Source organism: Trachurus japonicus, chromosome 12, assembly GCF_045865225.1.
Source record: "Trachurus japonicus isolate A0001 chromosome 12, Traja_1.0".
In the NCBI taxonomy this organism is placed as follows: domain Eukaryota; kingdom Metazoa; phylum Chordata; class Actinopteri; order Carangiformes; family Carangidae; genus Trachurus; species Trachurus japonicus.
The window spans coordinates 14,414,940-14,472,617 of NC_140918.1; the positions used below are offsets into that span (position 1 = coordinate 14,414,940).

The 57,678-nt window shown below is 41.0% G+C and overlaps 3 protein-coding genes and 1 long non-coding RNA gene across 5 annotated transcripts; 3 read left to right on the plus strand and 1 right to left on the minus strand.

Annotated features, from left to right (window-relative positions):
- The first annotated feature begins 11,218 nt into the window (after positions 1-11,218).
- fubp3 (far upstream element (FUSE) binding protein 3) lies at positions 11,219-32,916 on the plus strand. 2 transcript variants are annotated; one of them, XM_085793350.1, is made up of 19 exons: positions 11,219-11,340; positions 15,478-15,589; positions 17,320-17,353; positions 18,576-18,625; positions 18,781-18,852; positions 19,741-19,798; positions 20,411-20,573; positions 22,310-22,408; positions 22,592-22,696; positions 22,811-22,913; positions 24,331-24,431; positions 24,904-25,033; positions 28,875-29,035; positions 29,363-29,436; positions 29,603-29,679; positions 30,059-30,115; positions 30,313-30,363; positions 30,491-30,618; positions 31,467-32,916. In XM_085793350.1, the coding sequence occupies exons 1-19, from the start codon at positions 11,245-11,247 to the stop codon at positions 31,473-31,475; spliced, it is 1,680 nt and encodes a 559-aa protein (XP_085649476.1). In that variant the 5' UTR covers positions 11,219-11,244; the 3' UTR covers positions 31,476-32,916. The 2 variants fall into 2 exon arrangements, with proteins under 2 accessions (XP_085649476.1, XP_085649477.1); XM_085793351.1 differs by lacking the exon at positions 30,059-30,115.
- A 5,311-nt stretch (positions 32,917-38,227) lies between these two features.
- Positions 38,228-41,374, plus strand: prdm12a (PR domain containing 12a). The gene is made up of 5 exons (XM_085792405.1): positions 38,228-38,480; positions 39,833-40,023; positions 40,196-40,351; positions 40,600-40,714; positions 40,908-41,374. Exons 1-5 carry the CDS (start codon positions 38,249-38,251, stop codon positions 41,372-41,374), a joined length of 1,161 nt encoding a protein of 386 aa, XP_085648531.1. The 5' UTR covers positions 38,228-38,248.
- A 1,622-nt stretch (positions 41,375-42,996) lies between these two features.
- On the minus strand, positions 42,997-44,004 carry LOC146977259 (uncharacterized). Its single transcript, XR_015037202.1, has 3 exons — positions 43,810-44,004; positions 43,328-43,420; positions 42,997-43,225 (listed from the first exon to the last, which is right to left on the minus strand). It is a non-coding gene; the product is annotated as an uncharacterized LOC146977259 (long non-coding RNA).
- A 435-nt stretch (positions 44,005-44,439) lies between these two features.
- On the plus strand, positions 44,440-53,345 carry fbxw5 (F-box and WD repeat domain containing 5). Its single transcript, XM_085793352.1, has 10 exons — positions 44,440-44,543; positions 46,275-46,470; positions 46,567-46,724; positions 47,984-48,167; positions 48,690-48,838; positions 49,028-49,354; positions 49,751-49,934; positions 50,067-50,214; positions 50,742-50,954; positions 52,147-53,345. Exons 2-10 carry the CDS (start codon positions 46,284-46,286, stop codon positions 52,430-52,432), a joined length of 1,836 nt encoding a protein of 611 aa, XP_085649478.1. The 5' UTR covers positions 44,440-44,543; positions 46,275-46,283; the 3' UTR covers positions 52,433-53,345.
- The last annotated feature ends 4,333 nt before the right edge of the window (positions 53,346-57,678 follow it).

Here is a 57,678-nt window from a genome sequence, read left to right on the forward strand (position 1 = left end):
AATCCACTTTTATTGGTCACAAATAACTAAATCAAACAAATACATTTAAGAGGTTGGCTAAACTGAGGTAAACTGCAAACTGCACAAATACAGCCGTCATCTCTGACAGCACACTGACAGCAATGGACAAACATTTAACCAAATAATTAGACCAGAAGATGCACAAACTTTTCCAGTGAACTGAACAGAGCCACCTACCCGCCCCTCCAAAGCTCACTAATACATATTGTTAGATTTGTTTAATTCATACAAAAACCAAAGAGTTTTCTTTTTTTTTTTTTAATGCTTGTAAGATGTTTGTGCCTCCTGTTTCCAATCTTTATGCTATGCTAAGCTAACAGACCCCAGCTTCATATTTAACATAAGAATGCAGCACCACGCTTGCCTTCTCATGTCTGCAAAGAAAGGGAACAAGGCAATTTCGCAAAATATTGAACCACGGTTTAAATTACCATGTTGTGAGAGCCTGTTCCTTCTGCTACAGGAAATACAAACCAATATGAGTCTATTTTTCTCTCCACAATGCAAACTGTGTTCCGTATATTGAACGATCGTTGTTACAATAATTACATCTTTACTGAGATATATTTGATCTAGTGTTTAGGTTCTGGAGAGGTTGAGGATGTGTTTGGGATTTGCATGTCTTCAGGTGTTTGTATGTTTTAGATTTAGGTCCATATCATATCACCCTTCACAATCTATAGGACACAGCAGCTGTCTCAGTGTAAATCTCTCCCCCGGTCCCCGCCACTGAAAGGTGTCAGTCCTCGCATTGAAGCGCTGAGCACGGTGTGGGCCTCACGGTGGAGTCCACAGGCACAGGAGACCCCCCGCCAGGTCTAATGGGCATTGAGGAATCCTCGGACCCTTTCAGTCCTGCGAGAGCCCCTCAGCCCCCGCTCAATTACACGGCAGGCGTCTCAGTCTTTGCCTGGTCAATTACCAGCCAGCCCCTGCATTTACTGTCGTGCACACACAGGTTGCAAGATAATCAGGGTCCAAAATTGCCCGGTTAGAATGAAGGGATGGATGGAGAGGTATTCAGATTAGCCAGTCAAGCTGAAGGGGAGGTAGGAGGGATGGGGACAGCTATCAATCTCAATCTGGCTTTAGTGATGGGAGGGGGAGGGCCGTAGTGACCTTTCAACTTTGTTTCTGGAAAGATATGATCCTGGGAAAATTTTCCTGACGTGACAGAGTATGCACATATAGTATGACGACGTTTGTTTGCTTCAGGAATAGATACATGATTTTTTTGGATGTTGGCTCCACTCTGGGTTCAGTGATACTTAAGACGCGATAGAACTGTGTGTGTGTATGTGCACGTCCAATGTGTCTCATATTCCATCCACCTTATCCTCCTTCCTACGCGTCTACCCAGCAAGCCAGGTATGAAAACTGGCTGACACCTGACCAAGGGAATTAATCATCCTTAACCCTGGGCCAATTACCCCTCATTACCCACTCTGTGTCTGCCTCTCAGGGGAGAGACCTGTAACAATAGCACAACATGAAAGTCAGCGGCGTCACAGGGCCGAGCCCTAATGGACACTCCTGTGCGGCCGTGTCTCCTCAGGAGCCCAGGTCGACTAACCTTCAAGTCCTTGTCACTCTTCCAACAGCACGCGTACAAAGGAGTCTATTGTTCATGATCAAGGTCCGTGACCTCTTGAGATGAAGTGCACACTGCACAGGGGCCGCTGGCGATGGGAGGGCAGCCATGCTGGAAATGGACTACTCAGTGTTTTGGAGGAAAAGAAAAGGTGACACTTGATTTTAAAGTGCACATTCTTCTCCCTGTTCAATTTGCTTTAAGGTGACATTTTCTAGCTTTATTAATAGTTAATAGATAAATCAGCAACAGGTAATTGATAGAAAACAACTTTTTGACCAGAATAGGGAAAAAATCTCTTTACTTGATGAGTTATGGTAAGTTTTGGGAGTCTATTAATAGATGCTATATACAGTAGGTATCACACACAAGACATGATGTCTGCAGTTATGGTTAATAATTCCTTAAAAGTAAATACTATATGTAAAACAGTTCATGAAGTCTGTACCTGTAAATATTCAAAAATACTGTCTATAAGTGGATATAATTTTGGGGTATTGGCTCTTACTGAAGCCAATAGTTGATCTAAAAAAAGTATTACTATAAATAAATGAAGCTATTATTTTCCCACCTCTTGCTTATTCTGCCTTTAAAAAACACTCTCCTATAGGGAACATTTATAATTTATCATTAGTTGTAGTACAATGGCCAATAATGAAATGATGAATGCCAGATTTTCACCCAGTAGATATGATATTCCTTTTTACGGGGGGTGTAGCATAATTAACTGAACAAGGCACACGCTAATATTTGCTGTCTTTTAGCCATCAGAATATTTTGCAGTCATTCAATCTCTCCATCTACCTGTCAGCGTTGAGTTGGCTCCCATGTTCACCCCCCTCCCCTTCTCCTTTGAAAACACATTGAAGCAGGAACAATGGCCACGGAGGGTTAATTACCACCAATTAGAGGCCGAAGTGGTTCTCCTTCACTGCGGCTTGTGTGTAATTTAAGCCCAAGGAGTCATGTGGGGGCTCTGTTGTCATTCTGTCTCTGGTCCTCTGGAGTCTTTCTTTTACCTGTCTCCAGGTGACTGCATTGAATTTAACTTTCACTCAATCACCTCTTTTTTTTTTCTTTTTTTTTTTAACCTCAGGAGGTTATGATTTTAAAGTCCCTCTATTTGTCAGCAACATTATGCAAAACATACTGAAGTAATTTGCACCACACTTTGTAGAGGGATGGGAAATGGGCAAGAGAGAAACCTGTTACATTTCAGGGCAGATCCAGATCATTTATGATGAATTTGAATGTTTTTCTCTAATGTCTGGTGTCTGCACTCTCTCTGCCCCTCTGCTTCTGTTTGTGTTATCCTGCTTTTATTTTTTTGTGTCATTTTTCTTTTACCATTACATCGTATTTTATTGCAACTCGTACTAAGAACCCTATTCAGTTAAAGCTGAATAAACTGTCAATTGATTGTTGTTTCTCAACATTCACTAAATGCTACTTTACTTGGCAGGTAAAGGGTTAATGGACTGTTCCCCTGAGGTTTTTGCAGAAAGCTAATGGGCCTGGCAGAGATGATGAGGTCACTCTCTTACTGCTAAGAAACAATGAGCAATTTACAGGCCAGGGTATCATGCCAATACTGTTGGCTTACTATATATTATTTATATTTGTACCTTTTATATATTAACTGGCGGAGTAGGATAGTGATAAGAAGATACCGTAGTTGACTGTTTTAACAAAACTCTCCTTAACGAGTTTGACTAAATTAAGTGAAAGTGATGTTGAGCAGACAGGCGACTGAGGACAGAATCCTCTTCTTAATTAATACTCATGTTTCTTATTGGATGTAAATGTCACAGATGTACTCAGACAGCACTGATTTGTCCTAATAGCTGAGATGTCCACTTCGCTCACAGCCTGCTCTTGAAATGTGATCTCTTGCTACAACATCAAAAGCCCATCTGTGAGGAACCATCAAAATAAAGAAGGATACACTTTGCCTTCCAGGCTAGCTAACATCCATGGATCCTGTGTGTGTGTTTCCTTGATGTCGAAGCCTATTTTCTGGTGTCAAAGGACATCCATATGGTGATGTCCTGAAGATCTATAGACAGATGGGACCATTACGGTCAAAGCCCCTGGCTTTGTTTGGCCTGAGCCGGTGATGAAATATTGATGGAAAAATAGAAATATTTTGCCTGCTACTCAATGTTGCTCATCTAAAAGGGTTAATGAGTGTGAGGACTTCCTTGTCTCCTGTTACAACAAAATGTAGCTCAGCTACCCACTAACACTGGAGTCTGCGGGCTCCATGGGGCTAACAGGATCAATAACCTTTTTCTATGCCGGATTAAGTTACTCTGTTGTGATTGATCTGGTAGATGAATTTACAGCTTCATAGAGTTGTAGATTGCTAACATTTTACATTGTCCATAGGACTTTTGGGGGAAATGGTTTGTTTGATCTGAAGTTGCAACAAGCAACTTATCTCATACAGACTGGGAACAGCTAATCTGACTGGTTGTGAGTTTTAGAGACAAGGTGTTTTTGTTTTGTTTTTCACCTCTGGACAGAGGCTGTTGTTTCCCTGGGTTTCTCAGTCGCCATGCTAAACTTTCCTTTCCTTTCCTTAAATGTGCATGTTTTTTGAGAGTGTCAAAATGCCCAATTCATTGAGAAATGCTAATGGCTTATATTGAGAAACTGTGCCTTAAAACAAACTGTCTAGATTTCTGGAACTTTGTGATGTCATTGTGAAATACACACAGACCGACTCCTCAGAAAAAAGTGTCAAGGAGAGGCTGCACAGTTGTTGGCTATCAAGAAACCAGTATGCCATTGCACAGCCTTCCTTATAATGGTGCCTCATATTTGAGACTGGTGGCTACAATCTGTCATTTCTGGTCGACCAGACTGTCTGTCATAAAACTTGAGACTAACACAAAATGCTCTGTCCCAGGACTCAAAATAAATTTTCACATTCAACATTCACATATTTCGTTTTTTAGGTGACATATTCATCCATAACACCACACAGTACGCACTGATAATGAAAGTGCTTTTTATTCTTTGGTGTAAATCAACTGTGACTCTGTGGGTGTCAGTATATGACTGGCTTTAATTCAGATCCATGCAGACTGCTGCTTGTCTGCTTTCCCAGCTGTTCAGACCTGTTGAGTCTGGCACTGAACCACCTGTTCCTTTTTCATACAGAGACCACCACCAACCTGCAGTACATGAAGATTTCAGTTTGCATGGTGTCCTTTGTCAAAAAATAAATATTGAAAGCCCTTAAAGTTTGTACCCATCCTTGAATAATCTTGATTCAAAATATACGGTAATCAATAATATGCTCAAATATATAATAGAATTTCTGTTATTTTTTTAGCTGCAGCTATTAAAAACCCTCCTTCACTATTACGGCACTATTACTCTACTTCCCATTTCCCCCGTTGCAGCAGCAGTAATGCAGCAGGTTGATTTCAAATCAATAGATTTATCTCCCTCATTTGCTTGCAAGGGGCTCTGGCTCGTGCCTCTCTGCTTCCCTTCCTCTCCTGGGGGTCTGCCGGTGGGGTTTGTTTGCTGGCACACACTCTTTATGTTCTTCGATCTGTTGCTCTGCGAGTTGTTGAATGGGTGGGGGGGCTATCAGGTTCAAGGTAGGTCTGCTGGTAGGTTGGTTCGCCCCACTCACAGTGAATCCCTTGGATGATCTAAATGTTTAATGGCGCTGGTTATTTGGCTGTTATGGCGTGTGTTATGATGGATGGTAATGCAATGTTTTCTGATGGTGCCTAAATTACACCACAGGGTATGCAGGCTGTTTGAGGTGGGTGTTTAACCGGCTTACATTTTTGAGTCGAGCAAATACGTTATGAAATCACAATTAAAGCCAAATGAATTCTGTATATTTTAAAATTAAACTGAATTTACTGCATCTTTTAAACATACACTGCGCATGTGTAACCATTTACATCCATAATAACATTTGTGTGTCCCACACTTTATAGTCTGAACCTGACCTCTGACACTTAACTACACCTTCGCTTCCACTAAATTATGGTAAAAATGTCAAAATATACAATAAGTAAAAAGATAAATTATTAAGTAAAAGAAGCCTCTCAATCAAAAATTCAGAAAAATAGAGGAAGAAGATTTCACATTGTGAACTATAGTTCACACATTAATAGCAAACCCATGCATGATTCCCAACACTGCAATTCCTAACATTTGTATCAAGAAAATTTTTGATTGAATATATATATAATAAAGACAAAGAAGAAGGTCAACCTGGCAATAATAATCATTTTGGACAAGACATCTCTATATTTAGTACATGAGGTCCAAAACTCTGCAACAAGATATTACAGTATTTGCTATTTTTTGTCAATTCATAAGTTAGTTTCATAAATAAATAAAAATTGCTAGATATAAAGTGTTTCTAAGTTTAAATTATATATTTATTGTAAAGATCTTTAACTTGATCCACATGGTTTACAAGTTGATGTCTAATGTTGGTACCGACGTACATATCTGGTGTATAAGTTTATTTTATAAAAGAAAGAGAAAGAAAATAGAAAGAAACCAGCTCTCTCATGTGGTTCAGAAAGAAGTGTGGTACACCATAAGTTTGTAAAGTCTGTCTTAGACAAAGATAAAATGGGATTCCATTTCTTTTGAATCCTAGAAGTCACATCGTATCAATACATAAAACTTTTGCAGACCCTCTGTTGAATATACAGTATGTGCAACTTGGTATGCATGAAATGAGGAAAACATGTTTTGCTTCATGGGACATGTGAATGTATTGCCACCTTAATGCTCAACTTTGGTTGAGCATTACTTGCCGCTTTGCACCTCAGTGAGTATGAGCGACACAGCAGTAGGTGAGGGTTTTACCCTGAAAGTAGATTCAGCACCAACAGAGTACATCAAAGATAGGTTCCACTTTTAAAATGCCTCAGACCCCCATAAGCTGTGGGTTTAAAGTGCTGAAAAGATTCACAACACTGCTTTCCTTTGGATGAATAAAAAAACATTCTGTCCATCTTGGAGACTCTGCCTGCTGATGTGCTTTTATTTCTGTCATGCCTGGTGTTTGGATTCGCACAGCGCCTTGTGTCATCCTTAAGAAACTCTTTTCGGTGGTCTTGTTGTGTATAGTGACAGCAGAAAAATTACCTGCAAAACACTCTTTGTCTGCTCGCTGTACAGAGAGCTCACAAACAAGACCATTTAGCTATTATTTCCTCTCAGTCGCAGATCCACACAGCAACAGCCCAACGTTTATCAAGAAAAATGGGCGACTGTGGGAGAGGAGGCAAATAGGACAGGTGGAGAGAGAGGCCAGGAGAGAGGGATGGAGAAAAGATGAGGAGGAGAAGGAGGAGGGGGGTTATTGGAGCCAGGGAGGGGTCATGGTGTCCCAGTGGAGAGAAATAGTGGAAAACATCCGTAATTTTCACCGCGGGATCCCATGTAATTGAGTCATTTAAAATACAGATACAGAGCTGAATCAAAGCAAAGTGGCTTGTGAAGGAGGAGGAGGCCGGCAAAGTAAAATGGAAGCAAGGTAAAAAAAACAAGGAGGTAGACGTGTGTGTGTCTCCTATTATTGGACAAAGCCGGTCTGTTTATCCCTTTCATCTGTCAATCTTCTTTTTCAAGACAGGATGTTACCTGTCAGAGATTTCTGTTTGTTATGCTGCTCTTACACCATCCATGATACTCCTTTCTATTCTCTTTATTCACCACCTCAAAACTGGTCTATCTTATATTTGCAGTCAATAATGTGCTTTGTTATCTCAGTCAGTGTATTTTTTTTCTATGGTGATGATATTGTAATGTCCAGACAATAGACCTCTTCCATGCTGGTTTCTCAGTTTTATTCACTTGCAAATACAAGTAGCCTGTATTTGTAATTGAACACAAACAAAACAAAAGAACAACAAATAAACTCAATGACAACATGTCAGTCTGTTACAATATATTGCTTATAATTTGCAGGCTAACTGTCAGCTACACATGTTTTTAACAACTGCTAATGTGCAGCTAGAACAATGTATCGGAAAATAGGATAAGCTAATTATAACACACAGTAGAAGATGAATTGAAGGAGTGAAAGAGAGAGGGAGACATCAGACAATTCATTTAACACATATTTGTGACAATTCATTCAACACATATTTGTGTGTGTGTTTGTTCATTCAGTTGTAAGCAGTGTATGTGATTTTGTGTTTGCGCTTTTGTGCGTTTTGGGGGCCACAAACAAAATCTTGTTAAGGGCCACTGAAATCCTGGGGCCGGCCCTGTAGACCTACTAGCAAGCAACTAGCTACTGTTTGTGGACATGATTTTGCTAACACTATAAATCTAATTCAGGCAGCTTTTGTTCAAAGAAAAACACAAATAATCAGTGACGTTCCTGTAGCTCACTCCTCACCCCTGTTTGAAGCTAAGGTTCAAAGCTACATTAGCTGCTAACCCTCTAATTAACTTTCACTAAGCGTTGTTGTTGCTAATGCACTAAGCTTTGACAAGGATAAAGAAAACAAAACATCCTTGTTTGTTCTGTTGTTGTGATGTTGATACATACCCAAGTCCAACAATGTATTATAAAACCATAAAAAAAATGTGGTAGGGGGGGGCTAATAAAACAGAAAAAGGCTGAAACCCATACAAACAGGTTAAAAGCCTAGTTTGAATATAAGAACAAAAAAACTTGGAAAAAAAAAAAGCGCCTCATATTTCATATTCACTGTGTTTTTTCCCAGTGTGAAAATATGTTTGAACCACCAGCTTTTATTCACTGCTTCCCTCTTTATGAACAGCATGTTCCTGAATGAAAGCTGGGATACCTCAGAGGTCTCCAGATTGAAACACTATCCGTTTCTTGTATCCTGCCTTTAGAAATTTGTGCCCACAGCAGAACTGTGGCAATTATGAAGCAATTACAGTTTCATATGGCCTGTTCTTTTCAGATTGAGGAGGAGGAAGGAGGAGGAGGTAAAAAAAAAAAAAAAAAAGAGAGAGAGAGTAGGCTAAGTGTGCCAGTATTGATGTTCCTTTTTTTCCCTAAATGCTGTTTTGCAGTTGGACATGAATTCCACTTACCTGTCCTCAAAAACATCAAATTATCACAGCACTAAAATGAAAATGGAAACGTGAAATGGATCGGTTAATCAGCACGTTGATGATTTCTTGAACTTTTTATCCTTGTTGAACTCAGTTGACGAGTGGCTCTACAGCTTCACCACAGTGAACCCTGGGAACGAGAGTCTATTCTCTGCCAGACAATGACAAGGAGGAAGTTATGTGTGTGTATGTGTGTGTGTGACACTTGATCAGCCTGCTTCGGTAACCACAGCTACACACACATCCCATTGCTTGATTGGCAGGACTCCAGAGACCCACACCTGCTTTAACTACTTTTACTTCCTAGGCTGTTTGACCAGATGGCTGAATTCATAATAACTGTCTATATGTATGTTTATGTATGCATCATCTGGCTGTGTATGACGACCACCACCTGACTTACCCTTTGATACCAGAGCTCTAAAATCCTTTCCCAGCCACCTCCAGGTTTGAATACATTGGTCAGCACATGGCAGCAATATGTTCACAGGGGCCGGGATCATACGTTAGTCATGCTAAACTGGAGGTCTTCATTTAGAGGGGCTGGTCTGGGAACAGCCCCTCAGCTCTCACTTAATTTCCCTACTTCTTTTTTGGAGGTGATAACATGCCCAGGGGCTGACGAGGAGGGGGAAATTGATATCTGCATGGCTGTCTGTAAGACGCAGCATGCCAGTCTGCTTGTCTCAAACTCAAGGTCAATCATCCCTGTTCAAGCAGCTGCATGTACATAATACATATGAGAGCCCACAGAGGGCAACAGTGATTTAAGTGTTTAGAAACAGCACATATCTTAGGAGAATTGTTATTAGCTTCAGGCTAGTGTGTTTCCGCTTATGTCCTAAAATTACATTTTTTGACCTAAAAATATCTGACAGATTTAGGCTTTTAATACCACAAGGCACTAGACACTGATGCATTGTTAAGAAAATTATTCTAATGCATTTGTCCTGAAGAAAAACTTCATTATGAACAAAAAACTATAACCACCCTGAACCGTGTCTAACTCTACAGGACCACACATTCATTTTTACCCTTTTCTGGTCCACTTTATTCAATGAGGTTTGGATACAATTTATGGAGCAGGAACTATTTTGCATAAACAGTTTGGAAATTTGCAGCAATTTTACTTTCTTCTGTCTGGCTGCTGGCATTTTCCAGATGTGCAACAATAGATGTTTCCACATGTGCAGCAGGGGAGAAAACCAATATTCCTCAATTTTCATTTTATTGTGTCAGATGGGATTTTTTTTCTGACAGATTTAACCATATAGCAAATGCTAGTTTAAAACTTCTGGCATGACTGTAGCTGGCTCTGTAGGATGAAGCCACAGTATGTTGGTGCTCTCTGTCTTTCCTGTTTAACAAACACATGTTGTACAGTAGATCCAGAGGTCAGGCAAATGTTCACATGTGAACACACATAAATCTTGTTTCAAAGGTATTTCAATATTTCAAATCAGTTGCACAACTTTGGCATATGAGGATCTGGACCTGAATCAACTTAATCTAAGTGTGTTTACACATACAAGTGACTCTAGGTCTTGATATATTTCAATGTACTCACTTACAGCTCATATATTATACACATCTTATGAAACTTTAATGATGGATGAAATGTTTGTTCAAACAGGTTTAGAGGGAGAATAATTTAGCCTGCAACTGAATTATATTTCATCATGGCAAGAGGTGTTTTGATGTTTATGTTCTTAACCATCACTCAGAACAGTGATAAATGTGTGTGTCCAGTCACAATAATTCATTCTGCAAGGAGCCCAAACATACAGAGTCACAAACAATGAACTACGAGTCCTGCAGCAGATCATGTGATATCATTACCTTGGAGTCAGTCTGCAATCGTATGAAGAGTCTGAAGACACTGAGACAGTACAAAACTTCTCTAAACTGCTCAAAACCTACCTGTTTTGTCCGTATTATTCATGGCCGGACTGTTGACCTACAGTAAGACTGTATTATTGTATGCATTGCTACATTAGTTAGGCTATAGAATTGCTATATCTATCACATGGATTTCAATCAGACATGATAACAAAAATAGTATTTGTAAGAAAAAGCTGTGATAAATGTGTTTTTTTTCCATAGTGCGAACTAAACATGGAGAAGCAGAATTATTTTTGATATCTCCTTTGAAATGTGATCACTTTTAAATTCATATTAAAACTGTTATGTTTTTTTTTTTGCCTCATTTTAATGTAGGCTACTTTTAAAGCTTTCTGTTATTTTGTGTGCATTTAAACACTTACATATGTTCTTGTTTTTCATTTCTTTTCTTTTTTTAAAACACCGTATTAAAATAAAGTGTTTTGTGTGTGAAATGCAGGTGAAATGTGATCTATAGGCGGACATACTTCATCCTTGTATGCACATACATAGCTGTGTGGCTGTTATGTATGTGGTCTGACTGCCATCACCTCCTCGCGAGATCACGCGGCTCGCGGGAGCTTTGGCTTTAGCACGTGTGCTGTTTTTTTTTTCTTTTTTCTTTTTTTTTTTTTTAGTGTGGCTCTCAGCTGCCGAGGCGGATGATGATGATGGCGGAGCTGGTTCAGGGACAGGCCTCGGTGGCTCAGCCCGGAACGAAAGATGACTTCGCAGACACGATACGCCGGGTCCGACAGGTAAAAAAAAAAAAAAAAAAAAAAACGGCTATCCGGTGAAACACGACGGCGGGTGCGGTGCTTTCGGAACCGCGGGGTCGGCGTCGGTTTCGGAGGCACAGGGCAGGACTTTTCCTTTTGGTCGGGGCACCCCGGACCCCCCTACTACTACTACAAACACTCCTCATGCAGCCAAAGCCAGCGAGCCGAGCCGAGCCGAGCCGAGCTAGCAGCAGCAGCAGCAGGCTAACGTTAAGTAGCTGCGAGCGGACAGATTAGAGTTCAGTGTGTGAAGCGAGGAGACGCGTTGATATTAACAGAGTCAAAACCTGGTTAAAAAAAAACGACCACACAAGTCACATTTTACCGGAAGACACGGGGGCCACGTGTAATGTCGAAGTTTTGTGCAACTTAAAGTAAGTTAAGTCGACACACAACAACACAGCAACCTGTTGTCAAGTCAAGAAGTTGAAGCAGTTAGCTTAGCGTGCTACTGCCGCTGCTAACTCGACTAACAAGTTTCAGTTGGAGACCCCGGATCTTCTTAAACCTACACGACGTTGACTAAATTGAGTATTTTAAACACAAAACCTGACGTGACACGCTGCTGCTTTTTCAAGTAACCTTTTTTTTATTATTATTAAACTGGGGTTGTTTTTTTAGCCTCAGTTTTAGAGACACAAACTAGGGGAAGCTCGGTCAGTAACCACATGCTGCACTGACGTTTAAACCCCCCACCACACCAACAACCTCCTCTCCTTCATTTCCCTTCTTCAACCTCATGTGAAAGCTTGTCTGAAGCAGATGTTGGAAACCACAATAACACAACCGAGCAGGCTAAAAAGAAGTGTAGCTGCTTGTTAGCCTGCTAGCATGTGTGTGTGAGTGTGTGTGTGTCCTAACAGATAGGCCATGTAATGTAACGTCATCTGTTCAAATAAGCCTCCCTCTTCCACTCCTGCTCTCCACGCCACACTAGGATTTTTCCATTTGCTGCCTGGAAAATACCTGGAGAAAAATACATGAGAAAACAAAACCAGCATGGTCACTGTGGCCACCTCATTTTAACAGATAGATAGTTCAATATCACTCAGTATGACCACTGTAGACAGGCTTGTCATTGAAGTAGAGCTGTCTGTCCGCACTTATTAGTGTGCAAATTGGACTTTAGTCTTACAGCTGCTAGTTTAGCTTCCCCGCTAGTGTAGATTATATACACACAGTGTGTATCTTTATCTCAAAATTTCTAATCTAGATTGACCTGAGATGTGCATACACATCCTGGCAGATTAGTTTAAAAGTTGAATTATCATTATTATTATTAACATTTTGGAAAGATTATAGACCTATGTATGTGTGTCGAGTTCAATTTTCTAATTCTGAACACATTCAGAGACACACATGGCATGACTGCTGCATGTCACCGCCCCACCCCCACCACCACCACCGCGCCATCTACTTTCTTATCTTTTGAGATCCTGTGAACACACCACGTTCACACAATCTCAGATTGGCCGAAACAAACGGCCTCCAGCTGAGGGGACATTTCATTTCATGTGATCCGCTCGACAACGGTGACAACAGATCTGGATCTGTTGCTACTGTTCTCTACAGAAAAGAGAAGTCACTCTGATGTCTTATAATAACACGCAAAATGACAAAGTGGTGTATGAGAACGAGGAAAGTGGTGAGAGAGAGGAGTTGAGGCCTAAGGTGTTTCACTAATGCAGCAATACCGGTCTCTTTCTGACATTTAAATCCTGAACCTACAGATGCATCATAATTACAGTTTTGTTTTTGTATTTTTAAATTAAACAATTATCAGACCAGTGGGTGTGAAGGTCCATTAACTCAGCAGATGTTGACCTCTAGATTTGGCCTCCCATTGGCTAATTATCAGATCCGTCCTCGCTCCGCTCGCCTTCTGTTTGCAAAATGCCAGAGTCTCACTGTCACCAAATGTACCCATTTTGACCCTAAATATAACCATTAACATGAATCCCTTGTTAACCCAGTGAAACATAATCACACCATGTCTTGTCAAAACATAAAAACCTCATTGAGTCGAGGTCAGAGTCATGAATAGTGTCGATTACTGATGAAACAGTCATTCCACAGTGGCCAATGGACAAGGTGTCTCAGTTCCCGAATGTGAACTGAATACTTAAGTTCCCATGTGACAACATCATGTGATTTAATTTCTTACTTTTTGACAAACCAGACATTTAAGTTCATATTTTAAGACTTTTAAGTCTGAAGCTTGACTGAGTTACTACCATGAAAACCATTTAACATATTCACTTTAGTAAAGATTGCCTTCAAAAAGTGAGTCACAGCGGTGTTTTCCCACGAGGCCTCGGTGGACGTCCAAAACCACAAAAACCACCATCAGACATCTGAAGTGACCAACTGTGTTTGTAGTAAACTCCTCCATATTTACCTCACTGTTCAAGCCAGATTTTGATCAATGTATCCATTCGTTGATTTGCAATAAATAAAACATAAACTATTTCCTGCACTAATGTAGGATACTAAACTTAACTAAACCGAATCTGCAGTTGATAAAACAGGCAGGCACCTCTCAGATTTGAGTTCAGTTCTAGCGAAGAAAAACTTTGTGAAAGTCTTTCACAAAGTGTAGCCATTTCCTCCGTGTTGACTTCGACTGCAATGCTTTCCATGTTGCATGACACACACGTTGTAGCTACAGTAATGTCATGTGAAACAGCCACCCCACACCTGCTTCCTCTCCTGCCTCCTTATTTCCATCGCACCCCTCTCGCTTCCACCGGCGCGCTCTGAAGTAGATAATCATCCCTGAAGGTGATGGAAGACTCTAATTGCCGTCAATATATTTTTATATTGTGGAAAAAAAAGGAAGAAGAAATTCCAGTCAGGCGCAGATGTCAATTTAGTGTAATTTTCTGAAATGCTATACTTTTGTATGGAAGGAGAGGTGGCAGATTAACGGGGGAGTGGAAAACGCTGTTGGCGCTCTCGTGCAGCGAAACTGAAGATTTAAGTGTCCATCACCGCAGAAGACAAGCATCTGCTTTAGGTCGGCAAGTGGATGATATTGAAAATAGACATAGATTGATTTTTAGCTAAGCTGTAATGCAAATAAGTGCCCTGTGTAAGCAGTTGTACACTTTCCGCCAGAGGAACATAAAGTAATGTATGTGTGGTGCAGCGCAGAAATGTAGAGATCATTCCTCGAGTCAGTCACTGATTTTGATGTGGGTGTAAAAGTGAAGCATATGATGAACTTTTAATAGCACTGTCTTCTCACATGACACGACTAGTGAGGGGGGCGTTAAGCCTCATACATTTGGTAAGTGAAAGTAGTGGCATCAAATGTATGTTTTTATTTCATCAAATATTTGCAGATTTGTCTGACTATTTAAGAATGTTTTTATTGTAGCTAAGCTCTTATACAGTTGTTTGTGGAAAACATGTTGGTCATAATTATCCGAAAACATAACAATGTTGGTGTTAGCTTGTGAGAATTACTCAGTTTTTATCCAAATTTACAGAAACAGCAGTCGAATATGGAACTAGCACAAACTACGGCTCGTAAAACGTAACCCCCCGTGGCACTAGTGTGAATAAAATCATTATCGTAGTAGCTTCCTACCGCTCGTACAAACAGCCTGCACTCGAGGCTTGAAGTGAGGACCTGGAAATGTATTTTTTGTGTCATTGTGTGTAGACAGCTATCGTAACTTTCAGGCAACTCGTCTACTGGAAAATCCAGTCAGTTGAAGATAGCGCCGTGCGTCGCAAAGGTTTGTGTCATTTGTCAGCCAAGGCATGAAAAAGCCAGTTTAGTCGGTGAGTGCTGGCACATGACAGATGTTTGAAGGAAAACACCGGTGTCGGTAGTCTCAACAAGAAGTGTAGCGGGCGGCTTTCCAGCTCCTCTAATATTGTACAAAGTGCAGTTTTCAGCCGCTGTCAAACAGATAACACTCCACACAGCAGGCCTCACAACAAACTTGATGCCTGATGAAAGCAGGAGGGGAAAAGGGAACATGTCACACTTATCTTGAAGGCTTGTCCTTGATGATGTCTTGGAAAGGAAATGTATCAAAGAATATCGTCACTTATCCGCTTTTTTTTTTTTCTCTCTCTCAACCTTTTATTCCATTGCACACCCAGATGGCAGCCAAGATGGGAGGAGACCAGATGCCCAACATGAACAATTCCTCTCCAGTCATAGACCCCTCCCTCTATGGCTTTGGAGGCCAAAAACGTTCACTAGACAATGGAGGTAAGCCTTTCTTACACACACACAGACACACACAGAAAACACTGATCCTGCGATAGCATGTATGCAAACACCTTTACAAAACAGTATCCTTTCGATGAATTATAGTCGTCTTGTGCATGTTTAAACTGTTTGTGTATCTTCAGCGATTTTGCACCACCACCGTTAAATGTTTACCCTAAAACTTACAAGTTATTTTATGTTATGTATAGGGTGTTTCACAATTTCTGTTGCAATGCATCTTTGGAAACCATTATCTTTGCCTTAACTTGTGGTGCGACGGAGCCTGTCCTGTAAATCCTGTTCTCTAGACCTCAAGGGACACACGTTTGTTGGAAAACCCAACAAAACTCGAGTTACCTTTTCATTTATTAAGTCAAACTTAAATCTGCATGTAATATTACAGTAAGTAAGTTTGCCCTAACAACACACCGACCCAGTACCAGTTTGAGGTTCTGCAGAGACCCAGTGTGTTTTTATTATTCTTGTAACATTGACTCGGTTTGAACAGAACTTACCTTTGACTTATTGAAGTAAAAAACTAGAAAATGATCCTGTGAGACCTTTAATCCTCGTCACTTCTCTTCATCAACACTTGTGATAACAGATCAGTTTCTCCAGTTTGTGCCACTTAAGCAGTTTTATGAATGGATAAGAAATTTAATTTATGATTTTGTGAAAAAGGCTGCAGTGCACCACAGGTGGTGATATGTAGGGAAAACGGTCATCTGTGAAGTGAGCAGTAGTTTTTTATTTTCATTACTGTTTGGAGTATCTGACAGTGTGGTGTAGTGAGAAAATGTCATCCAATCTCATTGTGTCTTGCACACAAAAACAAAGATTTGATCCATTTCATATCCATGAAGTGGGAACACTAGTCATTTATTGCGTCCTCCTCTTATCTTGTCATAACTGTTTGTATGATGTTTCAGCCCTGAATGCATGGATAGATAAATCGTATAAAATTCTGGATCAGGTTTGTTTGACGTGCTGCTGCTGTTATTGTTTGCAACAGCTTGTCCTCGGGTTTTTCTCAGTCAAGGTTGTCCCACAGTGTAGTGGAAATTACAGAAAAGGTGTCTGTGTAGCACTGCAGGTAGTTCTCAGCATCTAATTATCAAATATACAAGAACACAAATTCACTCACAGCCGCTCACACACTTTATCTCGCAGCCTTGTCCTTGTATGAATTCAGTCCACCTCCCTTTTTTGTATTCATAGCTGTTCCGTCCTCGAGCGTTAACCCCAGTGCATTTCCAGAAGAAGTGAAATCAGTGCAAACGACCATAAAATTGATTGAACCTGCTAGATATCAACTCAGGTGTTCACGTCCGTGGCGGCACATCCTCCAGTGACCCTGCAGGACCCTTGCTCGGTGCTACCTGTCAAAATTCAATTCAGCAGCAGCAGCCACTGACCCAGCTGCCGCTTTTCTCTCTTTCTGAGCGGCTCTGATTGAAACACTCACTCATACACTCGCAGGCCTGATTTCCATGCCGGTGAAAGCCCCCCGCTGTGGGGGTCAGACACGAACACGGTGGATTGGCAGGACCATATCCATCTGCTCCCGCCCCCCCCTCCAACCCCCCAGCACCGATCGTTCATTCTCCTTTTGCTGCTTAGTTGGCCATCACTTCAGCAGATATTTAAAATATTATTTTTAGCCATGATTTCACTCTTTTCACTCTTTTTCCCTCCTGGTAATTGGTTTGCTTTCTTCTCCTCTCTCTCAGTGGGGAACCACCTCGGTCCAATGGTACATCAAAGGTGAGTAGAGGAAAACTCACTCCATTTATTTCAATGCACTTCTGCAGTCTGCTTCAAGTCAAATTGCCTTTTTAATCACATTCTTAATTTTCCCTTATCACCAATCATACGTTGCTGCGTCTTACTGTCAAAGACACGTCCCAAACTCAGAGATACTCATTTTATTCTGTGCTGGGAAAAAAAGTAGTTTCCAGATGAATGTCTTTTCAAACGATAATTCATTCATAGATAGAAAACAAACCTGTAACCATTTTGATGATTATTTGATACATTTCCTTGAAGAATAAAGACGCTAAAACATAGCTGGTTCCAGTCTCTCAGATGTGAACATTTTGTAGTAAATATCTGACATATTACAGACCAGATGATTTAGAAATGAATCTATAGATTGACAGATGATGAAATAAATCATAGTTTGCAGCCTTTTTTTTTTTTTAAAACATTAGTTGCTACAAAGTCTAGTGTTAGATGGGTGTTTTTGTTTTTTGCACAATAATATAAACAAGCAAGCAAAAATAACTAAAATACAATAAGTAGATTGTGCAGGTGAGATTTAATAAAACCTGGAAAGGCTTATAGAAGGAATCTCACCTCAGTAAGCATGAGGAACAAAAGTGAAAAAGTCTACAGCAGTAAACAGAACAAGCAGACATAAAAAAGCATAACAATCAATCAGCAAGACAACAAAAAAATCACATAGAACACAAATAAACTTGTGAGTGACAGCATAAGTGTGCGTTTACGTATGTTCGAGTGAGCATGGGAGTGTGCAACTGTATACACATGTTCCAAAGCAAAGTCCTTAACAGTAGAAAGAGGAGGGTCAATTATAGTCGAGTATGATCAGTTTGAGGAGGATTGTTCATCAGATAGGACCGAAGTCTATGTTTGAAATTCTTAAGTGAGGTGGACGGAGATGCAATTTGAATGTGAGTGTTCATATCTAATAGAGAACTGACAGAGCCTGGTACGAAACACAGGAAGGTGTAAACATTTAGCACGTCTAGTTTTATACTTATGATCATCACTGTTGGGCTTAAAAAAATAAAATACTTTACAATGCATGGAAAGTTAAGCAGGCAAATGCACAATTTTATGAATTAATATCCAAGTTTTATATATAATAACGTTAAAAACTGATCAAATGTTGAGCTGATTAAAGAGTGTTGATTTTATTACTATATTGTGTCCCCGTTATTAATCATGTCCTAATCTCTCACAGGGCTTTCGCAACAGAAGACTTCAAAGTGCCTGATAAGATGGTGGGCTTCAGTAAGTAGCCTTTGAGTTCATTTATAGCCAGTGCTAATGTTTGACATGTAATCACCAGTATTGACGTTCTACTCAGTTTTTGGGTCACTGCTCTGGGCCTCGGTCTAAATTCAAAAAAGGCTAAACACTGGTCTTTACTCTCCCCCTCCTCTCAGTCATTGGAAAAGGAGGAGAACAGATCTCAAGAATTCAACTGGAATCAGGATGTAAGATCCAAATTGCTTCAGGTAAGTTCTGAATAAACACCTTATCAAAGCCAACAGCCATAAAAGATAAACACAGTTACACGGTGAAGCTTCGCTCCTTCAGAAAATATTCAGACCCCCTCACTTTTAACATTCTGGAATACGTTGTAGATTTATTGTAAATTTCCATTTTGCCCGTCAGTCTGCACTCAGTGTTGTGTGGAAACAATGTTTTGTGAATTTATTGGAAATCAAAACTTGTGGCCTTTTGGCTGGAGCCTGTGAAAAAGTCCAATTCGTCATTTCATCCTGACAATTTTATTCAGAAGTTAAAGATATGGTGTTTAAGAGAAGAACAAATGTCTGTATATTGGTATATGAGACTTGAACACACAGGAGTGTATAATCGAATACACTGTAGGATTCCTTCAACTTAAACTCGCTAAATTTGTCTTTTTTTTTCAAACTAATGTATATGGTATTTCTTAAACCATATGTGAAAGTATTGGGTGTTAAAATGAGCAACAACTAAGTTAAATACAAATGTAAAGTTTAGTGACTGAGTGAAAGTAGTTTGTATATTAAACGACTGGACGAAGCTTGGCGCTCCTCAAGAGCCACATTCTTCATATGTTTGCAATATGTTTCTATTTTGGTATATTCAGTACACATAACATGTATATCACATGTCACGGTTCCTGGAAGAGAGACATCGCCTCTGTTGCTCTTATTTGAGGTTTCTCTTTGAGAAGTTTTTCCGTATACAAACGTGGGGTGTAATAACAGTGTCATGTGTTGTACAGATTGTGGAGTCCTTTTTTGGGGGGGCTAATTTGTAATTTTTGGACTGTGAATAAAATTGTAGTTGACTACTCATTCCTTTGTATGTGAGATTTTGCAGTTTCTCTAATTTTTCTTATTTTGTCACAGAGAGTGGAGGCATGTTGGACAGACCCTGCACACTCACTGGCAGCCCAGAGAACATCGAGTAAGTCTCGACTTTTTAAACGTATTTAATTTTTAATCTACAAACACAACAAATTCCCTCCCTGTAAATAATCAATAGTAATGACATATGTTGCATCAGATCTGAAACTAGTGTTTGCAGGGCATCCATATAGTCCAACTAAGGCAATTCTTCATAACTTGTGTGTACATTTCCACATAATGCTATTTTATACAAATCTTTTGTGGCTAAAAAGCCTCTAAATACAAGAAAGTTCTGAATCTAATGCAAAGGTAAATCATGTAAGGAAGCTCTTCTCTACACCACATGTAAAACACAGCTGTGATGCCTCAAGATTTATGTAGTCGCTCTGGTGTGAAGACGATTGTCTCGGACCGGTCTGTGTCAAGCATTAACAGTGGCAGTCAGACTTGTCTTTCAGTTCTCAACTTTGACAGATTTACTGAAACTGCACAGAAAGTGTGCCCTATTGTTGTGACGGAGAGGGCGCGAACTCGCATCTCTTTTCACATCTCCTCTTAATCACCTGGACTCTTCTTTCAATGTTCGACAAAGAGAAATGTGACGCAGAACAGGTTTTTGTGCAGAATCTGTAGCTGTGGTGACAAATGTGCTTTGCTCCACCCCCGACAGACAGGCCAAGAGGCTGCTGAGTGAGATCGTGGAGCAGTGTCGTTATGGTCCAGGCTTCCACAACGACATGGACGGCAACAGCTCCATCCAACAGATCCTCATCCCTGCCAACAAAGTCGGCCTGGTCATCGGCAAAGGAGGAGAAACCATCAAACAGCTGCAGGTGTGATAGTCGGCCACACTGAACATTTTGCGCTCAGAGTTAGATTAACTGTTCAGTCATTGTGGAGACTCTGTGAACAAGTGACAAATAGGTTTAATCAGGTCCAGTTCAACCCTCTTACTTTAACCACATATTAGACTTGGATTTCCCTTGGGATCAATAAAGTATCTCTAAGTCTAATTCCAAGTATCCAGTAGCGCAGATATACATATAATATAAGGACATGAAAGAGAGATAAGATAACACAAAGATAATAAAAATACACACTATATACATCCACACAAACTATGTTCATATGTTATGAATATAATACTAAAAATAGAATATATAAGGGGAAAAAAGAAAAACAACATAAATGTATGGGGGGGGAGAAGGTAAAAGCTACAATCCAGAGTGTCAATCCTCGGCACTGCAGTCACTAATTTGCTGCAGGAATATGAAAAAAAAACAAGTTTGTCCTGTCGTATAGCTATATGCTATACCTGAACTAAATATGGTTATATTAATCATGTTGCAAGTCATTTTAATGTAACGATTGCCGATGAGAACCGGTGTCAAAAAGGAAAAAAAAACAATCGATCACGGACTTCATGGTCGATTGCCATGGCAACGAACGAAGCTTCAAAGCTTCAATTTTTTTGGGTCAGCCCTAACTGCAAGGATGTAAAAGTGAATTTTACTGGATAACTTACTTGATCAATCACAAACATTAGACATGAAACAAACAGTTTGAATGTATTTGAGAACATAAAGTCAAAGTGGGACCAGGAATAAAGTTTACAGCACCGTGGACACTTCTTAGTTAGGGTTAGTTTAGTTAGTTTCTACATCAGATGGTTGACTTAAGAGCTAAAAACAGGAAACACTGAGAGAGCAAGGAAGACAACTTGTAACCATGGTCCCTGTTGGTACCTTCAGTTGGATTTACTGTCCACTGCTAAGTTTTCTGGACCAACTCATATTTTGTTTCGTAATTGATTGGTCCACACTAGTCACACTAAGTACACACATTAAGTATAAGTACTTTGGTAACACCCAGGCGTGTGTAGTTAAAGCCTGATGGTCCTCTGTACCTTGGAGCTCTATTGTTATTATCACAGCTATTAAAAACCCACACAGCAGCAGCGCCCTGGGTGACATGATCTTCCCTGCAACGAACATGGGTACTGTGGTTTATTTTTAGTCGACCCCACATATACACCAACCTGTTCTATAAATACGTCGATCCCACATATACATCAACCTGTGCTGTAAATACCGACTAGCACTCCACACCTATGGCTGGAAACTGTTTCCTTTAATGGAGTTTCTTAACAACAGCAGACACCCTGAGAATCTGTCGCCTTAAATCAATTCTTTGTAGATACACACATAGACATTTTATGCACTTATTCACGTATGAAGTCATATTGATGATTGTGAAGTCTATTTTTATTTTATTTTTTTGCAAAATGAATGGGTAGAAAATACATTTTCCTTTGCAAAGATGTGTTATAGTGTAGATTTTTTTATTATTATATACAGTATGGTCTTAAACTGCACAAATTGCATTTCAGTTTTTTTTGTTGTACAAGACTTTTATTTGATATTATGCTCCATGTGGATTGACTGACCAGTGTCCATCAAAATAATACCTGCTCTTAGAGACCTGACAGCATTTCCAGTCTTTACAGTGAGTGGTCTTTTGGGCCCCAGGTAACTCTTGTTTCTGTTTCTGACTGATTGTACCCCTGCAGGAGAGAACAGGAGTGCAGATGATAATGATTCAGGATGACCCCATGCCCACTGGAGCAGACAAGCCCCTGAGAATCACTGGGGATCCCCACAAAGTGCAGGTCGGTCTCAGAGGAACTCAGTGTGTGTCGCTATCTTTCCAGTTTACACTCAATTTTACACATTTTATGCCTTCAGTCTTCAGCTCAAACATTTGAAAACATCTTTGTGTTTATTGAGAGCCTGGACTTTTGTACAAAAATGCTATTTATTAACATTTTGGTGTCCTTTAATCTGCTCTGTAGCAAGCCCGTGAACTTGTGGTGAAGCTGATCCGGGACAAGGACCAAGGAGACTTCAGGGCTGGCAGACCAGACTTTGGATCCAAAATGGGGGGAAGCAGTCTGGATGTAAGAGCCCACCACTCAGTCTTTCAAATACTGGACATTTATTCATCTGTTTATCCAGAAAGAGGAATGTTTTTCTTATCTGATCCCTTTTTATTTTCTATCCTTGACATCCAGGTGGTTGTGCCCAGATTTGCTGTCGGCATCATCATCGGCAGGAACGGAGAGATGATCAAGAAGATTCAGAACGATGCTGGGGTCAGGATCCAGTTCAAACAGGGTAAGGAGATAGTGGGGTAGTGATGGTGAAACACGTGCCTTTCAAGAATATAACTGTACATTGACTCGTATGGAGATTCAATGTGGGCCCAGCGAAAAGTGTAATGTCATGGGTTGGGGCTGCCGGTTGAAATTGTTCATAGTCAAGCTGAGTAAAAGTAAGGGCGTACTCATACCAGGCTCGTTTAGTTCACTTGAAATGGACTGGGGGGGGGGGGGGTTTGGAGCATATGCCCTCTGCACGACACCCGCACATCACACAAATCACATGGTTGAGCAACAACTTTGTAATCTACCTGATCCGTTCTCTCCTGGCATCATGTAGAAGACATTGATTAATGCTCTCCTACGTCGCCGTAGCGTGTCTTTGTCCCCAACGTTGTAAAATCAGGTGGTTGCGCAAATTACATATTCATACATGTCATTCATGCCACATTTGCGCCTGGAAATGCTAAGTAAAAGGGCAGCCAGAAACACTTGACCTCACCATGCACCATGACCTCCCTTTTTTTAATATATATAAAAGATCCCGCTTCCGCCAATCATTTTTATCCTATGATTGAGCAACTACGGGACACATGTGATTTTGTTTACAATGTTGGTCCGTTTGTCAAAAAATGCAATGTGAATACAAACCAAACCAGGTAAAAAAAAAAAAAAGGGTCTGGATCAAAACAAGTGAACTATCGGACTTTCCTGGTGTGAATACGCCCTAAATCTCAGTGGTCTTCTCCTTTTGGTACCACAGACTTGTAGCCTCTTGTACAGTGAGTGAGTGAATGCAAACATGCAGACTACATGGGGATCGGTAATAAAGGATAGAGGGTGAAATAAAAGTTTCCTTGTTGCGAATCCATTTTCATTAATTATGTGAATAACTGTCTGTCATATCCAGAGCGGATGAAAATATCCAAACAGTTTCTGCAGGGAATATAATTTAATAAATCCATCCAGTGGTGGAAATATCCATGGACAAAATCAAATACGAATCAGAATCTACACTGAGGGTATCCACAGCAGGTGCCCCCTTTCTCACATAAATTAACAGTTAGTCATTTGGCAAGCTGTTACAGCTGAAGGACAACACTAGAGCTTCGCTGCAGTAGGAAACCCTGACCTGGTTTTTCCTGGTGGGAGGTGCAGTGTCTGACAGCTGGTAGGAAATGCAGAGCAACTGAGATCTACAATCATCAGAATTCATAGACAGTGATGTTTAGCCCAGTTTGATCATCCACAGTCAGCGGTTTTCCCCTAAGTAGACACTACTCACTTCAGCTGTGAAATTCAAACCTGCGCAATGTTTAGATTAGAATAAATATGTGCATACTTTTGGTCGCCTGTAGCATTGAAAAACAGCAAATATGAACACAATCCCAGAGCAGATTGAGACCGTTTTTTTCCCTCTTGCTCTTGTGCAGATGATGGAGTCAGCCCTGACCGAGTTGCTCAGGTGATGGGCCAGCCCGACCACTGCCACCATGCAGTCCACCTCATCAATGAACTGGTCCAAACAGCTCAGGTGTGTGGTCAAAATCTGTGATTAAAAACACTGAACGCTTCTTTTTACACAAAGCAGGTTTATCAGATTATAAACAGAATATATTTAAGTCTTAAGTTTTTCTGATGTTCATTATCTTGATCAAAATCCATACTGTAAAAGTTTGACACTGGTTATAATGCATTAAAACATGTTGAGGTTTTTATGTTGTGAGAGCTTATTATGTCTACTTTTTTTAACGTAGTTTTTTTTTTGGTTTGTTTTTTAAACAGGAAGTTATTATTTCCTTGTTAACCGAAACTGTTAACAAGGTAACGATAACTGCCTATTCTCTAAAAAAACAAACGAAAAAAAATGTTGAGTTCTTTGACAAAAAAACATTAGTTAGACTTTAAGGATCAAATGTTGCTGTACTTTTGTTTTTTCAAGCTTGAGTTAATTCATCTTTTCTTTATTATTGACTCTATTTTTCCCTCTAACCCCCTCGCTCCAGGAGCGAGATGGATTCGGGGGAGTAATGGGACGTCGAGGGCGAGGTGAGAGTAACATGGGAGGACCCAGTGGACTGCAGGAGGTGACATACGCAGTACCTGCTGACAAGTGTGGCCTGGTGATTGGCAAAGGTAAGGATTGTGTTACTTATTAAGTTGCTTTTCAAGTACCTGTTGATATTGTTAGCTCCTCTGTAAACTCTCTTCATCTGTGGCTTGTATTTAAAAGTAGATAATGAGTTTACTTTGCTCAATCTGTGTCTTACTCCTGTTCTTCTCTTCTCTCACACTTTTTTGCCGTCATAAAAAAAAAGCGCAACTCACCAGTGCAGAAGGTCTCAATAAGAGAATATCAAATTCACCAGATTACCATTTTCCTTTTTAATAACTGAACGCCGTTTGGTGTTCTGGCACTGCGTGAAACTGATGAAATGAGGGGGGGGCCGAGTGACCACCCTCCTATTCTCCCCTCCAGGGCTCATGTATACAGCACAAGTGGCATTCATTGGCTTCACTAAGGGCTTAATGACGGGGATAATGCGTGTAATGTGACATTAATTGTTAAAGGTGCATAATAACAGCCCTCAATCATGTGGAAGGCTGCCTGGCATCTAATGAGGGTCTTTCAGCCCAATAGAGTGCAGCGAGGGAATGAATAGGAGGAATTAGCTTATTGGCTATTCATGCCCACTCTATTGCCAGCTATTTAAAAGTCATTGACCATTGCATTGGAAGGAGCTGTGTGTGTGTGAGAGAGAGTGTGTGTGTGTGCATGCATGTCGCCTCGGTATGTGTGTGTGTGCAGTTGTGGGTGGGGTCAGGGGGGGGGCCTCTTTACCTAAGATAAAAACATGGCAATAGAAATGTCAAGTGGCTTTTGTGCATGTAGTGGGCCGAGGGAAACAAATAAACCTGGGCGTAGCGTCCCCCTCTCTGAACATTAGCATATGAAGTGGGCCAATATGGTGGAGATGGCGGTGGGTCTGGGTGCTGTCAGCCGTCCCTTAAAGGGTGCGGTGATTAATATCTTTACGATGCCATATGTAGCCCATTGCCCCTCTGTTTTGACCTCCTACACACACTGCGTGTGATGAATCACACCACCCACCAACCTGCTCAGACTTTATCACCGGCTCAGACTCTCTGCAACGGCCCCTAACAAGACCCCTCAACTGGGATTTAATCTAAAAATAATCTAAACTCAAGAGTTTTCCAGAGTTTTATATGTCTTCCTCAGTTTTCTCAATATTAAAATTTAAAGTTGTTTGGATGAAATCTCCACTGTAGTTCAATATTCCTCCACAAATGGCAGATGTTTTGTCACCACTGACATAAATGAGAAGTGGACTTCAATGTTAAACGTAAACTTGCTAAAGACATAAGTTGATGTCTTTTTATCAGTTCTAAGTTGAATAATGTCACGATATTATGATCGTAAAATGGATTTGATTTAGATTATTTTTCCAAATATTTAAAACTACCAATATTAGTGAATGAAGAGGAGGTCAGGATGAGGACTGAGCAGTTTGAATATTTCATGATTTTTGTTCAGATTTTCATGCCAGATATTTCAACACGTGTTTCTATTGTAACTCTGTAAGTGTTCAGTTTTGAACTTTACTGTCAGCTTCATGTTTACATGTCAAAGGGAAGAACAAATACACAAGAGAACTCTATCAGTTACTGTCATTTTCATTATTTGTCTGCCGATTAAACACAACTTCCCAGAGCCTGTGGTGTTTTCTGAGAATGACTCATTTTATCAGGCAAAAATTCATTTTTCTCAGTTTGAATTAAAAAAGAAAAAAAGGCAATTTGAAAAGATGCAGGCGGCCACTTTTGGCAGTTTTTATTTAAAGAAATCTTTAGAAATTGAACTGATTCATTTTCATTATTCACAAAATGAAAAAGCTTCTTCTAGAGGAGCAGCCTGATGGAGAGAGTTGACTCTGCAAACATTTTCCATACAGTAACGCAAAAGGATACTAAATACCTAATATCACACATGTTCCACTCAAACCACCCAGACCGAGTTTCATGTAAACGCTGCTGTTGCATTTGGTAATTTCCATGTCACACATTCTGCTGGTGTTATTTTTTCCCTTGAGGCCTCAGCAGTTTTTTCTCCGCCACCGCCACCAGCAGCAGCACCAGCAGCAGCTAACCAGTCCCCTGGCTTCGCTCTGAATGCCGTCACCAGTTGCACTTTTGTATCCCCTCCTTTTCTCCAGCTCACTAAACCAGTCTCATTAATAAGGCCCGTATTATCTGTCCTCACTACAGCCCAGTCCATGAAATGAATAGTCAGGGTCTTCATTGCTCTCTGCTGTCTGACTAGAAGAGCTCATAATGGCTTCATTAAGGCAGAAGTTTCATTTGGTTGACAATGGGTTAATGGCCCATGTGCAGTCTGTTGGCAGCAAGGAATAGGCTACGGGAGGAGGAGAGGTTTTTGATGAGCGTTTTCATTCGGAGGTCAGCCAGGGTCATCCGAGTGTCAGCCACAAGTGAACAAATGTGTAATTGATGTTGGGACAGCCCCGGTGTCCCCCCGGGAAGCACCCTCAGCCTTTTTCGTTTTTTAGATGGGCATTGTGGAGGAAGGTGGGGGTGTTGGGGGTGGGGGGGTGCGGCTGTATGTATGCCCCCCGTTCACTCCCTCCTCTCATCACGGAGGACAACACAGAGTCAAGAATGAAAAGGGTAAAAGAGACAAATGATATCCCAGAAGGAGGATACGCTTCAATTTTGGCCCTTTTCTCCTGCCAGCTCTGTTTCATTTCTCCCTGCTGGTGTAATTGCTCTCCCCACACGTCGGGAAGCTGGCATCTGATGCAGAGGAGGGGGTGGCGTGCAGGAGATGTCTCCTTTTGTTTACCGATTTGCATGGATGTTACCACAGAATGGTAGATAAGTGGTGGGACACATGCCAGGGTCTTCATAAGGTAGAAGTATCACATCGGTTTAGTCAAGTGAGCTGGTGTAGAGACGGCCGCTCTTAACGCTGCCTTCACGTCATATAGGACAGAATCTACTAGCGATGAGAAAGACTGATTCATGTCATCCATACAGTTGTATACAGACTGAGACATGTGAGGGTTAAAATCCCCTCTGCTCTGGCAGTATGGTGCCATATCCACATCTGGTCTGATACGTCAGACCAGTCATAGTGAGAGAAAGTTCTGAATATGATAAATCTGATACTACATGAACACACCTTTATGGTGCGTTCATGTAGTAAGTATTTTGTATGATATGTTGCCCCCTGCCCTAGCCCCAGAACACACACACGTCATACATCACAAAGGGGTTTCAGATGTGAACACTGCACAAAGTTGAGCTCTATATTCAGCCTCTTGAAGCTGGTGTCGGTCTCCATCAAGTCCTGAGGAAAATATCAGACTCTTCAGCTGCTAAGTGCTGCGCTACGTTCACCAGCTCCTTGTTAACTGCTGTTTGGCGCTGAGCGAGCGATGTACACTGGTTTATTTGGTTTGATTTGGTTTATTCGATCCCCGTTAGCTTTTGCAAAGCAGCAGCTATTCTTCTTCTTATAAGTGACAATACAAACCAACTACGTATAAGCGACACATACTTGATACATAAAAAACTAAAACACATACAGAAAGTACATATTTAATACATACAAATACACACAAAACAGCAGAGACGACACCAAACATAAAAGTTACGAGCTCCTACATTGAATCATTTACTGTTATTAGAGCTTTTGTGCTTCTAACAGTCGTCTGCTGTAGCTGAGCATGAACTGAGTATGAACCAAAACATTGAAGTTGTGCCTAAACAACGAGCTGAAACTTGCTCTAGTATACGAGAAACAGTTTTCACATTGTTCTTACGTGGTCATTTGATGTATTGATATGAGGAAATGTCGCTTACAGCCGCTTCACGTATTTAATTGCAATTAGATGTCATGTCGGCATCTTCATGACTCGCTGCTTTTCTCTTCTAGGTGGAGAAACCATCAAGAACATCAAAGAGCAGTCTCGTGCCCACGTGGAGCTGCAGAGGAACCCGCCGCCCAACACCGACCCCAACGTGCGCATCTTCTCCATCCGAGGCACCCCTCAGCAGTTGGAAAAGGCCCGCCAGCTGATCGATGAGAGAATTGGGGTAGGTGGTCTGGCTCCAGCCCCCTTTCCCTTGGTACACCCCCCCCCCCCCCTCCCCCCTCCCTACTTTAAAAAACACTATTGTCTGGCCTGATATTCATGAGCACACATGTCAATGCGGGGAGCTGCTGGGGTGAGCCGGGCCGCTGTGGTCCTGGTGGCCGGCAGGATGTCACCAGAGGTTAAACATGAAGAATCCATCAAATGGACTTAATGGAGTGCATCAGCGGCCGGCCCTGCCCTTTGACCTTGCCTGTTGGCTCGCTTTTTAAACACAAAGTGTGGTCTCTCTAAACTCGCCTCCTCTTCCCCTTCTCCTCTGCTCCAGGGCCCAGGAATGGGGAGCAACAGCAGCTTCGGTATGAATCCCTACAACCAAGGACCAACCACTCCTCCTCAACAGTAAGCATCACTTTCCTCCCCCCTTTTTTTTGTTTTTTTGATAGAGTCGTTTGTGTTTTTACTGGTCAAACGTGAGCCGACGGTGTGACAAGTCTCTTCAGTGGGAAATTGGTTGTGAAATTGTCTCTTTCTCACTTTGAATTATCTGTTTATTTTTTGCCTCAAGTGGGCAGCAGACGTTCATGACTGGAGGATGGGGTACAACCTTTCAAATATGGCAGCCTCAAGGCCAACAGGACCACAGTAAGTCAGTTCAATAACAAGTAAACTAGGATTTGTTGTGCAAAAACACAACAAATCAAGGCATCTGATCTTTCTGCAGCTGAGTAGTTTAGTCGATGTCTGACTCAATGAAGGAACAGACGGTACATAAACAGTTTTTTATCTCTTAAGTTGTTTCATTATCCAGAAATATCTGTCAGAGAGCAGCTCAGGAGTTTTCCTGTGCAGGCTGGGATGAGGCACGTTGCGTTCCTCACGGCTGAGCTCGTCTTAAAAATATTTTGCCGTCGATGGAAATCATTAGGAAACATAATTGCAGACAGGAGCAGAAGGTGAAAAGGGGGGGAAAAAGCTAAGCTCACTCTCAGTCAACTCTGGTGTTATCTGTGTCTGGTTTCAGGTCACAATGGATCCCAGACGGGCCAGATGGACTGGGAGCAGTATTATAAAAAGCTAGGCAAGTGTCACTCGGAGAGAAAAGAATGTCTTTGTTAGCAGCTCAAGGCGCAACTGCGTGTTTTTTTTTTGCTCTCCTGTTTAGTTTCAGATGAATTCTCCTTTGTTTATGTGGACTTCAACTTAAACTTTGTGTCTTTTTGATTAGACACTGCACTGTTGGATATAATCAAACGTTCTTCTTATGCTCCTTCACAGGTCAGCAAAACCAAGCCCAGAGCACTGCTCCTGAATACAACAAAGCTTGGGGTGAGTGCTTGTTTTTATTTCATGGACACTAGATAGAGGCAAAGCGACAAATCACGTCACATTCTCAGTCAGACTCGTGCTCCTGTAGTTTTTTCTCACTGGCATTTTCTCTCTTCCTCCTGTTCAGGCCAGACAGCCGGTCCTGGATCTCAGCAGACCTCTAATCCTGACTACAGCGCCTGGGTTGACTTCTACAGGCAGCCGGTGGCCTACTTCAACCAGGGCGCACAGCAGACACAAGCCCCGGGCCTTCAGGTGAGCGCTGACTCCCAGCACCGCCCCCACACGCCTCCCACAGCTTCACAGTACAGATGCTGAGGGATAAACAAACACAAACAAGCGTGTTAATCCACCCGCCCTGCAATAAATCCTCCTGAAAGGGTTTTTTAAAGAGGTGTAGATTAAAACTCTACTGTCATAGGGGCGTAGTTTGTGGTGCTGGTTATTAGTCAACGTTCAGACGACAAAATCCAACTCTCTGTAGAAGAATTTTAATAAAAAGAACTCATTGTAGCCTTAAAGAAGGCAGGATTTAGCGCAGGGTATTAATTTTAGCTAGGTGAACCTAATAAAGTAATAAGTGAGCATAAATATATATAGATAGATCATTTTAGGGCTCAATCGTTTCCTAAAAAAAGAAGTCAATGAATAACTTCACACACAGAAAATTAATCTGAAACAATTTTGATAATCATGAAATGACAATTTTGAAGAAAAAATTAACAACTGTTGGTTTTCCGTTGTCTTAACTGGTGGTAAACTGAACGTATGTGGGTTGTGTACTGAAAGATAAGCATTCAACAAAAAAAACAGTTATTTTTGCAGCCTGTGAGAGGCAACTGTCTGCACATTAATACAATGTCAGGTCACACCGACACACCTCTCTGCTCTTTATGACTACGAATCATTTCACTGAGTGTACATTTTGGATATCTATTGAAAAACAATGGCTGTCTATGACAACAACAACAACAAAAAAAAAACTTGAGTACAACACTTTTCATTTAACCTCCAATTAATTATCAGTGTACGTCACCACAGGAGTCGTTGCAGTGTGGTTCAATATTGTGAGCAATGATCAAAAAACTGATTTTATTCTCCAGGATCATTAGAGACGACGCCCAGGTTAAAGACTTGAATCACTGAGAGGATGGAAACGACCCTTTTTTAACAGAGGGGGGTTCAAGATTTGCAACGCCTTGAAGACTTTTTTTCTTAGTGAGAAACACTAGCTGTAGAATGACTTATATGATAAAGTAATATTTCTAAAATCAGGAACATTTATTTGTTACTAAATGCTTATGTACACTGTTATTTTGGATAGACAGTATCTGGGATCCCTTTTTGGACTTGAGAGAGCTGTTTCGTTTTTCTATATTTTCCTGTCTTTGATTGTACCGCCAAAATGAACCCAAGAGTTGTAACATTTCAAAAGGCAATATGATCTATTTTTTCTAGTTATGTTGAAATGAAACCATGATTATGTGCTTAGCAGTCTTGAATACCGTTTTTGTCGTATGTCATAAGATGTTTAAAAAGTGTGTTAAAAATGTTTTCCTTTTACATAATTGAGTGAAATGAAACTGTGATGTTTTGTTACAGCAAATGTATTTTTGTTACAAGGTTTCAAAAAAAGGATTAATGTCAGCCAGTGGCAATAGTTCTAATTTAATTCCTGTTGTGCATTGTATGCTGTTTTTCATTGTCATTTTATTGTACTCTGGTTTAAAAAAAAAAAGGTGCAATATCTTATTTCACTTTTGAAACAAAGATGGGTTCTCTTATATTTTGACAGACTTTTAACTTGTAGTTTTAAGGTGTTTTTTTTTCTCTTTTTCAAATGGAAATGTCATGGATAATTTATTACATTGATCTGATAGGACTTAGGGGGATGTTGCAAATAGCTTTTTTGCCTTTGCTACCTTGTAAAACTATGTATATATGCTCATATATTTGACTGTTAATTTAAAATATATATGTTTCATATATATATATACTTATATAAATTTGTTTTCCTGTGATTAGTTTTGCAGGAAAATTGTCCCTCTTTTTCTGTTCTGTTTTCATACTGAAAATGTTCAAAGATTGTGAATGTGTGATTTGAAATTTGATGTTGCATCTTATTATGAAGAAAAAATACGAAGTGGTAGAATTTTTTTTTGTGTATGTTGTGTACCTGAACTATTCAAGACTGCTAAGCCCCTGTACTTCTACCTGTGTAATAATTAATGTAGTATTTTTATGTTTAAGTATTATGATCAAAACAAAAAAAAACTCTTATTTGGTACCTCCCAGTTCACTAACGCCCCACTGAGCCCTCGCTGTGGACTCAGTGGGGCGTTGGACTCAGTCCAATGCTAATAACTTTTTAATTAATTTTTTATTTCTTTGTGTGATCTAATATAAATGATGCATCACTATGGAAAAATGATTCTGGTATTAACGTAATTTCTTAATGAAAAGGGATATAATTTCAAAATGTCTAATTATGGTGTTTGTTTTTTTTTCCTTTATGTGTACAGTTAACCATGTATTAAAAACATCGAGACTACCTTTATTGTGTACTGTTAAGCTGATTTTCTGTTGGATAAATACTCAAGGCATTTGAATGTTTTCTGTTGTATTCTGATACTAAGTGTTAAATCTTCTGGCTTTCATGTTGAAAACTTTCTGAGAGCTCTGTTGTGTGTACTAACAAATGATACATAGATGATATCTATATAGGCAAACTGTATGTTTTCATGTTTTATAAAGCAGAAAATATATATTTTCTATAGTCTATTGCCAGTTCTCGAATTCAAATAAATTTTCCGCAAGCCTCTCTTGTGGTTGTTATAGTATCGTTTACTTAACGTTAGCTGTAGCACGTCTCCACAGCAACGCGTCACGGCTAATGAAATGTAGTTTTAACTGATGTAAGCTGCTGCATCCCATCACCGCACAGCTGCCAGGCTGACGGCAAATAGAAAATTGTGTCTGTGTCTCTTTAGAGATCGCTCACTGCATGTGCTCATAGTTGTGTGTTTCTGAATTTGGGAGAGAAGTTTTTGCTCAGAGCTTCTTCTGGGGAAAAGTTTAAGTTGGTAGATTGAGTTGCGACATCAGCATGAACAGTCGGGGGCGTTCAAGCGAAAGAATGAAAATTTTCAATTGTTTTTTTTTTTACACTCCTAACATCATGAGCACCAGCATTGAAATTTGATTTGATCAGTTTGCCATCAACATCCACGTGTGTGTGTTAAAATGCATGCTCCTTCATTTCCGTTTGTCGTTCCTCCCTGTATCAGTCCATGTCTCTCCTCCCTCTCCTCCTCTGTGAACTGTGGCAGCATCTCATCTCTCAGACTCCTGTCCAGTGAGATGTTCCTCTCCACCCCCTCCAGACTCCTTCCAGCTTTTGTCGCTGCACATCTTTGCGCTCAGCAGGGGGGCTCCTGCCACAGTGGACCCTGCATGGCCTCACACTGCTCCCCACATTGATGCTGTGCAGCTGTTTCCAAATCCAGCCCTTGATTTTGATCCTCTTCCTTTTTTTTTTTTAAACGAGCCGTCCCCGGTGGACACTTGTGACCCCGGTGGTAAGACGTCGTCTCATAATGTAGTTGTTTCAGGATGGTTCGCAGACGGAGGTGGAGAGAGATGTCTGATTACTATTAATAACATTCATGGGCATCTTCTCCTCCTGCAGGGGATGTTTGATGCTGCAGGATTTAGATCCTGGCAGTCGGAGGAGGAGAGAGAGGAGTGGGCTTCAAAGTTTGAGACAGTGCTGCTCTCAGTGATTATTGAATGTTCAGGGGAGGGTGACAAAAAAGTCAATAACGCAATGTATGATGCAAAAATCATCAAATGACCATTTTCAAGGAAACAAACATACAGTTTAAAATGTTGGGGGTTCATATTTTCTTATTTTTCATGGCTATAACCTCCAGTCTTAACTCTCAGGTGTGTACTTATTGTGCTTTTCAGTGCAGTCAAGTACTTTGTATTTGCATTTTGACTTTGTTGAATACCTGAGGGAAATGCACCATACATGCTGGATGTGTCAGCAGTTGTTACTGGTTACTGATCTGATGGAAATTTAATTCAAAAACTATATGATGCATTGTTATAGATGGATCAAATCCATAGGAACAGACTGCTACAACATGAATGGCTGTATGTAGGCCTACTTGAGACAACAATGATGAATATGAAAACATGTTTTTACACCTATGACACTTTTGACTATAAGTTGTGTTGGTTACTTTAACTGAAGACATTTTTATAGGCCTATCGGACATTTAATTGTAATGCAGATTTTTATTTATTTGTTTATTTTTACAGTGTGCCAAGTACTTTCACAAACTGAGGCTCATCCATGTAGTATTACTCTTTTGTAGCAATGGATGATTTTCAGATTGACTTTTATTGTTCCATTTGATGGTACATGCACACAATAATAGAAACAGAAAAATACTGAATTGAAAATTATTTTTAAACTATATTTAACCTACTTTTACGCAAGCACCAAAATTCCTGTCATTTTGCAGGATGATCCATTTCATCATTGTAAATGTAATGATATTAAATTATAACAAATACATTGATGTGGGAGCTTCATTTACTACTTGTTATTCTGCAGGGAAGTTTAACCCATAACATACATCACATTTTATTATTTGATAAAACTTTTTTTTATTTCATGTAAATGTAGTGAGGTGAAAAGTTCAATAATAACCTCAAAACGTAGTAAAGTCAAGTATAAAGTGGAAAATATATTACAAATTTGAAATAAAGAACAGTAGCCTACTTGAGTAAAATGTTACTTCCCACAACTAATACAGATTTTTTTTTTAAATCAATTAAGTCATAACACACTAGTGTAAGCAAAAATAATTTTAAAACGGTTTCCTTACTGTGTAAATTAAGTACACACACAAATATACACAAAAAACACACACACCTCCACCTCATCCAAATCAAGCAGGTGTCCCGTCTCCCCCCGTGTCCTGTCCAACAAGAGAGGAGAGGGCTGAGGTGGGGTGGGGTGGGGTTGGTTTTGGGTTGGGGAGGGGGGGCTCTTTTAGGTGGGGGTGTCTGGGTGGGTGTGTTGAGGTGGGATGGGGGGTGGGGGGCTGCAGCCCTCTCACCTTTGCGACAGATAAGCCGATCTCCAGTCTCCTCCGCACTGTGGCAGCTACCTTAATCTGTTTTTAATGACCCTGCGGAGCATCCCGAGAGACCCCGCGCCCTCCGCTCCCAGCTGCTTGGAAAAGTGTGTGTCTCTGTGTCTGTGTGTGTGTATGGGCGTGCGCGCGTGTGTCTGTGTGTGCTTCTTTGACTGGGAATATTTAAGCAATTTCAATGCAAATTGTATTTTCTTTTAAGCAGGAATCACACACAAAAAAACAAACAAAAAAACACTTTCGCAGACAAAATTTTTTACTTTTACGCAGCAAAAATCCCCAAAAAAGAAAACGATCCCCTCAAAAATCTAAACCCCTTTAAATCCCTATTTTACTTGCAGTTATTTGATCATTAAAGTCGAAACGTCCTCGTCTATTATTTAAACATATTCTGCAGCCTGTTGTTCCCTCTGCTGATGTGCGTAAAACTCTCCCATTTATCCGCACCAACAGACGCGCCTCTTTGATAGCTTTCCCAGCTCTGCCCTTTGAAATGAAAAACAATTACCTCATTCTTTTGCGCAATAATTGTCAATCATCCCCATTAAATTGATAAGCTTTAAATGGACAGAATGGTGGCTTTAATAGTTTTACAATGGAACAGCTAAAGCAGGATGATGGTGCTATTGCTTGACATTGCCCGCGGCTTTACCAGCTCCACATAAAGCCATAGGTTAATGCATAAATAAGCAAATCAAATCCATGCGTTACCCCAATTCAATTCATTTAATTCCTCTTTAATAAAGAAGCGGCCCCACCCCTCCGTGCCCCCCCTTCCCTCCCTCCCCCTCTTCCCTCCCTCCTCCTTCTCACCCCTCTTTTTTTTTTTTTTTAGCCATTTACCTCGGATTTGTGCGATGAATGCTATAAATGTAAATCAATCTAGATGAGAAAGAATCCCCATTGAAAAGAGCGGAGAAATTTCATCTGGGAAAAAGGAGACAAATGTAGGAGGGGCCCGCTCATAAAAAGCAGCTGTTTCACAGTAATCTTTTTTCGTGCCCTGTCACTCACCTTGCCTTTTCACTATCTGTGTTGCACACACAAAAAAACTCTATTGTATTTAGTTGCCATATCTTCTTTTTCCCCCCCATTACACTGCCATAGTCCATATTCGTCCAGGAGAAAGAGAGCGCACAACTTGGCCGGGTTTTCTTCTCCTTCTCCTTCTTCTCCCTTCTTCTTCTTATTCTCCTTCTTCTCCTTCTTCTCCTTCGGACAATCCCTCTTGTAGTTGTTGGAGTGAAAAGAGTGAGTGCATGGATGTCAAATTGCCCTCAAAACACCATGAAAGATTGATTTGCAGCACTTTTCAGGGCCCTGACATTACTTGGAGGGGAGCTGAATAGGAAACCTGTGAGCCCGGGATGGAATAAAGATGTCCTCTCTGCTGGAAGAGAAGGAAAACTGCCCATTTAGCCCCCCAGTCCATCAAGCCCCGCAAAAATGGGCAAGAAGAGGAAAAAACACAGGAGGGACTGTGGCTATAGAGAAGAAAGAAGAAGAGGAGGAGGAGGAGGGGAGGTGGGGGTGTGGGGGGGTCGTATATACTCATCTAAACGTTGTCACAATACCGAGGGGGCTCCGAACATCCATGAATATTAAACCGCTTACCTCAACAAGGGCTTGAAAAAGTGAACCACGTCAAAGCAGCTTTGCATTTTTTGCATGCGAACAATGATGCTGCAAGAAGAAGAAAAAAGAAACACACCGAGCTTGTTTCCATTCTTGTTATTCCCGCGCTAACTCCTCATACACACACATACACACTAAAAAAAAAAAAAAATTAATATTACCACCGCATGAATACGAAATGCCTGAGAAAAAAATGGGCGAGCAGCTCCCAGACTCACTGACCCACTTCTGCGGACACAACTCATCACTGAGACTGAACCGGCGCTGTTTCTGAGCTTCAATCCGCCTGTTGCGTTATCAAACTATTTATAGTTGTGCAGCCACAACTGTGCAGCACGTGCATGTGTAAACAGAGAGCAGTCTAACTCACATTCACACTGCTTGAGAACTTCTTCATTATTTGCGCATTAATCGATTTATTCTTTTCTTTTTCTATAGGCTACATCTATTGTGCTAAATTTAGATTTTTTTTTCTTTATTTTTGATTTTTCTTTTCTTAAGAATTAGGTTGTTGTTGTTATTGTTACTGGACTACCCAGCATGCATTTGCAACCTTGCGTAAAAATGTTGCATTAAAACAAATTAAAAATCCGGCTTTAAGTTACTAAAAGTTTCTCTCTCTCTCTCTCTCTCTGTGTGTGTGTGTGTGTGTGTGTGTGTGTGTGTGTGTGTGTGTGTGTGTGTGTGTGTGTGTGTGTGTGTGTGTGTGTGTGTGTGTGTGTGTGTGTGTGTGTGTGTGTGTGTGTGTGTGTGTGTGTGTGTGTGTGTGTTAATGTCTCTCTGCAGCAGGCAGGTCCACACGGTGAGGGGTGTGTCATTAATAAGTAATTAGACAGGGGTCACACCAGCCACTTATATAAAGAGACCCTCTCCGCCGGGGACGGCAGCAGCTTTTACGCACAGACAGTTTGGAGCAGGACGCACAGAGGAGCAGCTCCGTGGCTCCACTCCTCCTCTTTCTACTTTTCCCCGTCTTCTTCTTTTTTCCGATCGCTTGTCTTGCAGCAGCTCCAGACTTTTCTCTTTCTTCAGTTTTTTCTCTCTCCATTTTTTGGTTTTGTTGTTGTTTTGTTTTCTGCAACATGGGCTCCGTGCTCCCCGCAGACGCTTTGGCTCTCAAATCTGGATTTAAGTGTCCGAGCCGGTCGCTGTCGGACGTGATCACCTCGGACATCCTGCACAGCTTCCTGTACGGCAGGTGGAGGAACGTGCTGGGCGAACACCTGGCGGAGGAGCGGCAGTGCGGCGGCGGCAGCAGCAGCAGCCCCAAGACCGCCTTCACCGCCGAGGTGCTGGCGCAGTCCTTCGCTGGAGGTAGGCTCACCTGGACCGGCACATGTGGATCCAGTCTTTACCATTTATTCTGTTTTTCTGTGTTTATGTGGATAAATGCGTTAATTAGTAGATTTTAAAGTAAAAACAAAAAGTCCAACTAGATAGAAACAAACCTGTTAATGGAAATAAAACATTTTATCAGGGTTATCCATACAAACTTTTACCACATTTTTTCCAGTGACAGCAGAATTTTAAGCAGTTTCTCCACTGATATCATCATATATCATTTCCAGCTCCTGTTAAAGAAATCAAACGCTCTTCTCACCAAGTTTCGTGTGCATTTTTCCCCTCATTTTTTTTCTTTTCTTTTTTCTTTTTCTGTTTTTATTTCGAGCCATTTAACACATTAACCCTCACGGAGCCTCTGGACCCCGCGTTTGGAGCCTCGTTGTGCGTGTAACTGCCGCTGATTGAAAGACGCGGGGGCATTAAATTCATTTGGTTAACTTTGTGCTTGACCTGGGAAAGTTTCCACTTAAACCTCGGGGAGAGAAAGGTTTCCTTTCTTCGAGATGTCCCGGGTTTTTATCCCGCATTCATCAATCTCCGGACAGTCTCTTTTCCTCTCTTGGCAGCTATGGGGCTCCGGAGCTTTTCTCTTTCTCTCTCCTTAAAAGATTTGCTGTTCCTCGCATAATGCACCGTGAAGGCTAAATCTAATGCTATTCATTGCATGTCAACCATTTAATCGCCTTTCCATTTTTTTGTTGCAGAAATTCCTCAGTCTTTTAAACAAGTCCTCGTCTCATTCAGCGCAAATTTATTGCTACAAAGTTCTTAAAAGGATAATGAATTTGGAATTAGCCGTTTCTTTTCCAGTAAACTTTAATGAATATCACATCTGAAGCATGACAAATTGCTGGACCCTGGGCAATAGAGGACCATTTAACCCCTATTCAGTCGGGCTTTTTTCGCAGCCTCAAATAAAAAAAAATCTTTGATTTTGACATTAAAGAATCGCACGATCTTTTTTTTTTCTTTTTTCTTTTTCCCCTCTTTTCTGATGCGGATAAAAATGCTTTCCAAAGGGGGTTTCTCTGCACAACAAAAACTTTCAATTCATCCAGATAATCGAATTAAACGGAGGATAAGGTGTAGCTTAATATTTCGTGACTAAAATAAGATCCAGTCCATTTGCTGCATTCAGGGACCCCTCCAGCCACCGCTGCGCCGTGAGAGGCTTTGGCGTCCGCTCCACTGGTGTCTACATTTATGTGCAGTTTTTTTTTTTTTTTTAGTCATGCACATTTAAAAACACACAGTTTTTAAGATCTCGCGTGTGCTGTTTTTCAAAATTCAGTTTTCTCACGTTTCCTTCTTTTTGTTCGCAGAGGTGCAGAAGCTGTCCAGTCTGGTGCTGCCCAGCGAGGTGATCATCGCCCAGAGCTCCATCCCTGGAGAAGGTCTGGGCATCTTCTCCAAGACCTGGATCAAAGCCGGAACCGAGATGGGCCCCTTCACCGGGAGAGTCCTGTCCCCCGAGCACGTGGACCTGCTCAAGAATAACAACCTGATGTGGGAGGTGAGTTGGCACCTGAGTGTGTGTGTGTGGTGCTGAATGATGTGGCTTCATTTACGCAGCCTGTGAAACTATGTGTTCTCACAGACTTTAGTGTTTTTAAAACTTTTTTATTTTCTTTTTAAACTTATTATTTTTTTATAAAATGTTAAACCGGTTTTTCTCGTGCGCTCAGGTGTTCAACGAGGATGGCACGGTGCGTTATTTCATCGATGCCAGTCAGGAGGATCAACGCAGCTGGATGACCTACATCAAGTGCGCCCGGAACGAACAGGAGCAAAACCTGGAGGTGGTTCAGATCGGCAGCAGCATCTTCTACAAGGCGGTGGAGGTGAGAACAGATCTGAGGCCTGAGCGTAAAGCCGGCCTGCTGCTGCTTGGGCCTCTGGCGCCTCTGTGTAGATGTGAAGCCTGAGAGAGAGAGAGAGAGAGAGAGTGTGTAGCAGCACTAAATGTCTTTTAGAGTAGCGCCACCTGCTGGTCAGAAGGAAGAACTGAATAGGCTCTGTGGTGAAAGTGCACAGGTAGCAGTTGTGAAGTTGATTAACTGACCTTTGACCTCTTGGCTTCCTCCCTCAGACCATCCCACCGGACCAGGAGCTGCTAGTCTGGTACGGAAACACCCACAACACATTCCTGGGAATCCCTGGAGTTCCCGGAATAGATGAGGAGCACCAGAAGAAAAGCAGGAATGGTGAGTAGTTTTTTTAATTATTATTATAAGGGAGCATTCTTTAAAATTATATTTGGTTTCTTTTGTAATAATGATAATAATAATTTAAAAAAACAAAACACAACAGACCTACTTTAGAGCATCAACACCATCTGAGTCACACTCGCACAGACAAGGTTTTAAATCATCTCCCTCCTCCTTTTCTTCCTCCCAGATGACTCCCACCCGTGTGACGGCACCTCCTCGTGCTCCCCCTCCTCTTCCTCCGCCTCCTCCTCCATCGCCGTCACCACCGCCGGCCGCATGCGCTGCGTCATCTGCCACCGCGGCTTCAACTCCCGCAGCAACCTGCGCTCCCACATGCGCATCCACACGCTGGACAAACCGTTCGTGTGCCGCTTCTGCAACCGCCGCTTCAGCCAGTCGTCCACGCTGCGCAACCACGTGCGCCTGCACACCGGCGAGCGGCCCTACAAGTGCCACGTGTGCCAGAGCGCGTACTCCCAGCTGGCCGGCCTCAGGGCGCACCAGAAGAGCGCGCGCCACAAGCCCGTGTTGACCGCCGGCGGCGACAACTTGGCCTCACAGGTGTCCCCCCCTCCCCCCCCACAGATCACGGCCATGCCCCACCACCAGCACCAGATGCCCCTGGTGCACCACATCCCCACCATGGTGCTATGATGACGACACAAAGACTGTCACCACCAGTCACGCAGAACAACGATGCACTTTAGGTTAGAGCTGTAGGTGGAGAAGTACAGGGAGCTCCTGATGAGACAAGGGAATAAATGAGTTGATGTGACAGTAAAGCATCTCACAAAACATCTCAACTGCCTTTTTTTTGTATTTGTATAACTTGAACTTGTCTGGTTACCACGTGACAAGACCTCCAGCAAAGAGATGGTTTAATGTTTGTATTTGGGAAGCTAAAATATACAGAAAAAACCCCCCACCTCTGTCCAGATTTAACAAATAATTTGTTATCAGTGTTTCTCTGTGTTATTCAGCGTGTGTCACATGCCACTTCAAATCAGAGACCAGACTTTTTTTTAAAAATACATTTTTACACAGTGTTTGTTTTGCATCACATCCTCACCAGCTCAGGTGAAAAGTACCTTCAGTCAGAGATTTGCAGAGTCAGAGGAAACTATGGGACGTGGCCACCGGTGTGCATCGTTTCAGCTGCATTGTTCCACACTGTAAAATGAGAAATGTCACTTTAACCCTGTACAGACTGTAAACTTTGGAGAACTGTGTAATTTTAAAATTGTATTGTATGCTACTGTACATGTGAATGTAAATACATTTGTGCTTTCTTCTATTCTAATTAAATGATATGATATGATATTACATTCGGGATGAGTTCAATTTGTGAGTCAATCACTGCAATGTTGCTAATGTGCAGCATGCATCTGTTATTTGTAGAGAGTACAATCCTAAACAAACACCAGATTATAATTAAAAACCTAATTCCCTCACTTCAAATCCTACTTTACTCAGAAGTACAAACTTTGTTAATAATAACTAATAATTTAATGGCTTGTTTTCTTTGGTTAGGAGGTCAAGTCCAGAAAGAGATTATGCTTTATTTCACTTCTAAATGAAAATGAATGAGTCTGAGCCGTTGAGGGCTTATGAGGTCAGGAGTGATAAATCTATTCATAAAACTTCCTTTTGTTTTTAAATCCTGTGAAGCGTCTGCGTGGCTTGAGACTGAGTGCAACAGTTATGACATTAATAAGTGGCAGGGTGAAACACTGTGTTGTAAACAGCACATGACTCAGTATCCTGTTGTCCCACAGGAGAGCCTGTGTTCGAACCTGCCAGCCTGGGTGGAGTCCAGAGAGTCCGTGTGGAGTTGGGTTGTTCCACTGACTCTCTGGTTGCTCTGGTTTCCAGTCCAAAGATAGATGGTGTTAAAGGGAAGCTGCATTACTGTAATGCATCGGTGAGCCTGAAGTGTTGCAGGTGAGAATGTGTTTCATGGACAAATTACTGAATGAGACCAATGGACCCAGACCTAGGGGCGAGCAGAGACAAAACAACCAAAAATACATCTAATGAAAGAATTAAATAACTTGTAATTCTACATTTCCTAATGTCTAAGCATATCTTTATATCTCTATATCTTTGGTCAGGTACTAAATGGCTCCTGCAGTTTTTCTTCCACATGATGGCGCCAGACACTCAGAGAGAATCCCACAAGACAAAATAAAGACAAGAGTGTAGATACATTTATGCCACAAACAGTTAGATGATCCCAATTTAAATTTATTCAATTAATCAGAGTAGTATTTTGAGTCACTTCTGTGCCACTGCTGCACTTGTCAACTGTCAGACATTATCCAGCTTCCCAACAAGAAGTTTTCAGACAAGTCTTCATTAAAACAGCTGCAGAGCGACACAGACCGACCGACATGCTGCAGGTGCAGGGATGAGGGCATGTCCTCTCTCCACACTACTGGGATGGATTATAGGGGTCCTTCTGAGTGGGTGAGGTTTGATTACAAGAAATCGACCACACATTCAGCCCTGAAGAGAGAAGAAAAGAAGACACTTTTAAACATCAAAACTATGTAGATCATTATTTCAATCATAAAAATGTTATCACTTGACACAGTAAGAAAGGAGCACCTCCACACCGGTGCTGACATCCTTCTGCTGTCGTCATGTCCTTCTTAGGGCAGCCACAGCAGGAAACTATCCAGTCAGCGGTACGGCGACACGCTGCAGGGAAACAGACAGGAGTTATTACTTTACTTATTTGTCTTCTCAGCCAAAGGTGCTGCCAGGTCTGCTCTGCTGAGATAATGATGGGACAGGTAACCTGATCCCACCCCTATCAGGTTGAACCTATCCATTTAAAATGCTCTGTTTTACACACTGCCCAACAGTGTATTTTCATGTTTTAAGACTTCAATTCATTAAAATTTGTTTCTTCACAAGGTGAAAAGAATAAAGCCCTCAATGGGAAAATAGTCATTGTTACTTTGTTTATAAAACCAGCTTGCTACTACACTGTCAGTTAAAAAAAAATGCAAAAATGGTATTGTATTATCTTTTCCCAAAAAAATAAAATAACATAATGAAAGAAAAGGTTTTAATAGCTCACTTACCTGAGATTATTAGTCACAGCATCTCTTCACTTTAATTGTTTGTGTTGCAGTCCAACTCTGTTGCTCCCACGCATTCAGGTGATGGTGTATGATGTGTGTGCACTTACAGTAGCCTACCTACTATGACACAGCGTTTTTAGTGACAATTAGAACAAGCTCCTCCCTAACAACCTGTTACTGTTACATCAGTGATTTAGAAAATACATAAATGTATTACTAATTAAAATTCAGTCATAAACATGGTGCATTATTCTGCATATTGAGTCCTTTATTTTTCATGCTTTATATTGATGGAAATACTTAGCCTAGGTACTTTTACTCAAGTTGTATTGTGAACTACAACTTGTAACAGAGTAGGTTATTTTTCCACCGGCATAAGCATGCTGCTTTTTTTATTTGATTAAAAACGTTGTTTTACATAGGCTACATGGGAATTAAACATCTCAGAAACATTTTATTCAAAAGATGAATAGTTTAAAAAAGGTTAACAAGCGTAAATGTTACATAAATATATTTTTTTATGTGTTTTTAACGAAAAAAAGCCTGTACCACCTGTGCTGTGAACGCCGGTGATGGATTCAGTTGGTCTGGCTGCGCCGACGCTTCCGGTATCGATTAGTAGCGTCTGTCCGGCTCACGGCTGTTTTAGAGGATTGTTGTTATTTCTCAGTGGCTAGCCGTCAGTGCTAGCTAGCCACTTGGTTTTTCTCCTCCAACATACTTTGATCCAGCAGGTGGGTCTCACTTTATGTCAACAGCTTTGTACTGAGCCAAGCAGGTTAACGCATTCACAAAAGTGCCCGTGTGCACAAGTAGCCGCTTGTCGTCGACATTTAAACCTAAAAGTTCAAAACAAACAAGCTGCGGCTAACGGCTAGCGGCTAGCTCAACGTTAGCTTGTCAGTCATCTCTAGCTAGCCTAGCTGTAAACTAACTGAATGAGATCAGCACACACACGCAAACACACACAAATGTCTGCTTGTCGTCTGCCTTTTTTACTATGTGTGTGATGTTTTCTATGTAAACACGAAGGCTGTGCAGCTTTCTATCAATGTAAACACAGTAACTTGTGACTAGTTTTTTTTTTTTTTTTTTTAAACGTTCGGCGACAAAAATGTCCATGTAAGGTCATCATCTCCACACGACGGCTCGGTTCAGTAAAGAAGAGCCGAGTGGATATATATTTAGCGCTAGATAATAATACTGCAGGTTGGTGTTTTAACTAAAATGTAAGTTAATTCGCATGCAATGTTGTGCAGTTTGTTTCAGGTTGTGTTGGAGGAAATGCCACGCTAACATGGCTCTGTTCCAGCAACGACTTATTATTATTTATGTCACTGAGACACAGTATAAAGCTTTAGGTTCAGTGTCAATGCAACTGGCATAATGAAGGTGTTATAATGAGATGCACAGCTTTGTGGTGTGTTGTCGAGCACACACACACACAGTTTCAGATTGTAACGTTAGAGGTGGGGTCACAGGTTATTTATAGAAACACACAGAGAAACAACATTTACTGACTCATTATATGATATCTTATAATAATATCCTTATGTTCATTCATACAGATTGAATCACCTGCAAAAAAGACTGTACTCAAGTATTTTCTTCATGTGAAAGTAATGTCTAACTTTTTTCCCCCGTCTGTGCCTTAAACATGTTAACTTTTCGTTACAGATCTCTCTAAAATTACATTTTACTCTGCAATGAAAAGTTAATGGCTTGATTACTTAATGAGTAAGTATTATAAAAAAAAACAATTCATGGTTGTATTACAAACTAAATTGTCTCAAAAAATCCCTGGGCCCCAGTTTTGCAATTGTGAGATTTTGCTGACTTACTGATTTGCTCAGTGTGGAAAAATGTTTTAATGTCTTTGAGTTTCAGAGGGTTAGTTGAACAAATTAAAATAAATGAATAAACATAAGACACATCTGAAGATCTTGGGCCTAAGGAAACGTTTAATGTGATTTCTGACATTTTATAGTGTAAATCTTAAGTATGAGGCAATAATCAGCTGATTAATAATTACTGAAACTAATCATAACTCGGAGCCGTATATGAAACAATCTGTGTCTCTGTTTGTGGTGAAAATATTTCGATCCCTCACTAAACGGTGGCACCCCGCTGGTCGGCAAAGTTACCACAGATGTGCATCGATTAAACCACAAGAACTTTGTTCTGTGTTCTTGTGGAAATCCCAGTGGTTCAAAACGTACTGTACATGGGAATTTCAGGGAAATATGTTTTAAAATACAAGACAAATTCCACTTGAGTAAATTATACCAGTCAGGAAAATCCTATTTAGATAAATAGGCTACTTAATTTACCCCCTTATCCCCTTCTCAATAGTTAAAACTGTTGTATAAAGTTATACAACTTGAAGGAAAACAGTATGTTTAAGGGTTTATTTTGCTTTCACATAACATCATGTGTGTATATGTGTCTGTGTGTGTGTTGTACAGGATGTTATTATGGAGTGTAGCCTACTTCTGCCAGACAGCCTGGTGTTGGAAATCTTCCTGCGTCTGCCCCATGAAGCTGTGCTGAGAGCCGGTCTGACCTGCAGACAGTGGCTGGCTGTCTCCAGAGATGAGTTCCTGTGGAGGGAGCTGTTCTACCACTACTACCGCATCCCCCGCTCGGTACCCCGACACCCTGGTAAAGGCTCACACACACACCCGTCTGAGATGTACCACAAAGCACACTTGAGTGAAGTTTAATAATAACTAAATGTGTTATGTACCTTTTATGCAGCGGCTGTGTCATGGTACAGGGAGTTCAAGCGTCTGTTTGACTGTATCCCCTGTGAGGAGGTCCAGACGCTGAGGGAGCACAGCGACCAAGTCCTCCACCTGGCCTTTTCTCACAAGGGTCACCGGTTCTCTTCCTGCTCCAAAGACTGCACTGTTAAGGTAGAAATTAAAGTTTTCACCCTGGATCTTATGTACTTACTTCCTACCAGCGTGACAAGTGATTGTGTTCAGTATCTAGTGTGTTTCCTTTCATTGATTCCTTTAGTCCCACACTAAAGTACACAATTCAGAGCAAAGCAAGCTACGAGTGAATATAAAAACAGTGCCACCTACAGTGCAGCTAATATTATATACAGTTAATAACTATGATACAATAACTTTCAATGTTTCAGTTGGAATAAGAGTAAGATAAGATATGCCTTTATTTATCCCACAATGGGGAAATTCTAGAGTTGCCAGCAGCAGCACAAGTATAAAAAAATTATAAAAATGTACATACAAGAACAAACAGTGCTATAATAATAGTCTGTTTTAGCACTATGTGTGTTGCTCATATACTTAATTTACTTCACTGATTCAGTTCTTTTTTTTTATTTTTTATTTATCTACATGTACAAAGAACATGAGATCATCATGGGTGGTACAGTTAAAATCAAAATATTCTATTACACATACATCATAGCCAAATGTCACACTATTCAAGGTGCATATTCAATCCATTTTTCCCAGCGATCCATGCATTTCTCCAACTGAAGTCTTAATACAAAAGTAAGTCTCTCCATATAGGAAATTTCGTGAATGATCCCGTGCCACTGGATCAATGTTGTAGGATCTAATTGCGACCAACCTTCTGGTTATGGCTTTCCTACCACTTGCCAGGAGAATCTTCTTATGCAAGACTGTTTTTGGAATTTTATCGAGATATAAAATAACAAAAGAAAAATCTAAATCCACCCCTATTATTTTATTTATCTCGGTTGACACCTCCTTCCAAAATAACTGGATTTTCGGACAGGCCCAAAAAACATGAAAGTGGTTCCACATTGTCTCCAACAAAAGCCTCGGCTCTGTGTGCCTGTTCGTAGTGCTGTTAATTTAGGAGTTATGAAAAATCTCACTACATTCTTCCAGCCGAACTCTCTTAAAGATCTTGAATTTGTGGTCGCTTGTGTCTCACATATTTCTATCCAGGTCTCTTCTGATATTTGTGTTTCTGACTCCTTCTCCCATTTTTGTTTAATGTATAACGTAGAGTGATTCACTGATTCAGTTCTAGTGAACAGCGAGGGATGAGATAACGTCGCTGTATGTTTAGTTTTCAGATTGTTTCCTCGTCTGATCTGATAAGCGTGTGAACCACCAGCAGCATCATTAACTCACTTCTTTCCAAAACCTGTCTCCTGGCTTTGTGTGAGCAGCTATGGGACACGGAGCGGCCGGATGGTAACATCTCATTGGTGCACAGCTCCAGCATGCGGCAGTTCAACTGGGGCTACACCCAGTTCTCCCAGTTCAATGCCGACGACAGCCTGCTGCTGGTCTCTGGTGTTTACCTGGGCCCACACCACTCCTCCTCCGGGGAAATCGCAGTCATCAGTCTGGGTAGGAACAACAAACAAATTGCTGAATGGTCATCATCATTTCCTGTTTATCCCTCTCTTGAATATTAATTTGTTTTTTTTTTCCTTACAAAAACAAAGCTGTGGTCATTTGAGACAGTTATGCAGGGACAAGGCTTAATGTTGGTTAATGAAAATATGTAAGTATGGGAGAAATAAAATGATGAAGTTATAATATCGCTGTGATACAGTGATAATAGTCTCATGATGGCTGGGAGTCTGCAGTGAAATGCAGTGTGCACCGACCAGACACATTTAATCATTGTTTGCTTAAACCACGAAGAGCTCTTTTGTGCTGATTCACAGCATTATGTGATGCTTTTATAGCCTCATTAAATTATATTTATATATAAAATGAAAATGCCGTTGTTAGAATGATAAAGTCTAAGCTTGTTTATTATATTTAAATGCAGCCGTAGACCGACAGAGGGCAGGATCGTCTGTAGTAAAGCACGGATGCGGCTCTCTTTTATTCAACTGTGGGTATCCTTCTCCACTGTCACAGAAAATTACACACTGTTGTCACGTGTGAGGAACAAGCCGTACGATGTGTTTGGCTGCTGGCTGAACGAGACCCACCTGATCTCTGGGAACCTGCACTGGATCGGCAACATGACGTCCTGCTCCGTGCTCTGGCTCAACAAAGCCTTCCAGGTGAGAAGGGCTGCTGCTGCTGCTGCTGCTGCTGCTGCTGCTGCTGCTTATTAACTGTGTTTACAGACAGAGCATCTACAGGAAGAGGTTTACACAGGAAGACAGCGCGACAGTTATGAATGTGACATAATCAATCCCGCCCTCCTCAACATCTCTCCTCCTCGTCACTCTTTCCTTTTTCCGCCGCAGGATATTGAATCAGAGAACGTCAACGTGGTCAAGCGCCTTTTCAAGATTCAGAACATCAACGCCAGCACCATCCGCACAGTGATGGTGGCCCATTGTCGTCGTCACGACAACCCGGACTTGGTGCTGGACTACGAGGCTCAGTCCCAGGCCCAAAAGCAGAAAGGGCCGAAGCGGCAGCACCAGCCCCTCCTCTTTGACCTGGGAACGTCCGGCAGCGAAGAGGAAGACGAGGAGGAAGAGGAGTATCAGAGGCAAGCGGGTTGTCAAGGCGCCACGACCTCCTGCCTCCCCCAGTCCACCGCCTCGCCCCTGGAGCACGTCATACAGGTCAGAACCAGAACCAGACTACGCTTTATTGTCCCATCAGGGAAATCTGATTTGGACTCCGCTGCTGCACATCACAGCCTCCATGATACAAAGACCAGAGTAAAAACCTCCTCTTTTTCTTTCTCTTATTTCTTCTTTTCTTTCTTTTAATCTTTTTTTCTTTATTTTATTGTAACTGGATCTGTGTATTGTTTTAATTTATAATTTGAACTTTCTAAGATGCTTGCACATCATCACACAAACCACGAAGGAAACTTGATAATATTGCACAACGCTGTGACCTCAAGTAACCTAATTTAAAATCTGTTTTGATGTAGGTAAAAATACTTTTTCAAATCTGTTACAAACTGTTCTTCATCCTGCCGTGTTTTCTCTCTCCTCCATCATTGTTGTCAGAGCCGTAAAAATGTGGATCCCAGGGAGCTGGCGATCGAGAACCAGGTGGCGCAGATAATGGGCAGGGCCCACACCAAACCGCCCGACCCCAGCGCCACTCAGCCTTCTGAGCCCGGGGACGGAGAGGACAAAACCTACTTACTCTTCACCACCGGCAGCCTTACGTACTCCCCTCACCAGATAGGTACGACCGGCTCCAAGCTGCGGGACTAAAGTAGATGTTGCAGATATGATGCAACACTGAAACTGTGTACTAGAAAAATCAGACAGGCTGCTTTAACACCTCTCTCATGTGGTGGTTGCTCTTCCTTTCCAGGTATTAAGCGGATCAAACCCGACCAGATGACGACCTCTGGGCCTGTCCTTGGCGAAGAGCGGAGTTCAGATGAGTTTTTTGACTCGCTGGACCACGTCATTGATATCCATGGACACATCATTGGGATGGGCCTCTCCCCAGATCACAGGTAAGTAAAATGAGGCCACATAAATGTAGAAAATAGACTTTTGTTGATGTTTTTAACAAATTCTTGACATTTTAATTCCATTCGTCCCACCATGCAAAGATATTTTAGACAGTTATGTTCAAACTGGGTGTTAACAGTTTGGGGAAATCCCTCTAAAACATGTTGTCACCATGTCACCAAGCCAGATCCGTAAAGAAATGGTTTTCCGAGTTTGGTCTGAAAAAACTTTTTCCTCAACCTCAACAACACCAGCTGTGAACCAGGTTTACTCGTAAAACATCAGAGCTCACCCTCACTAATGAGTGGCAATGGGAAATCCCTGCAGCCAATCCTTACCAGTCGTGAGGAGATTATTAAAGCAGCACAAAAACACAAACAATCTTGAACAGGATGTGTGGTCACATATTTTGGCCATGTAATGCAGAAATATCTTCACATCTTGTGTGCATAACAGTAGTGCAAACAAAACCCAACATTTTTTCCACATCAGAAATACTCACACTGACTTCTCTCCTCTCATTGATCAGGTACCTTTATGTGAACAGCCGGGCTTGGCCAGCTGGGTGTGTGATCTCTGACCCCATGTCTCCGCCCCCCATCGCCGAGGAGATCGACCTGCATGTCATCGATCTGAAGAGTCTGAGGGAGGAGAGGAGGAGTCTGCGCGCCCACCGAGCCTTCACGCCGAACGACGAGTGCTTCTTTATCTTCCTCGATGTCAGCAGAGACTTTGTTGCCAGGTGCGTGACGGACTATTTACATATGCAGAACAAAATGCAAACATATTGTAAGATATTTTATCTCTCAGGTGCAGCTTTCACACATCCACATCCAGCACGCACATATGAGGTGGTTGTGAATAGAGAAGTGATACTGATGCAGGAAAGCTTGTTGCCACAATTTGACTATTCACGTCTGATACGAGGCCTCTTATTTTTAGCAACAGACGACTTTAGCAGTGTGTATGTGAATAATCACACATTTTAAAAATGATCTTAAACTGTAGATTGTGTGAACCACAGCGACTGCCGCTATAACTGGAACCATTTGGTAAGTTAATTTGCATGATATTTAGATGCAGAGTATATCAGTGATGGACACACATGTAGAGGATGTGAGTGAGGAGATGGAACATCAAGATTAATTGAATTCACGTAGGGGATTTCCAAAGTCGTACGTTCCCAGAAGAACTGATGGACCAAAATAAAAACCCGTTTGAAAAAGATCATTTTCCATTGAAAAAGAAAAATCCCTAATAAATATGATTTTCTCACAGAATGATAACTAACAATAAGTATTAAATTTTGTTTGAATACAAGGGAAACGTGTTTGCCAGTTTGATTAGATACATAAACCAACAGTTACATGTATATTAAACACTTTTATTTTGAAGAAACAGTAATCACCATTTCAACATTTGGTATTGCACTTCCTCTCTACTGGGTTAAATCATTATTTTATCCTGCATATTATTGCTTATACTGCATGTTATATAATCATAATGTAGAAGCAATGAATATAAATAAATATAAATCTGAGAACATGATTAATAAAACTATTTAATAACAGTTTAACAACTACACCGTTAAGCTTCACAAAAATAAATACGAAAATAATTAAGAAAAGGAAAAAACTTTGGTGTTCTTCAAGCCTGAAACTGATGTGTGGAAAACACACGCAGACTCAGAAAACTATTAAAAAGTGTATTATTTGTTGAGTTGTGGAGACTGAATGAACAAACCTAAAGTAGCTACCAAGGCCGTAGCATCCCACGCGCAGGACGTCCGGTTTTAAAAGGTCAATCGATATTGAAAGTAATTCTGCTGAAGCCCTGGTAATGATACTGAAGCACATACATACGTTGAGTTCAGTGTTGGAATGACTTCACTGCGAACACTTTGCTGACTTGCCCCTCCTCTCTACTACCTGCAGTGGCGCCGAAGACAAGCACGGCTACATCTGGGACCGTCACTACAACATCTGTCTGGCGCGCCTGGCGCACGACGACGTGGTGAACTCGGTGGCGTTCAGTCCCGCCGACCAGGAGCTGCTGCTGTCCGCCAGCGATGACTCTACCATTAAGGTGTGGCGTTCGCCGCGCATGGTCCGACTAGCGCAGGCCCCCGCCCGTCTGCCGAGGCCCCGCGGCCTCCTCTCGTCCTGGCTGGGCCGCAACAAGAACTCCACGCCTGCCAGCAGCGTCAATGGAAAACCATGAGTCAGGTTGTAAAAACACTGAAAGCGGGAGGGTCGGGGAGAGGAAAGTTTGATGGTTTTTCCTCAGTGGTGTGAACATATATGCACTCCATGTATATGTACAGTGTGGTGACAGTCGGTGGTCTTGCTGGAGCTCACGGTGTCGTGATCTGCAGCAGCGCTCGGTGTGTTCAGCTGACAGACGGTGAGCTGTGATGTGACTCAGGGTTAGACACAAGGGAGCGCCATTGCGCCAACAGACTCTGTGTTGCTGTTGTGATGACACGTTGCCACAGATAGAGATAGTGTGGTGTCTGACACTTTTATGCACAAGACAGGTGATGGATCCTGTCCTCCAGAGATGGCTTTTGTCTGTTTTTATCTGTAATGTTGAGTCTGAACGGGCCGGACTCAGGACTCCTGGACCTGAGGTGTAAATGTTCTGCAGAGACGGCGCCGTATCATCATGGTCGTCACGTCCTGCTTATCAGAGACAAAGTGCTGCACCTGAAAACGATTTCATTTTTCTCCCTTATTAATATCCATTTGATGTCTTGAGTATAAACAACCCTATGAACCCCAGTTTTCAGCGGATTATAAAAACCATTCAAAACCAAAAGGGAAAAAGAAGATTGCCTTGGTTTTTAACGATGTCCCCATCCTGTTGTTTTTATGCCCCAGAGATGATCGATCAGTGTTCTGGTAAATGTAGAATTACTGAGTCATTTAACCCTAGAAGATTTGTTAAGGAACAGTTAGCGTGAAGCATGACTGTGAACAAAAGTTGTGGTGTGTGTGTGTGTGTGTAGCAAAATTGTTATAGGGCCTATATTATGTAGAAATGTATTTAAACACTGTCATTCATTAGTAGCACAAATCAGCACCCCTTTAACATGTGAAGCGATTATCAGACACATGAGGGTGAAATCTCAGAAGTTGATCCCTCTTTTCTTTAAAAAAAAAAAAAAAACTTTCCTCCTAATTAAAAATGACAGGCAGTTTGTTTTGTTTTGTTTTCCAAGAAGTAGCTTCCTGCTTCATGCCCCAAATGTTGAAATAGAGCAGGAGGTGCATTGATGTGTGGGAAACTTGTTTTGGCGGTACCGATTCTTTGTCTGTTTGTGGTCACATGTGGTCACTTTTTCAAAGGAGCAACTGGACTTAGTTATTTGTCTAGGAAGACGTTTCACCTCTCATCCAAGAGGCTTCATCAGTTCATGTACGCAACTGGACGCAACAGTTGCGTACATGAACTGATGAAGCCTCTTGGATGAGAGGAGAAACGTCTTCCTAGGCAAATAACTAAGTCCAGTTGCTTTCGATTTAACCTCCTTTGAAATACTATGACCTGGGCAAATGAGAATATGCACCGGCTCATGTGGTCACTTTAATCATCAATCCATTAACCACATCACCTACCCCATCATCATCCAAAATTTGTCATGAGACCTATTATATTCTATTAAATAGTGTGCACATTAGAACAAACAACGTTACATAATTTATTTCTATATATACTGTATATATCCTCTTTAGGATACTTACTTAAGGCAATAATCGTTACATTAACATGCCACTAATTTAATTGTTAAATTTCCTAACATCTAAAAAAAAATAAAAAATTAATAAATATTAATTGACAGTTTTGTTAAAGCTTATGTAAATCTGTTAAAAGAACAGATTCCACATCACAGTCTTGTAAAGTAGTGCAACAAAATTAAAGAAACATCAACAGGACAACGACATTTCAAGGCACACAATGTCACCCAATACCTAAACATAGACATAATGTATGTGTCTAAAGATTCATTTCATAAAAGAAACAACAGTGTTCAGTAAATGACAATGCCAGTGTCATCAACAACAGCAATGACAGTGACATATTGAAAATGGTGAGTAAGCGTGCTTTCACCTCTGATCAGCCCGAAAGTCCTGAAATGTTTGCGTGTACATGGGTTACCCCTCGACTTCCCATCATGCTAGTCACAGTTGTTTTTACTGTTATTGGTCCGATAAAAAGCAAAATTAAAATACTAATGTGACAAGTGCACCTTGTGACTTTTGTTTTTCAAGTGCCGCTAAACCAGCACAAGGTTCATGTACTTTACCTCGTACACATTTATGTTTCCATGGAGATTCCCTGCTGTTTTCCTGTAACTGTTTCAAATAAACTGACTAAAACTAGGAGGTATTTGCATGTTTGGTTATCAAAGAAAATCTCTTTGAATTTACAATTTTTTTCATCTTCACAGACAGCTGATTGAACTCTTGCAAACAGAATTGTCCCTGTTTTGAAATGTGTGTGATAAGTCATGCTCTCTCTCCTTGGTTCCCTTTGAATGTTATTTTTCCTCTGTCGCTCCATCTTTTAGATCATGGTAACTGCCCACTCCCCCTAAAAATAAAAAGCATGTCCCGTTAAGGCCACAAGTCTCAATACATGTCAGATTAAAATCATTTTTTTCCAAAAAGAAACTTTGTTTTTTTTGTGCAGTTTCTTGATGAAAGCTTTGGGACAGTTTTGTTACTTGCAACAAAGATATTTTGATCTCGCTGATTCTCATATAAGAAAGAAACAAAAAGCACCTTCAAGTCCACACAGAGCCAATCAACAATGAAGTCTACTATCTACTATGACGCAGGAGTCCTGTTCTGTGTCAAGGCCTTTTGTACAGTAAACAAAGTCTATACAGTATCATTATCAAGATGACGGTGGTGGTAACAATTTAAGTCTTTCATTCGTCTTTTTGCTGATGTAATGAAGGGACAATAGTCCAAGTAGAAAGTCCCGGGTCTAAACTAAGCTATCTGACTAAAGAGGCTTTATTTAGATGTACATTCTTGGAGCTACTTTTAGCACGACAACATGTTCACACGCATGTAGAACTTCAACCATGTTTTATTACCTTAATTTAGCTTGTTAGCATACTAATATTTGCTAATTTGCACAGTAGAGTTGATGATGACAATGGCAGTGTTCTTCTTGTAGATTAGCAGGTATTGTCTTAAACCAAAGAAGGGCAACTAGGGATCATTTTCATTATCAATTGATCGACATATTTTTCTTTATTGATAAGCTATTCAGTCAGAAAATTGTGCAAAGTGTCCACTGCAGTGTCCAAAGCCCAAAGAGACAAATGTCACCAACACCACAGCAAAAAGAAATACAGTTCAGTTCACTATCCCATCGAACAGAAGCTACTGTATAATTAGACCATGGCATTTTTGCAGAAAATTAGTCTATTGGAAAAAGAAAAACACTATTGTTTCCTGGACTAACTGAATAATCATCAAGAATGTTGAACTAAAGTCTGAGGGATTGTCAAAATGCCACGGTTGTCTCTACTAAATCTAACGCTAATCCATCTAGTAGTTAGTCCAGATTCAGTTGTCAAGGTATTTCTCTAAAACTCATGTGTCAGCCTGGTGGTGGTGCTGAAAAAAAAAGTCAATGGGTGACCGTGACGGTTGATCCTATGGTGACCATGAAACACAGTTTCACAGCTATGTATGATATCTGTTGAAGGTGGGGGAGTGACTGTTAAACAGTCATGCTGCTATGCATCTGTACAACAGCCTTTTCCAGAGCTTTCATCTGCATTTCATGGTCCTCCTCAGCCAAAGACTATCCATCACTCTCCATGTGCTGAGGGGAAGCAGCAGGAGATGCAGCAGAAAGCTGTAAAAAGCCTTGAGCTGTGGATTTTTTGGGTCATAATCTTGACTTTTATTTATTGCACGCTTATTTAGTTGTGTGACCAAAATGACCACAGGTCACATGAGATGAAACCCAGAACAGCTGCAGAAAGTTTCCACTGGTCTGGTTTGGTTAAGTTTAACCATGCTTAGATGACAGGTTTTAGCCGTTAACGAAGGATGTTCGTGGTTAACGCGCTGTAAAAACGCCCGCTCATCACGTAGTTGCAACAGTTCCGAGTTGACTCATCGAGGTTTTAATCAGGAATATTCTGGGTTATTTTTTCTTTGAAAATTTGGTTACCGTTGGGGAAGTCACACTTTATTATAATGTGATGCATAAAAATAACAGTTAATGATTTTAGATTTTTTTGTGTGTGATTAATTCTGAGTTGGTTTTTTTTTGTTGCATATAAAATTGTAAAATTCTGTTAAAGCAGTTTCTACAGCCATGCTAGCAGACCTGTGAGGCTGTAAATGCTAACAAAGGTTAACCATCTTAGCATATCAATTAGCTCAATACATAAATTGATCTGATTTAACATTTGAATTTTAAATTTTGAAAATGACAGTAGATGAAAAGTTGGAAGAACTGAAGTTGCCTTATTATACAAACAAAATCCCAAATATCAACATTCAGGTCAAAGTGTAGCGTCACTGTGCTGCTGGTGTTTGTCATGTGATGCTTATACATGATGTCATGTGAACTGATCCTTTAGTGACATATGAACATATTTACGTCATACATGACTGACAGGTCCCAAGCTCAGTGTGAACTTGCGACCATGTCTTTGCACTCGTATGGCTGATGGATCAACATAACATTTATTTAATTTAACGTATTCAGTATTCATATTCAAATGAAGCTTGTGTGAACTTGAAGCTTGCAATGAAGCCTGCATTGTACTTTGTATGAGCCATCATGAAGTTCCTCTAGCTTGTGAAAGTTTATTGGTGTTGCAATTCCAAGAATTTAATCCCCCCCCACACACCCAGTCTGGTACTGTATTTATGTTTTTCAATTTAAAACCTTAGATTACAAGGCCGACCTTTCAAGTCTGTGGTTACTGAAGACAAGAAATTATTTTCTCAGACTGAACAAAACTCCCTTAAAAGCCTCAGACATTACTCAATTGTAAAGTGAGTCTTCACAGACTATGTACTGACCTTTCTTTGTTAAAAGTCCCTTGTTTTGGGGGAAATGACTTCAGCCAGTACAAGAAATGAGAACCAGCACATCATCACTACCATGTTAATGTCAACAGAGTAACAGCAACAACAAAGTATGTCAGTGTGTGGGTAAACAAGCTGTCGCCTTTTTTTTTTTTTTGTAGGTGACATGGTTGGTTTGTGGTTGTTATTTCCATTTGCACAACGCTGCAGAGGAGGTGACAGCTGCTGCAAGAAATCACCTCAGAGTATATCTTGTCATACAATTTCAGAATCGCCTACAGTGGCCCACAAGGGGAAAATCATCAGTATGGCGAACTGCGTTAAAGGAGACTCCGTGGGATGTTTTTTTGTACCTAAATGGGAGTTGGTGAAACTTGGCAGGTGGGGGAACACTACGTT

Bases quoted from the DNA above. Each gene is read 5' to 3' on its own strand.
- prdm12a (XM_085792405.1), top strand. From the start codon at position 38,249: ATGGGCTCCGTGCTCCCCGCAGACGCTTTGGCTCTCAAATCTGGATTT. The intron at 40,352-40,599 runs GTGAGAACAGAT...TTCCTCCCTCAG, and splicing joins TCTTCTACAAGGCGGTGGAG to ACCATCCCACCGGACCAGGA. The intron at 40,715-40,907 runs GTGAGTAGTTTT...TCTTCCTCCCAG, and splicing joins CCAGAAGAAAAGCAGGAATG to ATGACTCCCACCCGTGTGAC.
- fubp3 (XM_085793350.1), top strand. From the start codon at position 11,245: ATGATGATGATGGCGGAGCTGGTTCAGGGACAGGCCTCGGTGGCTCAG. The intron at 11,341-15,477 runs GTAAAAAAAAAA...TTGCACACCCAG, and splicing joins CGATACGCCGGGTCCGACAG to ATGGCAGCCAAGATGGGAGG. The intron at 22,697-22,810 runs GTAAGAGCCCAC...CTTGACATCCAG, and splicing joins TGGGGGGAAGCAGTCTGGAT to GTGGTTGTGCCCAGATTTGC.
- fbxw5 (XM_085793352.1), top strand. From the start codon at position 46,284: ATGGAGTGTAGCCTACTTCTGCCAGACAGCCTGGTGTTGGAAATCTTC. The intron at 46,471-46,566 runs GTAAAGGCTCAC...CCTTTTATGCAG, and splicing joins CTCGGTACCCCGACACCCTG to CGGCTGTGTCATGGTACAGG. The intron at 48,168-48,689 runs GTAGGAACAACA...CCACTGTCACAG, and splicing joins AATCGCAGTCATCAGTCTGG to AAAATTACACACTGTTGTCA.